The sequence below is a fragment of the Ambystoma mexicanum genome, chromosome 13, assembly GCF_040938575.1.
Source record: "Ambystoma mexicanum isolate Mex_15411 chromosome 13, UKY_AmexF1_1, whole genome shotgun sequence".
Lineage (NCBI taxonomy): Eukaryota > Metazoa > Chordata > Amphibia > Caudata > Ambystomatidae > Ambystoma > Ambystoma mexicanum.
In genome coordinates this window covers 297,281,110-297,353,198 of record NC_090938.1, presented here as the reverse complement: position 1 = coordinate 297,353,198, position 72,089 = coordinate 297,281,110, and positions in this window count along the sequence as shown.

The window sequence follows — 72,089 nt, the reverse complement described above, 5'->3', positions numbered from 1 at the left end:
AATCTGCTAAATCTTCTTCCCATAAGGGCCACAAAAAGAAAAATAAGGGTAAGCCATCCGAGAACTCACAGGGTAGTGGAGGTTCGCCTCCGAAACAGAACTCTGGTTATAATAAGCCTCCCTACGTAAACAGACCCAATGGGGCTTGTTTTTCTTGTGGAGCAACTGACCATGTGAAGGGGGATCCCCGTTGTAAGGTTAGACCTTTGGGGGTCCACTCCGCTAATCTGGCCTTCTCCTCCTACGAGGAAGAAGAGATTACAGGAGCATCCTTCTCCTCAGACTCATTTCCCAGCGGAATAGAGGCTGAGGTAGTTTTAGTGTCCCTGGGTTCCTGGGAGCCTAAAGTCGCAGAGGCGTATGCTAGGATTCCGGATAATACCAAGCACTACTTTAAAGACAGTGTGCTGATCAATGGAGTGGATACTCCAGCTCTTAGGGATAGTGGGTGCAGTCGAACTGTAGTGGATTCTACCTTGGTAGACTCAGAGGAAGTTGCCAGAGCTACTCTGATGCCCACTAAGTTGGCTGACGGCCCCCTCCGTATGTTTCCCGTGATCCCTGTTAATCTAACTTTAAATGGTACAGCAGTTAGGATTCCAGTGAGCATTCAGAGAAACGTCCCGGGAAAGGTCTTGTTGGGCAATGATCTCAGAGCTCTAGGGCTCGTAGGAGACACTGCCGAAAGACCCTACACACGGTCTCAAGCACGGGCAGCATTGGCCAAGTCCAATACGCCGCCCCAGCCGAAGGGGAAACCCAAGGCGAAAGGAGTCAACAAGTCCCGACGGGGGAAAGAGAATATTCCCCCGAACTCGCCTACCACTGCGGTGGAGGGAGTTGGTCAATCGCCCGAGCCTGACGAGGAGGTGGCGATGCCTGAAGTGTTCGACCCCAACGACCATCCTGAACTAAAAGACTTGTTAGTTGAAGGAGGTCCTGATAGGGACGACTTCAGTAAGGGCCAACGTGAGTGCCCATCTCTGGAAGGCCTAAGGAGACAGGCCTGCTCCCAGCTTGAGGGTGAACCTCCTGGGAAGCATCGGATTTATTGGGAAGGTGGACTCCTGTACAGTGAGCCCACAGAGTCTACAGAAGGAGACCATAGGAGGTTGGTGGTTCCCCTTTCTGTTAGACCCTTCCTCCTGCAGTTGGCGCATGAAGTTCCCCTTGCTGGTCACCTTGGAATGAAGAGGACCAAGCAAAGGTTATCTATGCACTTCTACTGGCCCAAGATGGGGGTGCAAGTAGAAAGTCACTGCAGGAGTTGTGCCTCCTGCCAGTTGTCTGGTAAGGTTGGCGCGACAATCCAAGCTCCGTTGGTACCGCTCCCAGTTGTGGGGGTACCATTTGAAAGGGTAGGGATCGACATCGTTGGTCCCCTTGACCCGCAAACATCCTCAGGCAATAGGTTTATCCTGGTGCTGGTCGACCATGCAACCAGGTATCCTGAGGCCATCCCATTAAAGACTGTAACTGCCAAGTCAGTTGCAAAAGCGTTACTCGGCATATTTACTAGGGTTGGCTTCCCTAAAGAAGTTGTGTCAGATCGTGGCAGCAACTTTATGTCGAAGTATATGCAGGCTATGTGGAAAGAATGTGGGGTCACCTACAAGTTCTCTTCTGCATACCACCCCCAGACCAATGGTCTGGTGGAGCGTTTCAACAGAACGCTAAAGAGCATGATTGGGGCTCTGGAGGAGCCCCAGAGGAGGAAATGGGACCTTCTTTTACCATGCTTGTTGTTTGCCTACAGAGAGGTACCACAGGAGGGTGTTGGCTTCAGCCCCTTCGAACTTCTGTTCGGTCATCCCGTACGGGGACCCTTAGCCATCGTCAAAGAGGGATGGGAGATGCCCACTCCCCCTGTTACTACCAATGTAGTTGACTATGTGCTAGGGCTCAGAAAACGGATGGTACTCCTGATGGGCTTGGCTAGTGAAAAGTTGAAGGCCGGACAAGCGCTGGTGAAACATTGGTACGACCAGAAAGCTTCCTTAATTCACTTTACCCCTGGTCAGCAAGTCCTGATCATGAACCCTATAAGGCCTCGCGCTTTACAGGACAAATGGTCAGGCCCTTACACAGTGGTGGAGCCCCTGGGTGAGGTGAACTATTTAGTGGACCTTGGAAGGCCTGGACAGGCTCCAAAAGTGTTCCACGTAAATAGGCTGAAGGCTTTCGTCCCAAGAGTCGAAATCGCAGCACTGCTACTGGCGTCAGACGTTGAGGAAGAGGAGTCAGAACCTCTTCCCGACCTGTTCCAAAGCGGTCCTTCAGATAGCTCCGTTGAGGGTGTCCGAGTGGCCCCTCACCTGACTTCTGATCAGCAGGCTGAGGTGAAAAGTTTGCTTAGGCAGTTTTCCCCCCTGTTTTCACAGTCGCCTGGTTTGACACCTTGGTGCAAACATAACATTGACACAGGAGACAGTGTACCTACCAAAAGTAGGGGATACAGGATGTCGGATAAAGTACGGTCTTATATTAAGACCGAGGTCAACAAGATGTTAGACCTTGGGGTGATTGAACCCTCTAGTAGTCCTTGGTCCAGTCCTGTGGTTCTGGTTCCAAAAGCAGGCACTTCTGAATTGAGGTTCTGCGTGGATTACAGGGCTCTGAATGCTGTCACCAAGACAGACGCTCACCCCTTGCCTCGAACTGACGAGCTGGTGGATACCTTGGGTGCCTCCAAGTACCTCAGCACGTTTGACCTGACTGCGGGCTATTGGCAAATAGCTTTAGCAGAACATGCCAAGGAGAAGACAGCATTTTCAACTCCCGACGGGCTTTACCAATTCCGGGTAATGCCGTTCGGATTGAAGAATGCACCTGCCACTTTCCAGAGGCTTGTGAATCATGTGTTGAATGGGTTGGACGAATTCTGTCTTGCATATCTAGACGATATAGCCGTTTTCAGTGCCACCTGGGAAGACCATGTGAAACACCTCGGGATTGTGCTCCAGGCTCTTCAGAAAGCCCACTTGACCATAAAGGCGAGTAAATGCCAAATTGGACAAGGCTCAGTGGTTTACCTTGGGCATGAAGTAGGTGGGGGAAGGATACAGCCTCTCCCCAGTAAAGTACAAGCAGTACAAGACTGGCCTACCCCCACTACACAAACCCAAGTGAGAGCCTTCTTAGGACTCACGGGTTATTACCGCAATTTTATGGCAGACTATGGCACCATAGCTGCTCCTCTGACTGCCCTCACAACTCCGAAGAAACCCAAGAAGGTAACTTGGACTGACGAGTGTGAGAAGGCCTTCAATGGCTTGAAAGACTCCTTGTGCCAGGCCCCTGTGCTCAGGGCCCCTGATTATCAAAGACCTTTTATCGTGCAGACGGATGCCTCTGACACTGGGATAGGAGCTGTACTATCACAAGTAGATGAGAAGGGTAAGGAACACCCTATCGGTTTTATTAGTCGCCAGCTTAAGGACAGAGAGCTCAGATGGTCCACGGTAGAGAAAGAATGTTTCTCTGTTGTGTGGGCCCTAAGGAAGCTGCGGCCCTACCTCTATGGGACCCACTTCACTGTGCAGACTGACCATAAGCCGTTAAAGTGGCTAATGAACATGAAGGGGGAGAATCCAAAGTTGCTTAGGTGGTCCATAAGTCTACAAGGCTTCGACTTCACTATTGAGCATAGGCCAGGTGTCCAACATAGCAATGCTGATGGGTTGTCCAGAATGTTTTACCGACCTGAACAAGAGACTCATCCAGGGGTGGATTAGTTCCCCCTGTCCATAGTCTGGGAGGGGCGAGTGTTAGGAAAGATTTCGTTATTGTAGGGAACTTTCCTTCCATGTGGCAACCCCTAAACTTTTTGCTATTGTTTTCAACCTGTTTTCTTGACTTTGCCAGAGAAGTGCAGCCTTTCGCCGTACTCCTCTGGGCTTTCGCTCCTTTCTTACGGGGAAACTGACATGCCCTTAAGACAGTCAGTACCGGGGAACGCTGTTTCCCGTAGTTTCTTTTATCGTGTCGCCACTTTAGTGCAACACGACACAAGAGGGCACTGTAAGCTAAGTTACAGCTCTCTTGGGTCTCTAGCCTTCTACAGACCCTAGACACTCTTATAGGATGGTTTTTGGATCGGTGCAAGTCATTCAGGGACTGGGCTGGTGGCAGCGATCATTTGGTTTATTTTGAGCTCCTTTTGCCGTTCTGAGCACCTTTTTGCCGCGAACACAAAAGGGTGGCCCGGCTACCCAAAATGGCCGGACCACGAGGCTCCTTTGTCTCGTCCACTGTCCGTCTTGCTCCCTTTACCTTCCCCCGGGTCAGGCGACCCGGGGCCTTCCTTATTTGGGCATGTAGTTTCCCGCGAAACACGGTTGCTTTCGCGGGCTTCTACATGTCGTTTGAGTGCCCCCAGGATGTGGGCTGGGCTGTCTGGTCCCAATACACATCCTGGGTGCCAGAGAGTCTAGGGTGGTGTGAATGCCTGGGACCACTGTGGTCCGTGATTGGTCCACGTATGGTATGTGTGTTGATGAGCGGATCTCCCATTGGCTCCCCTCCGTTTTGGCGCGAAGGGAACCGTGGATAAGAGGGAGCTGGAAACACCACTACCATGTCGATCTCCTGAGTTCTTACGAACCCAGGGATACAGGAGCCAAGTATCCTGCGAACACGAGGCTGGACCGAGGAATCGCTGGTGACCCCCTGAAGAACTTCTGCTCCTCATTGCTGTCGTCCGGTGAAGCCCTTTCCACCTAAGATCGAACAAGAAGGCCTGTACTGGCGCTTCGACCTATTGGAATAGCAGGACCAGCTATTCCCGGCACCTTCATCAACTCCTGCTGTAAGCCTTCGGAAGTGTCTCTGGGCCATCCAGTTGACTGACCAGCTTACTAAGGAGGCCTGCTCTGTAATCGCCGACAGGTTGGGTGGTATTCTGAGTCCGGGGCATGCTCACACGCTTCGTTTGCTTAGCAGTCCTAAGCTAGAGGTGAGCAGTGCTCGTTTGGCTTGAATACACCCGGCCGTTCCGTTGCCCTGCTGTGGCGACAAAACTGTGCTTGTTTCTTCGATCGGGACGTCTTTTTACTCTGCACGACGACGAGACGTTCCCTGCTCTTCAGAACCTGCCAGAAGCTGTATCTATCGAGGAGAAGCTCGGGCCTGCTTGCTTCGGGGACCGGTGAGTAGATTAGCTAGGATCTGGTCGCCCTCCTGCAGTGCCCCTTGCTTTTCCCCGCTGTAAATACAGCACCCCTTGTCCGTACTCGCGCCCTGCTTCTGCCTCACAGTGGAGGCTGCGCTAGAGTCGCGGACCGTGTTCTCCTTCATTAGAGCTCCCTACAGAGCTGTTCAACGTCCTCCGAAGAGCTTCACCTTCTGCCCATTGGCACCGGCGTGTGCAGGTACTTTTGAGCGCTAGGCTCCACTCTTCGTAGGGATTGGACTACCATCTAGTTAGGGGCCTCAGAAGGCGGACATATCACACGCATTGGTTCGCACTGCCTGTTTTCCTTCCCCTGCAGGTGGATAACATATTTCGTGCTGCTAATGCTGTGAAACTGTGTATTCTGTATATATATTGGGTGGATAGTGTATGTGTTGGTTTAATATCGTTGTATATTGCTGCTTTTACTGTAGTTATTAGTTTCAAGGCCTTATAATAAATGTGTATCTATTTTTGATATAAACAACTGTTTGGAGTAGTTTGTAAGCGCTCTTGCTTTGTGTGCTCATTGCGGGCTTTCAGTCACCCTCACCCCTCTTGAGACCTAGTCTTGACCGCCGCGATCGCTACCTTGATTGGTCTGGCTTGTCCAGAGGTTACCCTGTTCCAAGTAATTAGGTTGGCCTTCTGAACCTCTGCGCCACCAGGACAGAGTTCAGAAATCCGTCTTAACAGGTATTAGAAGCATTGAGATATCACATCTCATGCTATAGGAAGGGTCTCAGGATTGGAATGGGAAGGAGTTGGATATCACATCTCATGCTAAAGGAAGTATCTCAGGTTTGGAACGGGAAGGAGTTGGATATCACATCTCATGTTATAGGAAGGGTCTCATGTTTGGTATAAGCATTGAGATATCATATCTCTGCTATCGGAAGTGTCTCAGGATTGGAATGGGAAGGAGTTGGATATCCCATCTCATGTTATAGGATGGGTCTCAGGTTTGTTATTAGAATCATTGAGATATCATATTGCATGCTGTAGGAAGGGTCTAAGTATTGGAATGGGAAGGACTTGGATATCACATCTCATGCTATAGATAGGCTCTCAGGTTTGGAGGAAAGGGAAGGAGTTGGATATCACATTTCATGTTAGAGGAAGGATCTCAGGTTTGGTATTAGAGGCATTGAGACATCACATCTCATGCTATAGGAAGGGTCTCAGGATTGGAATGGGAAGGAGTTGGATATCACATCTCATGCTATAGGAAGGGTCTCAGGTTAGGTATAAGCATTGAGATATCACATCTCATGCTATAGGAAGGGTCTCAGGATTGGAATGGGAAGGAGTTGTATATGACATCTCATGCCGTAGGAAGGGTCTCAGGTTTGGTATAAGCATTGAGATATCACATCTCTGCAATCGAAAGGGTCTCAGGATTGGAATCGGAAGGAGTTGGATATCCCATCTCATGTTATAGGAAGAGTCTCAGGTTTGGTATTAGAAGCATTGAGATATTACATCTCATGCTATAGGAAGTGTCTCAGGATTGGAATGGGAAGGACTTGGATATCACATCTCATGCTATAGGGAGGGTCTCAAGTTTGATATTAGAAGCATTGAGATATCACATCTCATGCTATAGGAAGGGTCTCAGGATTAGAATGGGAAGGAGTTGGATATCACATCTCATGCTATAGGAAGGGTCTCAGGTTTGGTATAAGCAGTGAGATATCACATCTCATGCTATAGGAAGTGTCTCAGGATTGGAATGGGAAGGAGTTGGATATCACATCTCATGTTATAGGAAGGATCTCAGGTTTGGTATAAGCATTGAGATATCACATCTCTGCTATCGGAATGGTCTCAGGATTGGAATGGGAAGGAGTTGGATATTCCCATCTCATGATAAAGGAAGGGTCTAAGGTTTGGAAGGGGAAGGATTTGGATATCACATCTCATGTTATAGGACGGGTCTCAGGTTTGGTATTAGAAGCATTGAGATATCACTTCTCATGCTATAGGAAGGGTCTCAGGATTGGAATGGGAAGGACTTGGATATCACATCTCATGCTATAGGGAGGGTCTGAAGTTTGATATTAGAAGCATTGAGATATGACATCTCATGATATCTGAAGGGTCTCAGGATTGGAATGGGAAGGAGTTGGATATCACATCTCATGATAAAGGAAGGGTCTAAGGTTTGGAAGGGGAAGGATTTGGATATCACATCTCATGTTATAGGACGGGTCTCAGGTTTGGTATTAGAAGCATTGAGATATCAAGTCTCATGGTATAGGAAGGGTCTCAGAATTGGAATGGGAAGGAGTTGGATATCACAACTCAAGCTATAGTAAGGGTCTCAGGATTGGAATGGGAAGGAGTTTGATATCACATCTCCTGCCATAGTATGGGTCTCAGGTTTGGTAGAAGCATTGGGATATCACATCTCATGCTATCGGAAGGGTATCAGTATTGGATTTGGAAGGAGTTGGATATCCCATCTCATGCTATAGGAAGGGTCTCAGGTTGGAATGGGAAGGAGTTGGATATCACATCTCATGTTATAGGAAGGGTCTCAGGATTGGAATGGGAAGGACTTGGATATCATATCTCATGCTATAGGAAGGCTCTCAGGTTTGGAAGGGGAAGGAGTTGGATATCACATTTCATGTTAGAGGAAGGATCTCAGGTTTGGTATAAGAGGCATTGAGATATCACATCTCATGCTATAGGAAGGGTCTCAGGTTTGGTATAAGCAGTGAGATATCACATCTCATGCTATAGGAAGTGTCTCAGGATTGGAATGGGAAGGAGTTGGATATCACATCTCATGCCATAGTATGGGTCTCAGGTTTGGTAGAAGCATTGGGATATCACATCTCATGCTATCGGAAGGGTATCAGTATTGGATTTGGAAGGAGTTGGATATCCCATCTCATGTTATAGGAAGGGTCTCAGGATTGGAATGGGAAGGCCTTGGATATCATATCTCATGCTATAGGAAGGCTCTCAGGTTTGGAAGGGAAAGGAGTTGGATATCACATCTCATGTTATAGGAAGGGTCTCAGGATTGGAATGGGAAGGACTTGGATATCATATCTCATGCTATCGGAAGGCTCTCAGGTTTGGAAGGGGAAGGAGTTGGATATCACATCTCATGCTATAGGAAGAGTCTCAGGTTTGGTATAAGCATTGAGATATCACATCTCATGCTATAGGAATGGTCTCAGGATTGGAATGGGTAGGAGTTGGATATTACATTCTTGCTATAGGAAGGGTCTCATGTTTGGAATGGGAAGGAGTTGGATATCACATATGCTATAGGAAGGATCTCAGGTTTGGTATTAGAAGCATTGAGATGTCACATCTCATGCTATCGGAAGGGTCTCAGGATTGGAATGGGAATGATTTGGATATCACATCTCATGTTATAGGAAGGGTCTCAGGTTTGGTATAAGCATTGAGATATCACATCTCTGCTATCGGAAGTGGCTCAGGATTGGAATGGGAAGGAGTTGGATATCCCATCTCATGTTATAGGACGGGTCTCTGGTTTGGTATTAGAATCATTGAGATATCACATCGCATGCTGTAGGAAGGGTCTAAGGATTGGAATGGGATGGACTTGGACATCACATCTCATGCTATAGGTAGGCTCTCAGGTTTGGTATAAGCATTGAGATATCACATCTCATGCTATAGGAAGGGTCTCAAGATTGGAATGGGACGGATTTGGATATCACATCTCATGCTATAGGAAGGGTCTCAGGTTTGGTATACGCATGGAGATATCACTTCTCATGCTATAGGAAGGGTCTCAGGATTGGAATGAGAAGGAGTTGGATATCACATCTCATGCTATAGGAAGGGTCTCAGATTTGGTATAAGCATTGAGATATCACATCTCATGCTATAGGAAGGGTCTCAGGATTGGAATGGGAAGGAGTTGTATATGACATCTCAGGCCATAGGAAGGGTCTCAGGTTTGGTATAAGCATTGAGATATCACATCTCTGCTATCGGAAGGGTCTCAGGATTGGAATGGGAAGGACTTGGATGTCAAATCTCATGCTATAGGGAGGGTCTCAAGTTTGATATTAGAAGCATTGAGATAACAAATCTCATGATATCGGAAGGGTCTCAGGATTGGAATGGGAAGGAGTTGGATATCACATCTCATGATATATGAAGGGTCTCAGGTTTGGAAGGGGAAGGATTTGGATATCACATCTCATGTTATAGGACGGGTCTCAGGTTTGGTATTAGAAGCATTGAGATATCAAGTCTCATGGTATAGGAAGGGTCTCAGAATTGGAATGGGAAGGAGTTGGATAACACATCTCAAGCTATAGCAAGGGTCTCAGGATTGGAATGGGAAGAAGTTTGATATCACATCTCATGCCATAGTATGGGTCTCATGTTTGGTAGAAGCATTGGGATATCACATCTCATGCTATCGGAAGGGTATCAGTATTGGATTTGGAAGGAGTTGGATATCCCATCATGCTATAGGAAGGGTCTCAGGATTGGAATGGGAAGGACTTGGATATCATATCTCATGCTATGGGAAGGCTCTCAGGTTTGGAAGGGGAAGGAGTTGGATATCACATCTCAAGCTATAGGAAGGGTCTCAGGTTTGGTATTAGAAGCATTGAGATATCACATCTCATGCTATAGGAAGGGTCTCAGGATTGGAATGGGAAGGAGTTGGATATCACATCTCAAGCTATAGGAAGGGTCTCAGGTTTGGTATAAGCATTGAGATATCACATCTCATGCTATAGGAAGGGTGTCAGAATTGGAATGGGAAGGAGTTGGATATCACATCTCATGTTATAGGAAAGATCTCAGGTTTGGTATTAGAAGCATTGAGACATCAAATCTCATGTTATAGGAAGGGTCTCAGGATTGGAATGGGAAGAAGTTGGATATCACATCTCATGCTATAGGAAGGGTCTCAGGATTGGAATGGGAAGGAGTTGTATATGACGTCTCATGCCATAGGAAGGGTCTCAGGTTTGGTATAAGCATTGAGATATCACATCACATGCTATAGGAAGGGTCTCAGGATTGGAATGGGAAGGACTTGGATATCACATCTCATGCTATAGGCAGGGTCTCAGGTTTGGAAAGGGAAGGAGTTGGATATCACATTTCATGTTAGAGGTAGGATCTCTGTTTTGGTATTAGAGGCATTGAGATATCACATCTCATGCTATCAGAAGGGTCTCAGGATTGGAATGGGAAGGAGTTGGATATCACATCTCATGCTAAAGGGAGGGTCTCAGGTTTGGAAGGGGAAGGAGTTTGATATCACATCTCATGCCATAGTATGGGTCTCAGGTTTGGTAGAAGCATTGGGATATCACATCTCATGCTATCGGAAGGGTATCAGTATTGGATTTGGAAGGAGTTGGATATCCCATCTCATGCTATAGGAAGGGTCTCAGGTTGGAATGGGAAGGAGTTGGATATCACATCTCATGTTATAGGAAGGGTTTCAGGATTGGAATGGGAAGGACTTGGATATCATATCTCATGCTATAGGAAGGGTCTCAGAATTGGAATAGGAAGGAGTTGGATATCACATCTCATGTTATAGGAAAGATCTCAGGTTTGGTATTAGAAGCATTGAGACATCAAATCTCATGTTATAGGAAGGGTCTCAGGATTGGAATGGGAATAAGTTGGATATCACATCTCATGCTATAGGAAGGGTCTCAGGTTTGGTATAAGCATTGAGATATCACATCTCATACTATAGGAAGGGTCTCAGGATTGGAATGGGAAGGAGTTGTATATGACATCTCATGCCATAGGAAGGGTCTCAGGTTTGGTATAAGCATTGAGATATCACATCACATGCTATAGGAAGGGTCTCAGGATTGGAATGGGAAGGACTTGGATATCACATCTCATGCTATAGGCAGGGTCTCAGGTTTGTAAAGGGAAGGAGTTGGATATCACATTTCATGTTAGAGGTAGGATCTCAGGTTTGGTATTAGAGGCATTGAGATATCACATCTCATGCTATCAGAAGGGTCTCAGGATTGGAATGGGAAGGAGTTGGATATCACATCTCATGCTAAAGGGAGGGTCTCAGGTTTGGAAGGGGAAGGAGTTTGATATCACATCTCATGCCATAGTATGGGTCTCAGGTTTGGTAGAAGCTTTGGGATATCACATCTCATGCTATCGGAAGGGTATCAGTATTGGATTTGGAAGGAGTTGGATATCCCATCTCATGCTATAGGAAGGGTCTCAGGTTGGAATGGGAAGGAGTTGGATATCACATCTCATGTTATAGGAAGGGTCTCAGGATTGGAATGGGAAGGACTTGGATATCATATCTCATGCTATAGGAAGGGTCTCAGAATTGGAATGGGAAGGAGTTGGATATCACATCTCATGTTATAGGAAAGATCTCAGGTTTGGTATTAGAAGCATTGAGACATCACATCTCATGTTATAGGAAGGGTCTCAGGATTGGAATGGGAAGAAGTTGGATATCACATCTCATGCTATAGGAAGGGTCTCAGGTTTGGTATAAGCATTGAGATATCACATCTCATGCTATAGGAAGGGTCTCAGGATTGGAATGGGAAGAAGTTGGATATCACATCTCATGCTATAGGAAGGATCTCAGATTTGGTATTAGAAGCATTGAGATATCACATCTCATGCTATCGGAAGGGTCTCAGGATTGGAATGGGAAGGATTTGGATATCACATCTCATGTCATAGGAAGGATCTCGGGTTTGGTATTAGAAGCATTGATATATCACATCTCATGCTATAGGAATGGTCTCAGGATTGGAATGAGTAGGAGTTGGATATTACATTCTTGCTATAGGAAGGGTCTCATGTTTGGAATGGGAAGGAGTTGGATATCACATATGCTATAGGAAGGATCTCAGGTTTGGTATTAGAAGCATTGAGATATCACATCTCATGCTATCGGAAGGGTCTCAGGATTGGAATGGGAATGATTTGGATATCACATCTCATGTTATAGGAAGGGTCTCAGGTTTGGTATAAGCATTGAGATATCACATCTCTGCTATCGGAAGTGGCTCAGGATTGGAATGGGAAGGAGTTGGATATCCCATCTCATGTTATAGGACGGGTCTCTGGTTTGGTATTAGAATCATTGAGAGATCACATCGCATGCTGTAGGAAGGGTCTAAGGATTGGAATGGGATGGACTTGGACATCACATCTCATGCTATAGGTAGGCTTTCAGGTTTGGTATAAGCATTGAGATATCACATCTCATGCTATAGGAAGGGTCTCAGGATTGGAATGGGACGGATTTGGATATCACATCTCATGCTATAGGAAGGGTCTCAGGTTTGGTATACGCATGGAGATATCACTTCTCATGCTATAGGAAGGGTCTCAGGATTGGAATGGGAAGGAGTTGGATATCACATCTCATGCTATAGGAAGGGTCTCAGATTTGGTATAAGCATTGAGATATCACATCTCATGCTATAGGAAGGGTCTCAGGATTGGAATGGGAAGGAGTTGTATATGACATCTCAGGCCATAGGAAGGGTCTCAGGTTTGGTATAAGCATTGAGATATCACATCTCTGCTATCGGAAGGGTCTCAGGATTGGAATGGGAAGGACTTGGATGTCACATCTCATGCTATAAGGGAGGGTCTCAAGTTTGATATTAGAAGCATTGAGATAACAAATCTCATGATATCGGAATAGTCTCACATTGGAATGGGAAGGAGTTGGATATCACATCTCATGATATAGGAAGGGTCTAAGGTTTGGAAGGGGAAGGATTTGGATATCACATCTCATGTTATAGGACGGGTCTCGGGTTTGGTATTAGAAGCATTGAGATATCAAGTCTCATGGTATAGGAAGGGTCTCAGAATTGAAATGGGAAGGAGTTTGATAACACATCTCAAGCTATAGGAAGGGTCTCAGGATTGGAATGGGAAGAAGTTTGATATCACATCTCATGCCATAGTATGGGTCTCAGGTTTGGTAGAAGCATTTGGATATCCCATCATGCTATAGGAAGGGTCTCAGGTTGGAATGGGAAGGAGTTGGATATCTCATCTCATGTTATAGGAAGGGTCTCAGGATTGGAATGGAAGGACTTGGATATCATATCTCATGCTATGGGAAGGCTCTCAGGTTTGGAAGGGGAAGGAGTTGGATATCACATCTCAAGCTATAGGAAGGGTCTCAGGTTTGGTATTAGAAGCATTGAGATATCACATCTCATGCTATAGGAAGGGTCTCAGGATTGGAATGGGATGGAGTTGGATATCACATCTCATGCTAAAGGAAGGGTCTCAGGTTTGTTAGAAGCATTGGGATATCACATCTCATGCTATCGGAAGGGTATCAGAATTGGATTTGGAAGGAGTTGGATATCCCATCTCATGCTATAGGAAGGGTCTCAGGTTGAAATGGGAAGGAGTTGGATATCACATCTCATGTTATAGGAAGGGTCTCAGGATTCGTTTTAGAGGCATTGAGATATCACATCTCATGCTATCAGAAGGGTCTCAGGATTGGAATGGGAAGGAGTTGGATTTCACATCTCATGCTAAAGGGAGGGTCTCAGGTTTGGAAGGGGAAGGATTTGGATATCACATCTCATGTTATAGGAAGGATCTCAGGTTTGGTATTAGAAGCATTGAGATATCACATCTCATGCTATCGGAAGGATCTCAGGTTTGGTATTAGAAGCATTGAGATATCACATCTCTTGCTATCAGAAGGGTCTCAGGATTGGAATGGGAAGGAGTTGGATATCACATCTCATGCTAAAGGGAGGGTCTCAGGTTTGGAAGGGGAAGGATTTGGATATCACATCTCATGTTATCGGAAGGATCTCAGGTTTGGTATTAGAAGTATTGAGATATCACATCTCATGCTATAAGAAGGGTCTCAGGATTGGAATGGGATGGAGTTGGATATCACATCTCATGCTAAAGGAAGGGTCTCAGGTTTGGTAGAATCATTGAGATATCACATCTCATGCTATCGGAAATGTCTCAGGATTGGAATGGGAAGGAGCTGGATATCACATCTCATGCTAAAGGAAGGGTCTCAGGTTTGGAACGGGAAGGAGTTGGATATCACATCTCATGCTATAGGAAGGGTCTCAGGTTAGGTATAAGCATTGAGATATCACATCTCATGCTATAGGAAGGGTCTCAGGATTGGAATGGGAAGGAGTTGTATATGACATCTCATGCCGTAGGAAGGGTCTCAGGTTTGGTATAAGCATTGAGATATCACATCTCTGCAATCGAAAGGGTCTCAGGATTGGAATGGGAAGGAGTTGGATATCCCATCTCATGTTATAGGAAGAGTCTCAGGTTTGGTATTAGAAGCATTGAGATATTACATCTCATGCTATAGGAAGTGTCTCAGGATTGGAATGGGAAGGACTTGGATATCACATCTCATGCTATAGGGAGGGTCTCAAGTTTGATATTAGAAGCTTTGAGATATCACATCTCATGCTATAGGAAGGGTCTCAGGATTAGAATGGGAAGGAGTTGGATATCACATCTCATGCTATAGGAAGGGTCTCAGGTTTGGTATAAGCAGTGAGATATCACATCTCATGCTATAGGAAGTGTCTCAGGATTGGAATGGGAAGGAGTTGGATATCACATCTCATGTTATAGGAAGGATCTCAGGTTTGGTATAAGCATTGAGATATCACATCTCTGCTATCGGAATGGTCTCAGGATTGGAATGGGAAGGAGTTGGATATTCCCATCTCATGATAAAGGAAGGGTCTAAGGTTTGGAAGGGGAAGGATTTGGATATCACATCTCATGTTATAGGACGGGTCTCAGGTTTGGTATTAGAAGCATTGAGATATCACTTCTCATGCTATAGGAAGGGTCTCAGGATTGGAATGGGAAGTGCTTGGATATCACATCTCATGCTATAGGGAGGGTCTGAAGTTTGATATTAGAAGCATTGAGATATGACATCTCATGATATCGGAAGGGTCTCAGGATTGGAATGGGAAGGAGTTGGATATCACATCTCATGATAAAGGAAGGGTCTAAGGTTTGGAAGGGGAAGGATTTGGATATCACATCTCATGTTATAGGACGGGTCTCAGGTTTGGTATTAGAAGCATTGAGATATCAAGTCTCATGGTATAGGAAGGGTCTCAGAATTGGAATGGGAAGGAGTTGGATATCACATCTCAAGCTATAGTAAGGGTCTCAGGATTGGAATGGGAAGGAGTTTGATATCACATCTCATGCCATAGTATGGGTCTCAGGTTTGGTAGAAGCATTGGGATATCACATCTCATGCTATCGGAAGGGTATCAGTATTGGATTTGGAAGGAGTTGGATATCCCATCTCATGCTATAGGAAGGGTCTCAGGTTGGAATGGGAAGGAGTTGGATATCACATCTCATGTTATAGGAAGGGTCTCAGGATTGGAATGGGAAGGACTTGGATATCATATCTCATGCTATAGGAAGGCTCTCAGGTTTGGAAGGGGAAGGAGTTGGATATCACATTTCATGGTAGAGGAAGGATCTCAGGTTTGGTATAAGAGGCATTGAGATATCACATCTCATGCTATAGGAAGGGTCTCAGGTTTGGTATAAGCAGTGAGATATCACATCTCATGCTATAGGAAGTGTCTCAGGATTGGAATGGGAAGGAGTTGGATATCACATCTCATGCCATAGTATGGGTCTCAGGTTTGGTAGAAGCATTGGGATATCACATCTCATGCTATCGGAAGGGTATCAGTATTGGATTTGGAAGGAGTTGGATATCCCATCTCATGTTATAGGAAGGGTCTCAGGATTGGAATGGGAAGGCCTTGGATATCATATCTCATGCTATAGGAAGGGTCTCAGGTTTGGAAGGGAAAGGAGTTGGATATCACATCTCATGTTATAGGAAGGGTCTCAGGATTGGAATGGGAAGGACTTGGATATCATATCTCATGCTATAGGAAGGCTCTCAGGTTTGGAAGGGGAAGGAGTTGGATATCACATCTCATGCTATAGGAAGAGTCTCAGGTTTGGTATAAGCATTGAGATATCACATCTCATGCTATAGGAATGGTCTCAGGATTGGAATGGGTAGGAGTTGGATATTACATTCTTGCTATATGAAGGGTCTCATGTTTGGAATGGGAAGGAGTTGGATATCTCATATGCTATAGGAAGGATCTCAGGTTTGGTATTAGAAGCATTGAGATGTCACATCTCATGCTATCGGAAGGGTCTCAGGATTGGAATGGGAATGATTTGGCTATCACATCTCATGTTATAGGAAGGGTCTCAGGTTTGGTATAAGCATTGAGATATCACATCTCTGCTATCGGAAGTGGCTCAGGATTGGAATGGGAAGGAGTTGGATATCCCATCTCATGTTATAGGACGGGTCTCTGGTTTGGAATTAGAATCATTGAGATATCACATCGCATGCTGTAGGAAGGGTCTAAGGATTGGAATGGGATGGACTTGGACATCACATCTCATGCTATAGGTAGGCTCTCAGGTTTGGTATAAGCATTGAGATATCACATCTCATGCTATAGGAAGGGTCTCAAGATTGGAATGGGACGGATTTGGATATCACATCTCATGCTATAGGAAGGGTCTCAGGTTTGGTATACGCATGGAGATATCACTTCTCATGCTATAGGAAGGGTCTCAGGATTGGAATGAGAAGGAGTTGGATATCACATCTCATGCTATAGGAAGGGTCTCAGATTTGGTATAAGCATTGAGATATCACATCTCATGCTATAGGAAGGGTCTCAGGATTGGAATGGGAAGGAGTTGTATATGACATCTCAGGCCATAGGAAGGGTCTCAGGTTTGGTATAAGCATTGAGATATCACATCTCTGCTATCGGAAGGGTCTCAGGATTGGAATGGGAAGGACTTGGATGTCAAATCTCATGCTATAGGGAGGGTCTCAAGTTTGATATTAGAAGCATTGAGATAACAAATCTCATGATATCGGAAGGGTCTCAGGATTGGAATGGGAAGGAGTTGGATATCACATCTCATGATATATGAAGGGTCTCAGGTTTGGAAGGGGAAGGATTTGGATATCACATCTCATGTTATAGGACGGGTCTCAGGTTTGGTATTAGAAGCATTGAGATATCAAGTCTCATGGTATAGGAAGGGTCTCAGAATTGGAATGGGAAGGAGTTGGATAACACATCTCAAGCTATAGCAAGGGTCTCAGGATTGGAATGGGAAGAAGTTTGATATCACATCTCATGCCATAGTATGGGTCTCATGTTTGGTAGAAGCATTGGGATATCACATCTCATACTATCGGAAGGGTATCAGTATTGGATTTGGAAGGAGTTGGATATCCCATCATGCTATAGGAAGGGTCTCAGGTTGGAATGGGAAGGAGTTGGATATCACATCTCACGTTATAGGCGGGTCTCAGGTTTGGTATTAGAAGCATTGAGATATCACTTCTCATGCTATAGGAAGGGTCTCAGGATTGGAATGGGAAGGACTTGGATATCACATCTCATGCTATAGGGAGGGTCTGAAGTTTGATATTAGACGCATTGAGATATGACATCTCATGATATCGGAAGGGTCTCAGGATTGGAATGGGAAGGAGTTGGATATCACATCTCATGATAAAGGAAGGGTCTAGGGTTTGGAAGGGGAAGGATTTGGATATCACATCTCATGTTATAGGACGGGTCTCAGGTTTGGTATTAGAAGCATTGAGATATCAAGTCTCATGGTATAGGAAGGGTCTCAGAATTGGAATGGGAAGGAGTTGGATATCACAACTCAAGCTATAGTAAGGGTCTCAGGATTGGAATGGGAAGGAGTTTGATATCACATCTCATGCCATAGTATGGGTCTCAGGTTTGGTAGAAGCATTGGGATATCACATCTCATGCTATCGGAAGGGTATCAGTATTGGATTTGGAAGGAGTTGGATATCCCATCTCATGCTATAGGAAGGGTCTCAGGTTGGAATGGGAAGGAGTTGGATATCACATCTCATGTTATAGGAAGGGTCTCAGGATTGGAATGGGAAGGACTTGGATATCATATCTCATGCTATAGGAAGGCTCTCAGGTTTGGAAGGGGAAGGAGTTGGATATCACATTTCATGTTAGAGGAAGGATCTCAGGTTTGGTATAAGAGGCATTGAGATATCACATCTCATGCTATAGGAAGGGTCTCAGGTTTGGTATAAGCAGTGAGATATCACATCTCATGCTATAGGAAGTGTCTCAGGATTGGAATGGGAAGGAGTTGGATATCACATCTCATGCCATAGTATGGGTCTCAGGTTTGGTGGAAGCATTGGGATATCACATCTCATGCTATCGGAAGGGTATCAGTATTGGATTTGGAAGGAGTTGGATATCCCATCTCATGTTATAGGAAGGGTCTCAGGATTGGAATGGGAAGGCCTTGGATATCATATCTCATGCTATAGGAAGGCTCTCAGGTTTGGAAGGGAAAGGAGTTGGATATCACATCTCATGTTATAGGAAGGGTCTCAGGATTGGAATGGGAAGGACTTGGATATCATATCTCATGCTATAGGAAGGCTCTCAGGTTTGGAAGGGGAAGGAGTTGGATATCACATCTCATGCTATAGGAAGAGTCTCAGGTTTGGTATAAGCATTGAGATATCACATCTCATGCTATAGGAATGGTCTCAGGATTGGAATGGGTAGGAGTTGGATATTACATTCTTGCTATAGGAAGGGTCTCATGTTTGGAATGGGAAGGAGTTGGATATCACATATGCTATAGGAAGGATCTCAGGTTTGGTATTAGAAGCATTGAGATGTCACATCTCATGCTATCGGAAGGGTCTCAGGATTGGAATGGGAATGATTTGGATATCACATCTCATGTTATAGGAAGGGTCTCAGGTTTGGTATAAGCATTGAGATATCACATCTCTGCTATCGGAAGTGGCTCAGGATTGGAATGGGAAGGAGTTGGATATCCCATCTCATGTTATAGGACGGGTCTCTGGTTTGGTATTAGAATCATTGAGATATCACATCGCATGCTGTAGGAAGGGTCTAAGGATTGGAATGGGATGGACTTGGACATCACATCTCATGCTATAGGTAGGCTCTCAGGTTTGGTATAAGCATTGAGATATCACATCTCATGCTATAGGAAGGGTCTCAAGATTGGAATGGGACGGATTTGGATATCACATCTCATGCTATAGGAAGGGTCTCAGGTTTGGTATACGCATGGAGATATCACTTCTCATGCTATAGGAAGGGTCTCAGGATTGGAATGAGAAGGAGTTGGATAACACATCTCATGCTATAGGAAGGGTCTCAGATTTGGTATAAGCATTGAGATATCACATCTCATGCTATAGGAAGGGTCTCAGGATTGGAATGGGAAGGAGTTGTATATGACATCTCAGGCCATAGGAAGGGTCTCAGGTTTGGTATAAGCATTGAGATATCACATCTCTGCTATCGGAAGGGTCTCAGGATTGGAATGGGAAGGACTTGGATGTCAAATCTCATGCTATAGGGAGGGTCTCAAGTTTGATATTAGAAGCATTGAGATAACAAATCTCATGATATCGGAAGGGTCTCAGGATTGGAATGGGAAGGAGTTGGATATCACATCTCATGATATATGAAGGGTCTCAGGTTTGGAAGGGGAAGGATTTGGATATCACATCTCATGTTATAGGACGGGTCTCAGGTTTGGTATTAGAAGCATTGAGATATCAAGTCTCATGGTATAGGAAGGGTCTCAGAATTGGAATGGGAAGGAGTTGGATAACACATCTCAAGCTATAGCAAGGGTCTCAGGATTGGAATGGGAAGAAGTTTGATATCACATCTCATGCCATAGTATGGGTCTCATGTTTGGTAGAAGCATTGGGATATCACATCTCATGCTATCGGAAGGGTATCAGTATTGGATTTGGAAGGAGTTGGATATCCCATCATGCTATAGGAAGGGTCTCAGGTTGGAATGGGAAGGAGTTGGATATCACATCTCATGTTATAGGAAGGGTCTCAGGATTGGAATGGGAAGGACTTGGATATCATATCTCATGCTATGGGAAGGCTCTCAGGTTTGGAAGGGGAAGGAGTTGGATATCACATCTCAAGCTATAGGAAGGGTCTCAGGTTTGGTATTAGAAGCATTGAGATATCACATCTCATGCTATAGGAAGGGTCTCAGGATTGGAATGGGAAGGAGTTGGATATCACATCTCAAGCTATAGGAAGGGTCTCAGGTTTGGTATAAGCATTGAGATATCACATCTCATGCTATAGGAAGGGTGTCAGAATTGGAATGGGAAGGAGTTGGATATCACATCTCATGTTATAGGAAAGATCTCAGGTTTGGTATTAGAAGCATTGAGACATCAAATCTCATGTTATAGGAAGGGTCTCAGGATTGGAATGGGAAGAAGTTGGATATCACATCTCATGCTATAGGAAGGGTCTCAGGATTGGAATGGGAAGGAGTTGTATATGACGTCTCATGCCATAGGAAGGGTCTCAGGTTTGGTATAAGCATTGAGATATCACATCACATGCTATAGGAAGGGTCTCAGGATTGGAATGGGAAGGATTTGGATATCACATCTCATGCTATAGGCAGGGTCTCAGGTTTGGAAAGGGAAGGAGTTGGATATCACATTTCATGTTAGAGGTAGGATCTCAGTTTTGGTATTAGAGGCATTGAGATATCACATCTCATGCTATCAGAAGGGTCTCAGGATTGGAATGGGAAGGAGTTGGATATCACATCTCATGCTAAAGGGAGGGTCTCAGGTTTGGAAGGGGAAGGAGTTTGATATCACATCTCATGCCATAGTATGGGTCTCAGGTTTGGTAGAAGCATTGGGATATCACATCTCATGCTATCGGAAGGGTATCAGTATTGGATTTGGAAGGAGTTGGATATCCCATCTCATGCTATAGGAAGGGTCTCAGGTTGGAATGGGAAGGAGTTGGATATCACATCTCATGTTATAGGAAGGGTTTCAGGATTGGAATGGGAAGGACTTGGATATCATATCTCATGCTATAGGAAGGGTCTCAGAATTGGAATAGGAAGGAGTTGGATATCACATCTCATGTTATAGGAAAGATCTCAGGTTTGGTATTAGAAGCATTGAGACATCAAATCTCATGTTATAGGAAGGGTCTCAGGATTGGAATGGGAATAAGTTGGATATCACATCTCATGCTATAGGAAGGGTCTCAGGTTTGGTATAAGCATTGAGATATCACATCTCATACTATAGGAAGGGTCTCAGGATTGGAATGGGAAGGAGTTGTATATGACATCTCATGCCATAGGAAGGGTCTCAGGTTTGGTATAAGCATTGAGATATCACATCACATGCTATAGGAAGGGTCTCAGGATTGGAATGGGAAGGACTTGGATATCACATCTCATGCTATAGGCAGGGTCTCAGGTTTGTAAAGGGAAGGAGTTGGATATCACATTTCATGTTAGAGGTAGGATCTCAGGTTTGGTATTAGAGGCATTGAGATATCACATCTCATGCTATCAGAAGGGTCTCAGGATTGGAATGGGAAGGAGTTGGATATCACATCTCATGCTAAAGGGAGGGTCTCAGGTTTGGAAGGGGAAGGAGTTTGATATCACATCTCATGCCATAGTATGGGTCTCAGGTTTGGTAGAAGCTTTGGGATATCACATCTCATGCTATCGGAAGGGTATCAGTATTGGATTTGGAAGGAGTTGGATATCCCATCTCATGCTATAGGAAGGGTCTCAGGTTGGAATGGGAAGGAGTTGGATATCACATCTCATGTTATAGGAAGGGTCTCAGGATTGGAATGGGAAGGACTTGGATATCATATCTCATGCTATAGGAAGGGTCTCAGAATTGGAATGGGAAGGAGTTGGATATCACATCTCATGTTATAGGAAAGATCTCAGGTTTGGTATTAGAAGCATTGAGACATCACATCTCATGTTATAAGAAGGGTCTCAGGATTGGAATAGGAAGAAGTTGGATATCACATCTCATGCTATAGGAATGGTCTCAGGTTTGGTATAAGCATTGAGTTATCACATCTCATGCTATAGGAAGGGTCTCAGGATTGGAATGGGAAGAAGTTGGATATCACATCTCATGCTATAGGAAGGATCTCAGATTTGGTATTAGAAGCATTGAGATATCACATCTCATGCTATCGGAAGGGTCTCAGGATTGGAATGGGAAGGATTTGGATATCACATCTCATGTCATAGGAAGGATCTCAGGTTTGGTATTAGAAGCATTGATATATCACATCTCATGCTATAGGAATGGTCTCAGGATTGGAATGAGTAGGAGTTGGATATTACATTCTTGCTATAGGAAGGGTCTCATGTTTGGAATGGGAAGGAGTTGGATATCACATATGCTATAGGAAGGATCTCAGGTTTGGTATTAGAAGCATTGAGATATCACATCTCATGCTATCGGAAGGGTCTCAGGATTGGAATGGGAATGATTTGGATATCACATCTCATGTTATAGGAAGGGTCTCAGGTTTGGTATAAGCATTGAGATATCACATCTCTGCTATCGGAAGTGGCTCAGGATTGGAATGGGAAGGAGTTGGATATCCCATCTCATGTTATAGGACGGGTCTCTGGTTTGGTATTAGAATCATTGAGAGATCACATCGCATGCTGTAGGAAGGGTCTAAGGATTGGAATGGGATGGACTTGGACATCACATCTCATGCTATAGGTAGGCTTTCAGGTTTGGTATAAGCATTGAGATATCACATCTCATGCTATAGGAAGGGTCTCAGGATTGGAATGGGACGGATTTGGATATCACATCTCATGCTATAGGAAGGGTCTCAGGTTTGGTATACGCATGGAGATATCACTTCTCATGCTATAGGAAGGGTCTCAAGATTGGAATGGGAAGGAGTTGGATATCACATCTCATGCTATAGGAAGGGTCTCAGATTTGGTATAAGCATTGAGATATCACATCTCATGCTATAGGAAGGGTCTCAGGATTGGAATGGGAAGGAGTTGTATATGACATCTCAGGCCATAGGAAGGGTCTCAGGTTTGGTATAAGCATTGAGATATCACATCTCTGCTATCGGAAGGGTCTCAGGATTGGAATGGGAAGGACTTGGATGTCACATCTCATGCTATAAGGGAGGGTCTCAAGTTTGATATTAGAAGCATTGAGATAACAAATCTCATGATATCGGAATAGTCTCACATTGGAATGGGAAGGAGTTGGATATCACATCTCATGATATAGGAAGGGTCTAAGGTTTGGAAGGGGAAGGATTTGGATATCACATCTCATGTTATAGGACGGGTCTCGGGTTTGGTATTAGAAGCATTGAGATATCAAGTCTCATGGTATAGGAAGGGTCTCAGAATTGAAATGGGAAGGAGTTGGATAACACATCTCAAGCTATAGGAAGGGTCTCAGGATTGGAATGGGAAGAAGTTTGATATCACATCTCATGCCATAGTATGGGTCTCAGGTTTGGTAGAAGCATTGGGATATCACATCTCATGCTATCGGAAGGGTATCAGTATTGGATTTGGAAGGAGTTGGATATCCCATCATGCTATAGGAAGGGTCTCAGGTTGGAATGGGAAGGAGTTGGATATCACATCTCATGTTATAGGAAGGGTCTCAGGATTGGAATGGGAAGGACTTGGATATCATATCTCATGCTATGGGAAGGCTCTCAGGTTTGGAAGGGGAAGGAGTTGGATATCACATCTCAAGCTATAGGAAGGGTCTCAGGTTTGGTATTAGAAGCATTGAGATATCACATCTCATGCTATAGGAAGGGTCTCAGGTTTGGAATGGGAAGGAGTTGGATATCACATCTCAAGCTATAGGAAGGGTCTCAGGTTTGGTATAAGCATTGAGATATCACATCTCATGCTATAGGAAGGGTCTCAGAATTGGAATGGGAAGGAGTTGGATATCACATCTCATGTTATAGGAAAGATCTCAGGTTTGGTATTAGAAGCATTGAGACATCAAATCTCATGTTATAGGAAGGGTCTCGGGATTGGAATGGGAAGAAGTTGGATATCACATCTCATGCTATAGGAAGGGTCTCAGGTTTGGTATAAGCATTGACATATCACATCTCATGCTATAGGAAGGCTCTCAGGATTGGAATGGGAAGGAGTTGTATATGAAATCTCATGCCATAGGAAGGGTCTCAGGTTTGGTATAAGCATTGAGATATCACATCACATGCTATAGGAAGGGTCTCAGGATTGGAATGGGAAGGACTTGGATATCACATCTCATGCTATAGGCAGGGTCTCAGGTTTGGAAAGGGAAGGAGTTGGATATCACATTTCATGTTAGAGGTAGGATCTCAGGTTTGGTATTAGAGGCATTGAGATATCACATCTCATGCTATCAGAAGGGTCTCAGGATTGGAATGGAAAGGAGTTGGATATCACATCTCATGCTAAAGGGAGGGTCTCAGGTTTGGAAGGGGAGGGATTTGGATATCACATCTCATGTTATAGGAAGGATCTCAGGTTTGGTATTAGAAGCATTGAGATATCACATCTCATGCTATCGGAAGTATCTCAGGTTTGGTATTAGAGGCATTGAGATATCACATCTCATGCTATCATAAGAGTCTCAGGATTGGAATGGGAAGGAGTTGGATTTCACATCTCATGCTAAAGGGAGGGTCTCAGGTTTGGAAGGGGAAGGATTTGGATATCACATCACATGTTATAGGAAGGATCTCAGGCTTGGTATTAGAAGCATTGAGATATCACATCTCATGCTATAAGAAGGGTCTCAGGATTGGAATGGGATGGAGTTGGATATCACATCTCATGCTAAAGGAAGGGTCTCAGGTTTGGCAGAAGCATTGGGATATCACATCTCATGCTATCGGAAGGGTATCAGAATTGGATTTGGAAGGAGTTGGATATCCCATCTCATGCTATAGGAAGGGTCTCAGGTTGAAATGGGAAGGAGTTGGATATCACATCTCATGTTATAGGAAGGGTCTCAGGATTCGTTTTAGAGGCATTGAGATATCACATCTCATGCTATCAGAAGGGTCTCAGGATTGGAATGGGAAGGAGTTGGATTTCACATCTCATGCTAAAGGGAGGGTCTCAGGTTTGGAAGGGGAAGGATTTGGATATCACATCTCATGTTATAGGAAGGATCTCAGGTTTGGTATTAGAAGCATTGAGATATCACATCTCATGCTATCGGAAGGATCTCAGGTTTGGTATTAGAAGCATTGAGATATCACATCTCATGCTATCAGAAGGGTCTCAGGATTGGAATGGGAAGGAGTTGGATATCACATCTCATGCTAAAGGGAGGGTCTCAGGTTTGGAAGGGGAAGGATTTGGATATCACATCTCATGTTATCGGAAGGATCTCAGGTTTGGTATTAGAAGTATTGAGATATCACATCTCATGCTATAAGAAGGGTCTCAGGATTGGAATGGGATGGAGTTGGATATCACATCTCATGCTAAAGGAAGGGTCTCAGGTTTGGTAGAATCATTGAGATATCACATCTCATGCTATCGGAAATGTCTCAGGATTGGAATGGGAAGGAGCTGGATATCACATCTCATGCTAAAGGAAGGGTCTCAGGTTTGGAACGGGAAGGAGTTGGATATCACATCTCATGTTATAGGAAGGGTCTCAGGTTTGGTATAAGCATTGAGATATCATATCTCTGCTATCGGAAGTGTCTCAGGATTGGAATGGGAAGGAGTTGGATATCCCATCTCATGTTATAGGACGGGTCTCAGGTTTGTTATTAGAATCATTGAGATATCATATTGCATGCTGTAGGAAGGGTCTAAGTATTGGAATGGGAAGGACTTGGATATCACATCTCATGCTATAGATAGGCTCCCAGGTTTGGAAAGGGAAGGAGTTGGATATCACATTTCATGTTAGAGGAAGGATCTCAGGTTTGGTATTAGAGGCATTGAGCCATCACATCTCATGCTATAGGAAGGGTCTCAGGATTGGAATGGGAAGGAGTTGGATATCACATCTCATGCTATAGGAAGGGTCTCAGGTTAGGTATAAGCATTGAGATATCACATCTCATGCTATAGGAAGGGTCTCAGGATTGGAATGGGAAGGAGTTGTATATGACATCTCATGCCGTAGGAAGGGTCTCAGGTTTGGTATAAGCATTGAGATATCACATCTCTGCAATCGAAAGGGTCTCAGGATTGGAATGGGAAGGAGTTGGATATCCCATCTCATGTTATAGGAAGAGTCTCAGGTTTGGTATTAGAAGCATTGAGATATTACATCTCATGCTATAGGAAGTGTCTCAGGATTGGAATGGGAAGGACTTGGATATCACATCTCATGCTATAGGGAGGGTCTCAAGTTTGATATTAGAAGCATTGAGATATCACATCTCATGCTATAGGAAGGGTCTCAGGATTAGAATGGGAAGGAGTTGGATATCACATCTCATGCTATAGGAAGGGTCTCAGGTTTGGTATAAGCAGTGAGATATCACATCTCATGCTATAGGAAGTGTCTCAGGATTGGAATGGGAAGGAGTTGGATATCACATCTCATGTTATAGGAAGGATCTCAGGTTTGGTATAAGCATTGAGATATCACATCTCTGCTATCGGAATGGTCTCAGGATTGGAATGGGAAGGAGTTGGATATTCCCATCTCATGATAAAGGAAGGGTCTAAGGTTTGGAAGGGGAAGGATTTGGATATCACATCTCATGTTATAGGACGGGTCTCAGGTTTGGTATTAGAAGCATTGAGATATCACTTCTCATGCTATAGGAAGGGTCTCAGGATTGGAATGGGAAGGACTTGGATATCACATCTCATGCTATAGGGAGGGTCTGAAGTTTGATATTAGAAGCATTGAGATATGACATCTCATGATATCGGAAGGGTCTCAGGATTGGAATGGGAAGGAGTTGGATATCACATCTCATGATAAAGGAAGGGTCTAAGGTTTGGAAGGGGAAGGATTTGGATATCACATCTCATGTTATAGGAAGGGTCTCAGGTTTGGTATTAGAAGCATTGAGATATCAAGTCTCATGGTATAGGAAGGGTCTCAGAATTGGAATGGGAAGGAGTTGGATATCACATCTCAAGCTATAGTAAGGGTCTCAGGATTGGAATGGGAAGGAGTTTGATATCACATCTCATGCCATAGTATGGGTCTCAGGTTTGGTAGAAGCATTGGGATATCACATCTCATGCTATCGGAAGGGTATCAGTATTGGATTTGGAAGGAGTTGGATATCCCATCTCATGCTATAGGAAGGGTCTCAGGTTGGAATGGGAAGGAGTTGGATATCACATCTCATGTTATATGAAGATTCTCAGGATTGGAATGGGAAGGACTTGGATATCATATCTCATGCTATAGGAAGGCTCTCAGGTTTGGAAGGGGAAGGAGTTGGATATCACATTTCATGTTAGAGGAAGGATCTCAGGTTTGGTATAAGAGGCATTGAGATATCACATCTCATGCTATAGGAAGGGTCTCAGGTTTGGTATAAGCAGTGAGATATCACATCTCATGCTATAGGAAGTGTCTCAGGATTGGAATGGGAGGGAGTTGGATATCACATCTCATGCCATAGTATGGGTCTCAGGTTTGGTAGAAGCATTGGGATATCACATCTCATGCTATCGGAAGGGTATCAGTATTGGATTTGGAAGGAGTTGGATATCCCATCTCATGTTATAGGAAGGGTCTCAGGATTGGAATGGGAAGGCCTTGGATATCATATCTCATGCTATAGGAAGGCTCTCAGGTTTGGAAGGGAAAGGAGTTGGATATCACATCTCATGTTATAGGAAGGGTCTCAGGATTGGAATGGGAAGGACTTGGATATCATATCTCATGCTATAGGAAGGCTCTCAGGTTTGGAAGGGGAAGGAGTTGGATATCACATTTCATGTTAGAGGAAGGATCTCAGGTTTGGTATAAGAGGCATTGAGATATCACATCTCATGCTATAGGAAGGGTCTCAGGATTGGAATGGGAAGGAGTTGGATATCACATCTCAAGCTATAGGAAGGGTCTCAGGTTTGGTATAAGCATTGATATATCACATCTCATGCTATAGGAAGGGTCTCAGAATTGGAATGGGAAGGAGTTGGATATCACATCTCATGTTATAGGAAAGATCTCAGGTTTGGTATTAGAAGCATTGAGACATCACATCTCATGTTATAGGAAGGGTCTCAGGATTGGAATGGGAAGAAGTTGGATATCACATCTCATGCTATAGGAAGGGTCTCAGGTTTGGTATAAGCATTGAGATATCACATCCCATGCTATAGGAAGGGTCTCAGGATTGGAATGGGAAGGAGTTGTATATGACATCTCATGCCATAGGAAGGGTATCAGGTTTGGTATAAGCATTGAGATATCACATCACATGCTATAGGAAGGGTCTCAGGATTGGAATGGGAAGGACTTGGATATCACATCTCATGCTATAGGCAGGGTCTCAGGTTTGGAAAGGGAAGCAGTTGGATATAACATTTCATGTTAGAGGTAGGATCTCAGGTTTGGTATTAGAGGCATTGAGATATCACATCTCATGCTATCAGAAGGGTCTCAGGATTGGAACGGGAAGGAGTTGGATATCACATCTCATGCTAAAGGGAGGGTCTCAGGTTTGGAACGGGAAGGAGTTGGATATCACATCTCATGCTATAGGAAGGGTCTCAGGTTTGGAATGGGAAGGAATTGGATATCACATCTCATGTCATAGGAAGGATCTCAGGTTTGGTATTAGAAGCATTGAGATATCACATCTCATGCTATAGGAATGGTCTCAGGATTGGAATGGGAAGGAGTTGGATATTACATTCTTGCTATAGGAAGGGTCTCATGTTTGGAATGGGAATGAGTTGGATATCACATATGCTATAGGAAGGGTCACAGGTTTGGAACGGGAAGGAGTTGGATATCACATCTCATGTTATAGGAAGGGTCTCAGGTTTGGTATAAGCATTGAGATATCACATCTCTGCTATCGGAAGTGTCTCAGGATTGGAATAGGAAGGAGTTGGATATCCCATCTCATGTTATAGGACGGGTATCAGGTTTGTTATTAGAATCATTGAGATATCATATTGCATGCTGTAGGAAGGGTCTAAGGATTGGAATGGGAAGGACTTGGATATCACATCTCATGCTATAGGTAGGCTCTCAGGATTGGAAAGGAAAGGAGTTGGATATCACATTTCATGTTAGAGGAAGGATCTCAGGTTTGGTATTAGAGGCATTGAGATATCACATCTCATGCAATAGGAAGGGTCTCAGGATTGGAATGGGAAGGAGTTGGATATCACATCTCATGCTATAGGAAGGGTCTCGGGTTTGGTATAAGCATTGAGATATCACATCTCATACTATAGGAAGGGTCTCTGGATTGGAATGGGAAGGAGTTGGATATCACATCTCATGTTATAGGAAGGATCTCAGGTTTGGTATTAGAAGCATTGAGACATCACATCTCATGCTATAGGAAGGGTCTCAGGATTATAATGGGAAGGAGTTGTATATGACATCTCATGCCATAGGAAGGGTCTCAGGTTTGGTATAAGCATTGAGATATCACATCTCTGCTATCGGAAGGGTCTCAGGATTGGAATGGGAAGGAGTTGGATATCCCATCTCATGTTATAGGAAGAGTCTCAGGTTTGGTATTAGAAGCATTGAGATATCACATCTCATGCTATAGGAAGTGTCTCAGGATTGGAATGGGAAGAACTTGGATATCACATCTCATGCTATAGTGAGGGTCTCAAGTTTGATATTAGAAGCATTGAGATATCACATCTCATGCTATAGGAAGGGTCTCAGGATTGGAATGGGAAGGAGTTGGATATCACAACTCATGCTATAGGAAGGGTCTCAGGTTTGGTATAAGCAGTGAGATATCACATCTCATGCTATAGGAAGTGTCTCAGGATTGGAATGGGAAGGAGTTGGATATCGCATCTCATGTTATAGGAAGGATCTCAGGTTTGGTATAAGCATTCAGATATCACATCTCTGCTATCGGAAGGGTCTCAGGATTGGAATGGGAAGGAGTTGGATATTCCCATCTCATGTTATAGGAAGGGTCTCAGGTTTGGTATTAGAAGCATTGAGATATCACATCTCATGCTATAGGAAGGGTCTCAGGATTGGAATGGGAAGGACTTGGATATCACATCTCATGCTATAGGGAGGGTCTCAAGTTTGATATTAGAAGCATTGAGATATCACATCTCATGATATCGGAAGGGTCTCAGGATTGGAATAGGAAGGAGTTGGATATCATATCTCATGATAAAGGAAGGGTCTTAGGTTTGGAAGGGGAAGGATTTGGATATCACATCTCATGTTATAGGACGGGTCTCAGGTTTGGTATTAGAAGCATTGAGATATCAAGTCTCATGGTATAGGAAGGATCTCAGAATTGGAATGGGAAGGAGTTGGATATCACATCTCAAGCTATAGGAAGGGTCTCAGGATTGGAATGGGAATGAGTTTGATATCACATCTCATGCCATAGTAATGGTCTCAGGTTTGGTAGAAGCATTGGGATATCACATCTCATGCTATCGGAAGGGTATCAGTATTGGATTTGGAAGGAGTTGGATATCACATCTCATGCTAAAGGGAGGGTCTCAGGATTGGTATTAGAGGCATTGAGATATCACATCTCATGCTATCAGAAGGGTCTCAGGATTGGAATGGGAAGGAGTTGGATATCACATCTCATGTTATAGGAAGGGTCTCAGGATTGGTATTAGAGGCATTGAGATATCACATCTCATGCTATCAGAAGGGTCTCAGGATTGGAATGGGAAGGAGTTGGATATCACATCTCATGCTAAAGGGAGGGTCTCAGGTTTGGAAGGGGAAGGATTTGGATATCACATCTCATGCTAAAGGGAGGGTCTCAGGTTTGGAAGGGGAAGGAGTTTGATATCACATCTCATGTTATAGGAAGGATCTCAGGTTTGGTATTAGAAGCATTGAGATATCACATCTCATGCTATAGGAAGGGTCTCAGGATTTGAATGGGAAGGAGTTGGATATCACATCTCATGCTCTAGGAAGGGTCTCAGGATTGGAATCGAAAGGAGTTGTATATGACATCTCATGCCATAGGAAGGGTCTCAGGTTTGGTATAGGCATTGAGTTATCACATCTCTGCTATCGGAAGGGTCTCAGGATTGGAATGGGAAGGAGTTGGATATCCCATCTCGTTATAAGAAGGGTCTCAGGTTTGGTATTAGAAGCATTGCGATATCACATCTCATGCTATAGGAAGGGTCTAAGGTTTGGAAGGGGAAGGATTTGTATATCACATCTCATGGTGTAGGACCGGTCTCAGGTTTGGCATTAGAAGCATTGAGATATCAAGTCTCATGGTATAGGACGGGTCTCAGAATTGGAATGGGAAGGATTTGGATATCACATCTCAAGCTATAGGAAGGGTCTCAGGATTGTAATGGGAAGGACTTGGATATCACATCGACATGTTATAGGAAGGGTCTCAGGTTTGGTATTAGAAGCATTGAGATATCAAGTCTCATGGTATAGGACGGGTCTCAGAATTGGAATGGGAAGGAGTTGGATATCACATCTCAAGCTATAGGAAGGGTCTCAGGATTGGAATGTGAAGGAGTTGGATATCACATCTCAAGCTATAGGATGAGTCTCCGGATTGGAATGGGAAGGAGTTTGATATCACATCTCATGCCATGGTATGGGTCTCAGGTTTTGTAGAAACATTGGGATAACACATCTCATGCTATCGGAAGGGTATCAGGATTGGATTTGGAAGGAGTTGGATATCCCATCTCATGCTATAGGAAGGGTCTAAGGTTGGAATGGGAAGGAGTTGGATATCACATCTCATGCTGTAGGAAGGCTCTCAGGTTTGGAAGGGGAAGGATTTGGATATCACATCTCATGTTATAGGAAGGATCTCAGGTTTGGTATTAGAAGCATTGAGATATCACAACTCATGCTATCGGAAGGATCTCAGGTTTGGTATTAGAAGCATTGAGATATCACATCTCATGCTATAGGAAGGGTCTCAGGATTGGAATTAGAAGGAGTTGGATATCACATCTCATGTTATAGGAAGGATCTCAGGTTTGGTATTAGAAGCATTGAGATATCAAATCTCATGCTATAGGAAGGGTCTCAGGATTGGAATGGGAAGGAGTTGGATATCACATCTCATGCTAAAGGAAGGGTCTCAGTTTTGGTAGAAGCATTGAGATATCACATCTCATGCTATAGGAAGGGTCTCAGGATTGGAATGGGAAGGAGTTGGATATCACATCTCATGCTATAGGAAGGGTCTCAGGTTTGGTATAAGCATTGAGATATCACATCTCTGCTATCGGAAGGGTCTCAGGATTGGAATGGGAAGGACTTAGATATCACATCTCATGCTATAGGGAGGGTCTCAGTTTTGATATTAGAAGCATTGAGATATCACATCTCATGCTATCGGAAGGGTCTCAGGATTGGAATGGGAAGGAGTTGGATATCACATCTCATGCTGTAGGAAAGCTCTCAGGTTTGGAAAGGGAAGGAGTGGGCTATCACATTTCATGTTAGAGGTAGGATCTCAGGTTTGGTATTAGAGGCATTGAGATATCACATCTCATGCTATCAGAAGGGTATCAGGATTGGAATGGGAAGGAGTTGGATATCACATCTCATGCTAAAGGGAGGGTCTCAGGTTTGGAAGGGGAAGGATTTGGATATCACATCTCATGTTATAGGAAGGATCTCAGGTTTGGTATTAGAAGCATTGAGATATCACAACTCATGCTATCGGAAGGATCTCAGGTTTGGTATTAGAAGCATTGAGATATCACATCTCATGCTATAGGAAGGGTCTCAGGATTGGAATGGGAATGAGTTGGATATCACATCTCATGTTATAGGAAGGGTCTCAGGTTTGGTATTAGAAGCATTGAGATATCACATCTCATGCTATAGGAAGGGTCTCAGGATTGGAATGGGAAGGAGTTGGATATCACATCTCATGCTAAAGGAAGGGTCTCAGTTTTGGTAGAAGCATTGAGATATCACATCTCATGCTATAGGAAGGGTCTCAGGATTGGAATGGGAAGGAGTTGGATATCACATCTCATGCTATAGGAAGGGTCTCAGGTTTGGTATAAGCATTGAGATATCACATCTCTGCTATCGGAAGGGTCTCAGGATTGGAATGGGAAGGACTTAGATATCACATCTCATGCTATAAGGAGGGTCTCAATTTTGATATTAGAAGCATTGAGATATCACATCTCATGCTATCGGAAGAGTCTCAGGTTTGGGAAGGAAGGGATTTGGATTTCACATCTCATGTTATAGGATGGTTCTCATGTTTGGTTTTTGAAGCATTGAGATATCACATCTCATGCTATCGGAAGGGTCTCAGGTTTGGAATGGGAAGTAGTTGGATATCACATCTCATGTTATAGGAAGGGTCTCAGGATTGGAATGGGAAGGAGTTGGATATCACATCTCATGCTATAGGAAGGGTTTCAGGTTTGGTAGAAGCATTGAGATATCACATCTCATGCTATAGGAAGAGTCTCAGGTTTGGGAAGGAAGGGATTTGGATTTCACATCTCATGTTATAGGATGGTTCTCATGTTTGGTTTTTGAAGCATTGAGATATCACATCTCATGCTATCGGAAGGGTCTCAGGTTTGGAATGGGAAGTAGTTGGATATCACATCTCATGTTATAGGAAGGATCTCAGGTTTGGTATTAGAAGCATTGAGATATCACATCTCATGCTATAGGAAGGGTCTCAGGATTGGAATGTGAAGGATTTGGATATCACATCTCATGCTAAAGGAAGGGTCTCAGGTTTGGAATGGGAAGGAGTTGGATATGACATCTCTTGTTATAGGGAGGGTCTCAGGATTTGAATGGCAAGGAGTTGGATATCACATCTCATGCCATAGGAAGGGTCTCAGGTTTGGTATAAGCATTGAGATATCACATCTCTGCTATGGGAAGGGTCTCAGGATTGGATTGGGAAGGAGTTGGATATCCCTTCTCATACTATAGGGTCTCAGGTTGGAATGGGAAGGAGTTGGATATCACATCTCATGTTATAGGAAGGGTCTCAGGATTGGAATGGGAAGGAATTGGATATCACATCTCTTGCTATAGGAAGGGTCTAAGGTTTTTTATTAGAAACATTGAGATATCACATCTCATGCTATAGGAAGGGTTTTAGGATTGGAATGGGAAGGATTTGGATATCACATCTCATGCTAAAGGAAGGGTCTCAGGTTTGGAAGGGGAAGGATTTGGATATCATATCTCATGTTATAGGACGGGTCCCAGGTTTGGTATTAGAAGCATTGAGATATCACATCTCATGGTATAGGAAGGGTCTCAGGGTTGGAATGGGAAGGAGTTGGAGATCACATCTCATCCAATAGGAAGGGTCTCAGGTTTGGAATGGGAAGGAATTGGCTATCACATCTCATGTTATAGGAAGGATCTCAGGTTTGGTATTAGAAGCATTGAGATATCACATCTCATGCTATAGGAAGGGCCTCAGGATTGGAATATGAAGGATTTGGATATCACATCTCATGCTAAAGGAAGGGTCTCAGGTTTGGTAGAAGCATTGAGATGTCACATCTCATGCTTTAGTAGGGGTCTCAGGATTTGAATGGCAAGGAGTTGGATATCACATCTCATGCCATAGGAAGGGTCTCAGGTTTGGTATAAGCATTGTGATATCACATCTCTGCTATCGGAAGGGTCTCAGGATTGGATTGGGAAGGAGTTGGATATCCCTTCTCATGCTATAGGAAGGGTCTCAGGTTGGAATGGGAAGAAATTGGATATGACAACTCATGTTATAGGAAGGGTCTCAGGATTGGAATGGGAAGGATTTGGATATCACATCTCTTGCTATAGGAAGGGTCTCAGGATTGGAATGGGAAGGATTTGGATATCACATCTCATGTCATAGGAAGGATCTCAGGTTTGGTATTAGAAGCATTGATATATCACATCTCATGCTATAGGAATGGTCTCAGGATTGGAATGGGTAGGACTTGGATATTACATTCTTGCTATAGGAAGGGTCTAATGTTTGGAATGGGAAGGAGTTGGATATCACATATGCTATAGGAAGTGTCTCAGGTTTGGAACGGGAAGGAGTTGCATATCACATCTCATGTTATAGGAAGGGTCTCAGGTTTGGTATAAGCATTGAGATATCACATCTCTACTATTGAAAGTGGCTCAGGATTGGAATGAGAAGGAGTTGGATATCCCATCTCATGTTATAGGACGGGTCTCTGGTTTGGTATTAGAATCATTGAGATATCACATCGCATGCTGTAGGAAGGGTCTAAGGATTGGAATGGGATGGACTTGGATATCACATCTCATGCTATAGATAGGCACTCAGGATTGGGATAAGCATTGAGATATTACATCTCATGCTATAGGAAGGGTCTCAGGATTGGAATGGGAAGGAGTTGGATATCACATCTCATGCTATAGGAAGGGTCTCAGATTTGGTATAAGCATTGAGATATCACATCCCATGCTATAGGAAGGGTCTCAGGATTGGAATGGGAAGGAGTTGTATATGACATCTCAGGCCATAGGAAGGGTCTCAGGTTTGGTATAAGCATTGAGATATCACATCTCTGCTATCGGAAGGGTCTCAGGATTGGAATGGGAAGGAGTTGGATATCCCATCTCATGTTATAGGAAGGGTCTCAGGTTTGGTATTAGAAGCACTGAGATATCACATCTCATGCTATAGGATGGGTCTCAGGATTGGAATGGGAAGGACTTAGATGTCACATCTCATGCTATAGGGAGGGTCTCAAGTTTGATATTAGAAGCATTGAGATAACAAATCTCATGATATCGGAAGGGTCTCAGGATTGGAATGGGAAGGATTTGGATATCACATCTCATGATAAAGGAAGGGTCTAAGGTTTGGAAGGGGAAGGATTTGGATATCACATCTCATGTTATAGGAAGGGTCTCAGGATTGGAATGGGAAGGAGTTGGATATCACATCTCATGTTATAGGAAGGGTCTCAGGATTGGAATGGGAAGGACTTGGATATCATATCTCATGCTATGGGAAGGCTCTCAGGTTTGGAAGGGGAAGGAGTTGGATATCACATTTCATTTTATAGGAAGGATCTCAGGTTTGGTATTAGAAGCATTCAGACATCACATCTCATGCTATAGGAAGGGTCTCAGGATTGGAATGGGAAGGAGTTGGATATCCCATCTCATGCTATAGGAAGGGTCTCAGGTTGGAATGGGAAGGAGTTGGATATCACATCTCATGCTATAGGAAGGGTCTCAGGATTGGAATGGGAAGGAGTTGTATATGAAATCTCAGGCCATAGGAAGGGTCTCAGGTTTGGTATAAGCATGGAGATATCACTTCTCATGCTATAGGAAGGGTCTCAGGATTGGAATGGGAAGGAGTTGGATATCACATCTCATGTTATAGGAAGGATCTCAGGTTTGGTATTAGAAGCATTCAGACATCAGATCTCATGCTATAGGAAGGGTCTCAGGATTGGAATGGGAAGGAGTTGGATATCACATCTCATGCTATAGGAAGGGTCTCAGATTTGGTATAAGCATTGAGATATCACATCTCATGCTATAGGAAGGGTCTCAGGATTTTAATGGGAAGGAGTTGTATATGACATCTCAGGCCATAGGAAGGGTCTCAAGTTTGATATTAGAAGCATTGAGATAACAAATCTCATGATATCGTAAGGGTCTCAGGATTGGAAAGGGAAGGAGTTGGATATCACATCTCATGATAAAGGAAGGGTGTAAGGTTTGGAAGGGGAAGGATTTGGATATCACATCCCACGTTATAGGATGGGTCTCAGGTTTGGTATTAGAAGCATTGAGATATCAAGTCTCATGGTATAGGAAGGGTCTCAGAATTGGAATGGGAAGGAGTTGGATATCACATTTCAAGCTATAGGAAGGGTCTCAGTATTGGAATGGGAAGGAGTTTGATATCACATCTCATGCCATAGTATGGGTCTCAGGTTTGGTAGAAGCATTGGGATATCACATCTCATGCTATCGGAAGGGTATCAGGATTGGATTTGGAAGGAGTTGGATATCCCATCTCATGCTATAGGAAGGGTCTCATGTTGGAATGGGAAGGAGTTGGATATCACATCTCATTTTATAGGAAGGGTCTCAGGATTGGAATGGGAAGGACTTGGATATCATATCGCATGCTATGGGAAGGCTCTCAGGTTTGGAAGGGGAAGGAGTTGGATATCACATTTCATGTTAGAGGAAGGATCTCAGGTTTGGTATTAGAGGCATTGAGATATCACATCTCACGCTATAGGAAGGGTCTCAGGATTGGAATGGGAAGGAGTTGGATATCACATCTCAAGCTATAGGAAGGGTCTCAGGTTTGGTATAAGCATTGAGATATCACATCTCATGCTATTGGAAGGGTCTCAGAATTGGAATGGGAAGGAGTTGGATATCACATCTCATGTTATAGGAAAGATCTCAGGTTTGGTATTAGAAGCATTGAGACATCACATCTCATGTCATAGGAAGGATCTCAGGTTTGGTATTAGAAGCATTGATATATCACATCTCATGCTATAGGAATGGTCTCAGGATTGGAATGGGTAGGAGTTGGATATTAAATTCTTGCTATACGAAGGGTCTCATGTTTGGAATGGGAAGGAGTTGGATATCACATATGCTATAGGAAGTGTCTCAGGTTTGGAACGGGAAGGAGTTGGATATCACATCTTATGTTATAGGAAGGGTCTCAGGTTTGGTATAAGCATTGAGATATCACATCTCTGCTATCGGAAGTGGCTCAGGATTGGAATGGGAAGGAGTTGGATATCCCATCTCATGTTATAGGACGGGTCTCTGGTTTGGTATTAGAATCATTGAGATATCACATCGCATGCTGTAGGAAGGGTCTAAGGATTGGAATGGGATGGACTTGGATATCACATCTCATGCTATAGGTAGGCTCTCAGGTTTGGTATAAGCATTGAGATATCACATCTCATGCTATAGGAAGGGTCTCAGGATTGGAATGGGAAGGATTTGGATATCACATCTCATGCTATAGGAAGGGTCTCAGGTTTGGTATAACCATGGAGATAGCACTTCTCATGCTACAGGAAGGGTCTCAGGATTGGAATGGGAAGGAGTTGGATATCACATCTCATGTTATAGGAAGGATCTCAGGTTTGGTATTAGAAGCATTGAGACGTCACATCTCATGCTATAGGAAGGGTCTCAGGATTGGAATGGGAAGGAGTTGGATATCACATCTCATGCTATAGGAAGGGTCTCAGATTTGGTATAAGCATTGAGATATCACATCTCATGCTATAGGAAGGGTCTCAGGATTGGAATGGGAAGGAGTTGTATATGACATCTCAGGCCATAGGAAGGGTCTCAGGTTTGGTATAAGCATTGAGATATCACATCTCTGCTATCGGAAGGGTCTCAGGATTTTAATGGGAAGGACTTGGATGTCACATCTCATGCTATAGGGAGGGTCTCAAGTTTGATATTAGAAGCATTGAGATATCACATCTCATGCTATCGGAAGGATCTCAGGTTTGGTATTAGAAGCATTGAGATATCACATCTCATGCTATCAGAAGGGTCTCAGGATTGGAATGGGAAGGAGTTGGATATCACATCTCATGCTAAAGGGAGGGTCTCAGGTTTGGAAGGGGAAGGATTTGGATATCACATCTCATGTTATCGGAAGGATCTCAGGTTTGGTATTAGAAGTATTGAGATATCACATCTCATGCTATAGGAAGGGTCTCAGGATTGGAATGGGAAGGAGTTGTATATGACATCTCAGGCCATAGGAAGGGTCTCAGGTTTGGTATAAGCATTGAGATATCACATCTCTGCTATCGGAAGGATCTCAGGATTTTAATGGGAAGGACTTGGATGTCACATCTCATGCTATAGGGAGGGTCTCAAGTTTGATATTAGAAGCATTGAGATATCACATCTCATGCTAAAGGAAAAGTCTCAGGTTTGGTAGAATCATTGAGATATCACATCTCATGCTATCGGAAATGTCTCAGGATTGGAATGGGAAGGAGCTGGATATCACATCTCATGCTAAAGGAAGGGTCTCAGGTTTGGAACGGGAAGGAGTTGGATATCACATCTCATGTTATAGGAAGGGTCTCAGGTTTGGTATAAGCATTGAAATATCATATCTCTGCTATCGGAAGTGTCTCAGGATTGGAATGGGAAGGAGTTGGATATCCCATCTCATGTTATAGGACGGGTCTCAGGTTTGTTATTAGAATCATTGAGATATCATATTGCATGCTGTAGGAAGGGTCTAAGTATTGGAATGGGAAGGACTTGGATATCACATCTCATGCTATAGATAGGCTCTCAGGTTTGGAAAGGGAAGGAGTTGGATATCACATTTCATGTTAGAGGAAGGATCTCAGGTTTGGTATTAGAGGCATTGAGACATCACATCTCATGCTATAGGAAGGGTTTTAGGATTGGAATGTGAAGGAGTTGGATATCACATCTCATGCTATAGGAAGGGTCTCAGGTTAGGTATAAGCATTGAGATATCACATCTCATGCTATAGGAAGGGTCTCAGGATTGGAATGGGAAGGAGTTGTATATGACATCTCATGCCGTAGGAAGGGTCTCAGGTTTGGTATAAGCATTGAGATATCACATCTCTGCAATTGAAAGGGTCTCAGGATTGGAATGGGAAGGAGTTGGATATCCCATCTCATGTTATAGGAAGAGTCTCAGGTTTGGTATTAGAAGCATTGAGATATTACATCTCATGCTATAGGAAGTGTCTCAGGATTGGAATGGGAAGGACTTGGATATCACATCTCATGCTATAGGGAGGGTCTCAAGTTTGATATTAGAAGCATTGAGATATCACATCTCATGCTATAGGAAGGGTCTCAGGATTAGAATGGGAAGGAGTTGGATATCACATCTCATGCTATAGGAAGGGTCTCAGGTTTGGTATAAGCAGTGAGATATCACATCTCATGCTATAGGAAGTGTCTCAGGATTGGAATGGGAAGGAGTTGGATATCACATCTCATGTTATAGGAAGGATCTCAGGTGTGGTATAAGCATTGAGATATCACATCTCTGCTATCGGAATGGTCTCAGGATTGGAATGGAAAGGAGTTGGAAATTCCCATCTCATGTTATAGGAAGGGTCTCAGGTATGTATTAGAAGCATTGAGATATCACTTCTCATGCTATAGGAAGGGTCTCAGGATTGGAATGGGAAGGCCTTGGATATCATATCTCATGCTATAGGAAGGCTCTCAGGTTTGGAAGGGAAAGGAGTTGGATATCACATCTCATGTTATAGGAAGGGTCTCAGGATTGGAATGGGAAGGACTTGGATATCATATCTCATGCTATAGGAAGGCTCTCAGGTTTGGAAGGGGAAGGAGTTGGATATCACATCTCATGCTATAGGAAGAGTCTCAGGTTTGGTATAAGCATTGAGATATCACATCTCATGCTATAGGAATGGTCTCAGGATTGGAATGGGTAGGAGTTGGATATTACATTCTTGCTATAGGAAGGGTCTCATGTTTGGAATGGGAAGGAGTTGGATATCTCATATGCTATAGGAAGGATCTCAGGTTTGGTATTAGAAGCATTGAGATGTCACATCTCATGCTATCGGAAGGGTCTCAGGATTGGAATGGGAATGATTTGGATATCACATCTCATGTTATAGGAAGGGTCTCAGGTTTGGTATAAGCATTGAGATATCACATCTCTGCTATCGGAAGTGGCTCAGGATTGGAATGGGAAGGAGTTGGATATCCCATCTCATGTTACAGGACGGGTCTCTGGTTTGGTATTAGAATCATTGAGATATCACATCGCATGCTGTAGGAAGGGTCTAAGGATTGGAATGGGATGGACTTGGACATCACATCTCATGCTATAGGTAGGCTCTCAGGTTTGGTATAAGCATTGAGATATCACATCTCATGCTATAGGAAGGGTCTCAAGATTGGAATGGGACGGATTTGGATATCACATCTCATGCTATAGGAAGGGTCTCAGGTTTGGTATACGCATGGAGATATCACTTCTCATGCTATAGGAAGGGTCTCAGGATTGGAATGAGAAGGAGTTGGATATCACATCTCATGCTATAGGAAGGGTCTCAGATTTGGTATAAGCATTGAGATATCACATCTCATGCTATAGGAAGGGTCTCAGGATTGGAATGGGAAGGAGTTGTATATGACATCTCAGGCCATAGGAAGGGTCTCAGGTTTGGTATAAGCATTGAGATATTACATCTCTGCTATCGGAAGGGTCTCAGGATTGGAATGGGAAGGACTTGGATGTCAAATCTCATGCTATAGGGAGGGTCTCAGGTTTGGAAGGGGAAGTATTTGGATATCACATCTCATGTTATAGGACGGGTATCAGGTTTGGTATTAGAAGCATTGAGATATCAAGTCTCATGGTATAGGAAGGGTCTCAGAATTGGAATGGGAAGGAGTTGGATAACACATCTCAAGCTATAGCAAGGGTCTCAGGATTGGAATGGGAAGAAGTTTGATATCACATCTCATGCCATAGTATGGGTCTCATGTTTGGTAGAAGCATTGGGATATCACATCTCATGCTATCGGAAGGGTATCAGTATTGGATTTGGAAGGAGTTGGATATCCCATCATGCTATAGGAAGGGTCTCAGGTTGGAATGGGAAGGAGTTGGATATCACATCTCATGTTATAGGAAGGGTCTCAGGATTGGAATGGGAAGGACTTGGATATCATATCTCATGCTATGGGAAGGCTCTCAGGTTTGGAAGGGGAAAGAGTTGGATATCACATCTCAAGCTATAGGAAGGGTCTCAGGTTTGGTATTAGAAGCATTGAGATATCACATCTCATGCTATAGGAAGGGTCTCAGGATTGGAATGGGAAGGAGTTGGATATCACATCTCATGCTAAAGGAAGGGTCTCAGGTTTGGAACGGGAAGGAGTTGGATATCACATCTCATGTTATAGGAAGGGTCTCATGTTTGGTATAAGCATTGAGATATCATATCTCTGCTATCGGAAGTGTCTCAGGATTGGAATGGGAAGGAGTTGGATATCCCATCTCATGTTATAGGATGGGTCTCAGGTTTGTTATTAGAATCATTGAGATATCATATTGCATGCTGTAGGAAGGGTCTAAGTATTGGAATGGGAAGGACTTGGATATCACATCTCATGCTATAGATAGGCTCTCAGGTTTGGAGGAAAGGGAAGGAGTTGGATATCACATTTCATGTTAGAGGAAGGATCTCAGGTTTGGTATTAGAGGCATTGAGACATCACATCTCATGCTATAGGAAGGGTCTCAGGATTGGAATGGGAAGGAGTTGGATATCACATCTCATGCTATAGGAAGGGTCTCAGGTTAGGTATAAGCATTGAGATATCACATCTCATGCTATAGGAAGGGTCTCTGGTTTGGTATTAGAATCATTGAGATATCACATCGCATGCTGTAGGAAGGGTCTAAGGATTGGAATGGGATGGACTTGGATATCACATCTCATGCTATAGGTAGGCTCTCAGGTTTGGTATAAGCATTGAGATATCACATCTCATGCTATAGGAAGGGTCTCAGGATTGGAATGCGAAGGAATTGGATATCACATCTCATGCTATAGGAAGGGTCTCAGATTTGGTATAAGCATTGAGATATCACATCTCATGCTAAAGGAAGGGTCTCAGGATTGGAATGGGAAGGAGTTGTATATGACATCTCATGCCGTAGGAAGGGTCTCAGGTTTGGTATAAGCATTGAGATATCACATCTCTGCAATCGAAAGGGTCTCAGGATTGGAATCGGAAGGAGTTGGATATCCCATCTCATGTTATAGGAAGAGTCTCAGGTTTGGTATTAGAAGCATTGAGATATTACATCTCATGCTATAGGAAGTGTCTCAGGATTGGAATGGGAAGGACTTGGATATCACATCTCATGCTATAGGGAGGGTCTCAAGTTTGATATTAGAAGCATTGAGATATCACATCTCATGCTATAGGAAGGGTCTCAGGATTAGAATGGGAAGGAGTTGGATATCACATCTCATGTTATAGGAAGGGTCTCATTTTTGGTATTAGAAGCATAGAGATATCACATCTCATGCTATAGGAAGGGTCTCAGGATTGGAATGGGAAGGACTTGGATGTCACATCTCATGCTATAGGGAGGGTCTCAAGTTTTATATTAGAAGCATTGAGATAACAAATCTCATGATATCGGAAGGGTCTCAGGATTGGAATGGGAAGGAGTTGGATATTCCCATCTCATGATAAAGGAAGGGTCTAAGGTTTGGAAGGGGAAGGATTTGGATATCACATCTCATGTTATAGGACGGGTCTCAGGTTTGGTATTAGAAGCATTGAGATATCACTTCTCATGCTATAGGAAGGGTCTCAGGATTGGAATGGGAAGGTCTTGGATATCACATCTCATGCTATAGGGAGGGTCTGAAGTTTGATATTAGAAGCATTGAGATATGACATCTCATGATATCGGAAGGGTCTCAGGATTGGAATGGGAAGGAGTTGGATATCACATCTCATGATAAAGGAAGGGTCTAAGGTTTGGAAGGGGAAGGATTTGGATATCACATCTCATGTTATAGGACGGGTCTCAGGTTTGGTATTAGAAGCATTGAGATATCAAGTCTCATGGTATAGGAAGGGTCTCAGAATTGGAATGGGAAGGAGTTGGATATCACAACTCAAGCTATAGTAAGGGTCTCAGGATTGGAATGGGAAGGAGTTTGATATCACATCTCCTGCCATAGTATGGGTCTCAGGTTTGGTAGAAGCATTGGGATATCACATCTCATGCTATCGGAAGGGTATCAGTATTGGATTTGGAAGGAGTTGGATATCCCATCTCATGCTATAGGAAGGGTCTCAGGTTGGAATGGGAAGGAGTTGGATATCACATCTCATGTTATAGGAAGGGTCTCAGGATTGGAATGGGAAGGACTTGGATATCATATCTCATGCTATAGGAAGGCTCTCAGGTTTGGAAGGGGAAGGAGTTGGATATCACATTTCATGGTAGAGGAAGGATCTCAGGTTTGGTATAAGAGGCATTGAGATATCACATCTCATGCTATAGGAAGGGTCTCAGGTTTGGTATAAGCAGTGAGATATCACATCTCATGCTATAGGAAGTGTCTCAGGATTGGAATGGGAAGGACTTGGATATCATATCTCATGCTATAGGAAGGCTCTCAGGTTTGGAAGGGGAAGGAGTTGGATATCACATCTCATGCTATAGGAAGGGTCTCAGGTTTGGAAGGGAAAGGAGTTGGATATCACATCTCATGTTATAGGAAGGGTCTCAGGATTGGAATGGGAAGGACTTGGATATCATATCTCATGCTATAGGAAGGCTCTCAGGTTTGGAAGGGGAAGGAGTTGGATATCACATCTCATGCTATAGGAATGGTCTCAGGATTGGAATGGGTAGGAGTTGGATATTACATTCTTGCTATAGGAAGGGTCTCATGTTTGGAATGGGAAGGAGTTGGATATCTCATATGCTATAGGAAGGATCTCAGGTTTGGTATTAGAAGCATTGAGATGTCACATCTCATGCTATCGGAAGGGTCTCAGGATTGGAATGGGAATGATTTGGCTATCACATCTCATGTTATAGGAAGGGTCTCAGGTTTGGTATAAGCATTGAGATATCACATCTCTGCTATCGGAAGTGGCTCAGGATTGGAATGGGAAGGAGTTGGATATCCCATCTCATGTTATAGGACGGGTCTCTGGTTTGGTATTAGAATCATTGAGATATCACATCGCATGCTGTAGGAAGGGTCTAAGGATTGGAATGGGATGGACTTGGACATCACATCTCATGCTATAGGTAGGCTCTCAGGTTTGGTATAAGCATTGAGATATCACATCTCATGCTATAGGAAGGGTCTCAAGATTGGAATGGGACGGATTTGGATATCACATCTCATGCTATAGGAAGGGTCTCAGGTTTGGTATACGCACGGAGATATCACTTCTCATGCTATAGGAAGGGTCTCAGGATTGGAATGAGAAGGAGTTGGATATCACATCTCATGCTATAGGAAGGGTCTCAGATTTGGTATAAGCATTGAGATATCACATCTCATGCTATAGGAAGGGTCTCAGGATTGGAATGGGAAGGAGTTGTATATGACATCTCAGGCCATAGGAAGGGTCTCAGGTTTGGTATAAGCATTGAGATATCACATCTCTGCTATCGGAAGGGTCTCAGGATTGGAATGGGAAGGACTTGGATGTCAAATCTCATGCTATAGGGAGGGTCTCAAGTTTGATATTAGAAGCATTGAGATAACAAATCTCATGATATCGGAAGGGTCTCAGGATTGGAATGGGAAGGAGTTGGATATCACATCTCATGATATATGAAGGGTCTCAGGTTTGGAAGGGGAAGGATTTGGATATCACATCTCATGTTATAGGACGGGTCTCAGGTTTGGTATTAGAAGCATTGAGATATCAAGTCTCATGGTATAGGAAGGGTCTCAGAATTGGAATGGGAAGGAGTTGGATAACACATCTCAAGCTATAGCAAGGGTCTCAGGATTGGAATGGGAAGAAGTTTGATATCACATCTCATGCCATAGTATGGGTCTCATGTTTGGTAGAAGCATTGGGATATCACATCTCATACTATCGGAAGGGTATCAGTATTGGATTTGGAAGGAGTTGGATATCCCATCATGCTATAGGAAGGGTCTCAGGTTGGAATGGGAAGGAGTTGGATATCACATCTCATGTTATAGGACGGGTCTCAGGTTTGGTATTAGAAGCATTGAGATATCACTTCTCATGCTATAGGAAGGGTCTCAGGATTGGAATGGGAAGGACTTGGATATCACATCTCATGCTATAGGGAGGGTCTGAAGTTTGATATTAGACGCATTGAGATATGACATCTCATGATATCGGAAGGGTCTCAGGATTGGAATGGGAAGGAGTTGGATATCACATCTCATGATAAAGGAAGGGTCTAAGGTTTGGAAGGGGAAGGATTTGGATATCACATCTCATGTTATAGGACGGGTCTCAGGTTTGGTATTAGAAGCATTGAGATATCAAGTCTCATGGTATAGGAAGGGTCTCAGAATTGGAATGGGAAGGAGTTGGATATCACAACTCAAGCTATAGTAAGGGTCTCAGGATTGGAATGGGAAGGAGTTTGATATCACATCTCATGCCATAGTATGGGTCTCAGGTTTGGTAGAAGCATTGGGATATCACATCTCATGCTATCGGAAGGGTATCAGTATTGGATTTGGAAGGAGTTGGATATCCCATCTCATGCTATAGGAAGGGTCTCAGGTTGGAATGGGAAGGAGTTGGATATCACATCTCATGTTATAGGAAGGGTCTCAGGATTGGAATGGGAAGGACTTGGATATCATATCTCATGCTATAGGAAGGCTCTCAGGTTTGGAAGGGGAAGGAGTTGGATATCACATTTCATGTTAGAGGAAGGATCTCAGGTTTGGTATAAGAGGCATTGAGATATCACATCTCATGCTATAGGAAGGGTCTCAGGTTTGGTATAAGCAGTGAGATATCACATCTCATGCTATAGGAAGTGTCTCAGGATTGGAATGGGAAGGAGTTGGATATCACATCTCATGCCATAGTATGGGTCTCAGGTTTGGTAGAAGCATTGGGATATCACATCTCATGCTATCGGAAGGGTATCAGTATTGGATTTGGAAGGAGTTGGATATCCCATCTCATGTTATAGGAAGGGTCTCAGGATTGGAATGGGAAGGCCTTGGATATCATATCTCATGCTATAGGAAGGCTCTCAGGTTTGGAAGGGAAAGGAGTTGGATATCACATCTCATGTTATAGGAAGGGTCTCAGGATTGGAATGGGAAGGACTTGGATATCATATCTCATGCTATAGGAAGGCTCTCAGGTTTGGAAGGGGAAGGAGTTGGATATCACATCTCATGCTATAGGAAGAGTCTCAGGTTTGGTATAAGCATTGAGATATCACATCTCATGCTATAGGAATGGTCTCAGGATTGGAATGGGTAGGAGTTGGATATTACATTCTTGCTATAGGAAGGGTCTCATGTTTGGAATGGGAAGGAGTTGGATATCACATATGCTATAGGAAGGATCTCAGGTTTGGTATTAGAAGCATTGAGATGTCACATCTCATGCTATCGGAAGGGTCTCAGGATTGGAATGGGAATGATTTGGATATCACATCTCATGTTATAGGAAGGGTCTCAGGTTTGGTATAGCATTGAGATATCACATCTCTGCTATCGGAAGTGGCTCCGGATTGGAATGGGAAGGAGTTGGATATCCCATCTCATGTTATAGGACGGGTCTCTGATTTGGTATTAGAATCATTGAGATATCACATCGCATGCTGTAGGAAGGGTCTAAGGATTGGAATGGGATGGACTTGGACATCACATCTCATGCTATAGGTAGGCTCTCAGGTTTGGTATAAGCATTGAGATATCACATCTCATGCTATAGGAAGGGTCTCAAGATTGGAATGGGACGGATTTGGATATCACATCTCATGCTATAGGAAGGGTCTCAGGTTTGGTATACGCATGGAGATATCACTTCTCATGCTATAGGAAGGGTCTCAGGATTGGAATGAGAAGGAGTTGGATAACACATCTCATGCTATAGGAAGGGTCTCAGATTTGGTATAAGCATTGAGATATCACATCTCATGCTATAGGAAGGGTCTCAGGATTGGAATGGGAAGGAGTTGTATATGACATCTCAGGCCATAGGAAGGGTCTCAGGTTTGGTATAAGCATTGAGATATCACATCTCTGCTATCGGAAGGGTCTCAGGATTGGAATGGGAAGGACTTGGATGTCAAATCTCATGCTATAGGGAGGGTCTCAAGTTTGATATTAGAAGCATTGAGATAACAAATCTCATGATATCGGAAGGGTCTCAGGATTGGAATGGGAAGGAGTTGGATATCACATCTCATGATATATGAAGGGTCTCAGGTTTGGAAGGGGAAGGATTTGGATATCACATCTCATGTTATAGGACGGGTCTCAGGTTTGGTATTAGAAGCATTGAGATATCAAGTCTCATGGTATAGGAAGGGTCTCAGAATTGGAATGGGAAGGAGTTGGATAACACATCTCAAGCTATAGCAAGGGTCTCAGGATTGGAATGGGAAGAAGTTTGATATCACATCTCATGCCATAGTATGGGTCTCATGTTTGCTAGAAGCATTGGGATATCACATCTCATGCTATCGGAAGGGTATCAGTATTGGATTTGGAAGGAGTTGGATATCCCATCATGCTATAGGAAGGGTCTCAGGTTGGAATGGGAAGGAGTTGGATATCACATCTCATGTTATAGGAAGGGTCTCAGGATTGGAATGGGAAGGACTTGGATATCATATCTCATGCTATGGGAAGGCTCTCAGGTTTGGAAGGGGAAGGAGTTGGATATCACATCTCAAGCTATAGGAAGGGTCTCAGGTTTGGTATTAGAAGCATTGAGATATCACATCTCATGCTATAGGAAGGGTCTCAGGATTGGAATGGGAAGGAGTTGGATATCACATCTCAAGCTATAGGAAGGGTCTCAGGTTTGGTATAAGCATTGAGATATCACATCTCATGCTATAGGAAGGGTGTCAGAATTAGAATGGGAAGGAGTTGGATATCACATCTCATGTTATAGGAAAGATCTCAGGTTTGGTATTAGAAGCATTGAGACATCAAATCTCATGTTATAGGAAGGGTCTCAGGATTGGAATGGGAAGAAGTTGGATATCACATCTCATGCTATAGGAAGGGTCTCAGGATTGGAATGGGAAGGAGTTGTATATGACGTCTCATGCCATAGGAAGGGTCTCAGGTTTGGTATAAGCATTGAGATATCACATCACATGCTATAGGAAGGGTCTCAGGATTGGAATGGGAAGGATTTGGATATCACATCTCATGCTATAGGCAGGGTCTCAGGTTTGGAAAGGGAAGGAGTTGGATATCACATTTCATGTTAGAGGTAGGATCTCAGTTTTGGTATTAGAGGCATTGAGATATCACATCTCATGCTATCAGAAGGGTCTCAGGATTGGAATGGGAAGGAGTTGGATATCACATCTCATGCTAAAGGGAGGGTCTCAGGTTTGGAAGGGGAAGGAGTTTGATATCACATCTCATGCCATAGTATGGGTCTCAGGTTTGGTAGAAGCATTGGGATATCACATCTCATGCTATCGGAAGGGTATCAGTATTGGATTTGGAAGGAGTTGGATATCCCATCTCATGCTATAGGAAGGGTCTCAGGTTGGAATGGGAAGGAGTTGGATATCACATCTCATGTTATAGGAAGGGTTTCAGGATTGGAATGGGAAGGACTTGGATATCATATCTCATGCTATAGGAAGGGTCTCAGAATTGGAATAGGAAGGAGTTGGATATCACATCTCATGTTATAGGAAAGATCTCAGGTTTGGTATTAGAAGCATTGAGACATCAAATCTCATGTTATAGGAAGGGTCTCAGGATTGGAATGGGAATAAGTTGGATATCACATCTCATGCTATAGGAAGGGTCTCAGGTTTGGTATAAGCATTGAGATATCACATCTCATACTATAGGAAGGGTCTCAGGATTGGAATGGGAAGGAGTTGTATATGACATCTCATGCCATAGGAAGGGTCTCAGGTTTGGTATAAGCATTGAGATATCACATCACATGCTATAGGAAGGGTCTCAGGATTGGAATGGGAAGGACTTGGATATCACATCTCATGCTATAGGCAGGGTCTCAGGTTTGTAAAGGGAAGGAGTTGGATATCACATTTCATGTTAGAGGTAGGATCTCAGGTTTGGTATTAGAGGCATTGAGATATCACATCTCATGCTATCAGAAGGGTCTCAGGATTGGAATGGGAAGGAGTTGGATATCACATCTCATGCTAAAGGGAGGGTCTCAGGTTTGGAAGGGGAAGGAGTTTGATATCACATCTCATGCCATAGTATGGGTCTCAGGTTTGGTAGAAGCTTTGGGATATCACATCTCATGCTATCGGAAGGGTATCAGTATTGGATTTGGAAGGAGTTGGATATCCCATCTCATGCTATAGGAAGGGTCTCAGGTTGGAATGGGAAGGAGTTGGATATCACATCTCATGTTATAGGAAGGGTCTCAGGATTGGAATGGGAAGGACTTGGATATCATATCTCATGCTATAGGAAGGGTCTCAGAATTGGAATGGGAAGGAGTTGGATATCACATCTCATGTTATAGGAAAGATCTCAGGTTTGGTATTAGAAGCATTGAGACATCACATCTCATGTTATAAGAAGGGTCTCAGGATTGGAATGGGAAGAAGTTGGATATCACATCTCATGCTATAGGAAGGGTCTCAGGTTTGGTATAAGCATTGAGTTATCACATCTCATGCTATAGGAAGGGTCTCAGGATTGGAATGGGAAGAAGTTGGATATCACATCTCATGCTATAGGAAGGATCTCAGATTTGGTATTAGAAGCATTGAGATATCACATCTCATGCTATCGGAAGGGTCTCAGGATTGGAATGGGAAGGATTTGGATATCACATCTCATGTCATAGGAAGGATCTCAGGTTTGGTATTAGAAGCATTGATATATCACATCTCATGCTATAGGAATGGTCTCAGGATTGGAATGAGTAGGAGTTGGATATTACATTCTTGCTATAGGAAGGGTCTCATGTTTGGAATGGGAAGGAGTTGGATATCACATATGCTATAGGAAGGATCTCAGGTTTGGTATTAGAAGCATTGAGATATCACATCTCATGCTATCGGAAGGGTCTCAGGATTGGAATGGGAATGATTTGGATATCACATCTCATGTTATAGGAAGGGTCTCAGGTTTGGTATAAGCATTGAGATATCACATCTCTGCTATCGGAAGTGGCTCAGGATTGGAATGGGAAGGAGTTGGATATCCCATCTCATGTTATAGGACGGGTCTCTGGTTTGGTATTAGAATCATTGAGAGATCACATCGCATGCTGTAGGAAGGGTCTAAGGATTGGAATGGGATGGACTTGGACATCACATCTCATGCTATAGGTAGGCTTTCAGGTTTGGTATAAGCATTGAGATATCACATCTCATGCTATAGGAAGGGTCTCAGGATTGGAATGGGACGGATTTGGATATCACATCTCATGCTATAGGAAGGGTCTCAGGTTTTGTATACGCATGGAGATATCACTTCTCATGCCATAGGAAGGGTCTCAGGATTGGAATGGGAAGGAGTTGGATATCACATCTCATGCTATAGGAAGGGTCTCAGATTTGGTATAAGCATTGAGATATCACATCTCATGCTATAGGAAGGGTCTCAGGATTGGAATGGGAAGGAGTTGTATATGACATCTCAGGCCATAGGAAGGGTCTCAGGTTTGGTATAAGCATTGAGATATCACATCTCTGCTATCGGAAGGGTCTCAGGATTGGAATGGGAAGGACTTGGATGTCACATCTCATGCTATAAGGGAGGGTCTCAAGTTTGATATTAGAAGCATTGAGATAACAAATCTCATGATATCGGAAGGGTCTCAGGATTGGAATGGGAAGGAGTTGGATATCACATCTCATGATATATGAAGGGTCTCAGGTTTGGAAGGGGAAGGATTTGGATATCACATCTCATGTTATAGGACGGATCTCAGGTTTGGTATTAGAAGCATTGAGATATCAAGTCTCATGGTATAGGAAGGGTCTCAGAATTGGAATGGGAAGGAGTTGGATAACACATCTCAAGCTATAGCAAGGGTCTCAGGATTGGAATGGGAAGAAGTTTGATATCACATCTCATGCCATAGTATGGGTCTCATGTTTGGTAGAAGCATTGGGATATCACATCTCATACTATCGGAAGGGTATCAGTATTGGATTTGGAAGGAGTTGGATATCCCATCATGCTATAGGAAGGGTCTCAGGTTGGAATGGGAAGGAGTTGGATATCACATCTCATGTTATAGGACGGGTCTCAGGTTTGGTATTAGAAGCATTGAGATATCACTTCTCATGCTATAGGAAGGGTCTCAGGATTGGAATGGGAAGGACTTGGATATCACATCTCATGCTATAGGGAGGGTCTGAAGTTTGATATTAGACGCATTGAGATATGACATCTCATGATATCGGAAGGGTCTCAGGATTGGAATGGGAAGGAGTTGGATATCACATCTCATGATAAAGGAAGGGTCTAAGGTTTGGAAGGGGAAGGATTTGGATATCACATCTCATGTTATAGGACGGGTCTCAGGTTTGGTATTAGAAGCATTGAGATATCAAGTCTCATGGTATAGGAAGGGTCTCAGAATTGGAATGGGAAGGAGTTGGATATCACAACTCAAGCTATAGTAAGGGTCTCAGGATTGGAATGGGAAGGAGTTTGATATCACATCTCATGCCATAGTATGGGTCTCAGGTTTGGTAGAAGCATTGGGATATCACATCTCATGCTATCGGAAGGGTATCAGTATTGGATTTGGAAGGAGTTGGATATCCCATCTCATGCTATAGGAAGGGTCTCAGGTTGGAATGGGAAGGAGTTTGATATCACATCTCATGTTATAGGAAGGGTCTCAGGATTGGAATGGGAAGGACTTGGATATCATATCTCATGCTATAGGAAGGCTCTCAGGTTTGGAAGGGGAAGGAGTTGGATATCACATTTCATGTTAGAGGAAGGATCTCAGGTTTGGTATAAGAGGCATTGAGATATCACATCTCATGCTATAGGAAGGGTCTCAGGTTTGGTATAAGCAGTGAGATATCACATCTCATGCTATAGGAAGTGTCTCAGGTTTGGAATGGGAAGGAGTTGGATATCACATCTCATGCCATAGTATGGGTCTCAGGTTTGGTAGAAGCATTGGGATATCACATCTCATGCTATCGGAAGGGTATCAGTATTGGATTTGGAAGGAGTTGGATATCCCATCTCATGTTATAGGAAGGGTCTCAGGATTGGAATGGGAAGGCCTTGGATATCATATCTCATGCTATAGGAAGGCTCTCAGGTTTGGAAGGGAAAGGAGTTGGATATCACATCTCATGTTATAGGAAGGGTCTCAGGATTGGAATGGGAAGGACTTGGATATCATATCTCATGCTATAGGAAGGCTCTCAGGTTTGGAAGGGGAAGGAGTTGGATATCACATCTCATGCTATAGGAAGAGTCTCAGGTTTGGTATAAGCATTGAGATATCACATCTCATGCTATAGGAATGGTCTCAGGATTGGAATGGGTAGGAGTTGGATATTACATTCTTGCTATAGGAAGGGTCTCATGTTTGGAATGGGAAGGAGTTGGATATCACATATGCTATAGGAAGGATCTCAGGTTTGGTATTAGAAGCATTGAGATGTCACATCTCATGCTATCGGAAGGGTCTCAGGATTGGAATGGGAATGATTTGGATATCACATCTCATGTTATAGGAAGGGTCTCAGGTTTGGTATAGCATTGAGATATCACATCTCTGCTATCGGAAGTGGCTCCGGATTGGAATGGGAAGGAGTTGGATATCCCATCTCATGTTATAGGACGGGTCTCTGATTTGGTATTAGAATCATTGAGATATCACATCGCATGCTGTAGGAAGGGTCTAAGGATTGGAATGGGATGGACTTGGACATCACATCTCATGCTATAGGTAGGCTCTCAGGTTTGGTATAAGCATTGAGATATCACATCTCATGCTATAGGAAGGGTCTCAAGATTGGAATGGGACGGATTTGGATATCACATCTCATGCTATAGGAAGGGTCTCAGGTTTGGTATACGCATGGAGATATCACTTCTCATGCTATAGGAAGGGTCTCAGGATTGGAATGAGAAGGAGTTGGATAACACATCTCATGCTATAGGAAGGGTCTCAGATTTGGTATAAGCATTGAGATATCACATCTCATGCTATAGGAAGGGTCTCAGGATTGGAATGGGAAGGAGTTGTATATGACATCTCAGGCCATAGGAAGGGTCTCAGGTTTGGTATAAGCATTGAGATATCACATCTCTGCTATCGGAAGGGTCTCAGGATTGGAATGGGAAGGACTTGGATGTCAAATCTCATGCTATAGGGAGGGTCTCAAGTTTGATATTAGAAGCATTGAGATAACAAATCTCATGATATCGGAAGGGTCTCAGGATTGGAATGGGAAGGAGTTGGATATCACATCTCATGATATATGAAGGGTCTCAGGTTTGGAAGGGGAAGGATTTGGATATCACATCTCATGTTATAGGACGGGTCTCAGGTTTGGTATTAGAAGCATTGAGATATCAAGTCTCATGGTATAGGAAGGGTCTCAGAATTGGAATGGGAAGGAGTTGGATAACACATCTCAAGCTATAGCAAGGGTCTCAGGATTGGAATGGGAAGAAGTTTGATATCACATCTCATGCACTAGTATGGGTCTCATGTTTGGTAGAAGCATTGGGATATCACATCTCATGCTATCGGAAGGGTATCAGTATTGGATTTGGAAGGAGTTGGATATCCCATCATGCTATAGGAAGGGTCTCAGGTTGGAATGGGAAGGAGTTGGATATCACATCTCATGTTATAGGAAGGGTCTCAGGATTGGAATGGGAAGGACTTGGATATCATATCTCATGCTATGGGAAGGCTCTCAGGTTTGGAAGGGGAAGGAGTTGGATATCACATCTCAAGCTATAGGAAGGGTCTCAGGTTTGGTATTAGAAGCATTGAGATATCACATCTCATGCTATAGGAAGGGTCTCAGGATTGGAATGGGAAGGAGTTGGATATCACATCTCAAGCTATAGGAAGGGTCTCAGGTTTGGTATAAGCATTGAGATATCACATCTCATGCTATAGGAAGGGTGTCAGAATTAGAATGGGAAGGAGTTGGATATCACATCTCATGTTATAGGAAAGATCTCAGGTTTGGTATTAGAAGCATTGAGACATCAAATCTCATGTTATAGGAAGGGTCTCAGGATTGGAATGGGAAGAAGTTGGATATCACATCTCATGCTATAGGAAGGGTCTCAGGATTGGAATGGGAAGGAGTTGTATATGACGTCTCATGCCATAGGAAGGGTCTCAGGTTTGGTATAAGCATTGAGATATCACATCACATGCTATAGGAAGGGTCTCAGGATTGGAATGGGAAGGATTTGGATATCACATCTCATGCTATAGGCAGGGTCTCAGGTTTGGAAAGGGAAGGAGTTGGATATCACATTTCATGTTAGAGGTAGGATCTCAGTTTTGGTATTAGAGGCATTGAGATATCACATCTCATGCTATCAGAAGGGTCTCAGGATTGGAATGGGAAGGAGTTGGATATCACATCTCATGCTAAAGGGAGGGTCTCAGGTTTGGAAGGGGAAGGAGTTTGATATCACATCTCATGCCATAGTATGGGTCTCATGTTTGGTAGAAGCATTGGGATATCACATCTCATACTATCGGAAGGGTATCAGTATTGGATTTGGAAGGAGTTGGATATCCCATCATGCTATAGGAAGGGTCTCAGGTTGGAATGGGAAGGAGTTGGATATCACATCTCATGTTATAGGACGGGTCTCAGGTTTGGTATTAGAAGCATTGAGATATCACTTCTCATGCTATAGGAAGGGTCTCAGGATTGGAATGGGAAGGACTTGGATATCACATCTCATGCTATAGGGAGGGTCTGAAGTTTGATATTAGACGCATTGAGATATGACATCTCATGATATCGGAAGGGTCTCAGGATTGGAATGGGAAGGAGTTGGATATCACATCTCATGATAAAGGAAGGGTCTAAGGTTTGGAAGGGGAAGGATTTGGATATCACATCTCATGTTATAGGACGGGTCTCAGGTTTGGTATTAGAAGCATTGAGATATCAAGTCTCATGGTATAGGAAGGGTCTCAGAATTGGAATGGGAAGGAGTTGGATATCACATCTCATGCTATAGGGAGGGTCTGAAGTTTGATATTAGACGCATTGAGATATGACATCTCATGATATCGGAAGGGTCTCAGGATTGGAATGGGAAGGAGTTGGATATCACATCTCATGATAAAGGAAGGGTCTAAGGTTTGTAAAGGGAAGGAGTTGGATATCACATTTCATGTTAGAGGTAGGATCTCAGGTTTGGTATTAGAGGCATTGAGATATCACATCTCATGCTATCAGAAGGGTCTCAGGATTGGAATGGGAAGGAGTTGGATATCACATCTCATGCTAAAGGGAGGGTCTCAGGTTTGGAAGGGGAAGGAGTTTGATATCACATCTCATGCCATAGTATGGGTCTCAGGTTTGGTAGAAGCTTTGGGATATCACATCTCATGCTATCGGAAGGGTATCAGTATTGGATTTGGAAGGAGTTGGATATCCCATCTCATGCTATAGGAAGGGTCTCAGGTTGGAATGGGAAGGAGTTGGATATCACATCTCATGTTATAGGAAGGGTCTCAGGATTGGAATGGGAAGGACTTGGATATCATATCTCATGCTATAGGAAGGGTCTCAGAATTGGAATGGGAAGGAGTTGGATATCACATCTCATGTTATAGGAAAGATCTCAGGTTTGGTATTAGAAGCATTGAGACATCACATCTCATGTTATAAGAAGGGTCTCAGGATTGGAATGGGAAGAAGTTGGATATCACATCTCATGCTATAGGAAGGGTCTCAGGTTTGGTATAAGCATTGAGTTATCACATCTCATGCTATAGGAAGGGTCTCAGGATTGGAATGGGAAGAAGTTGGATATCACATCTCATGCTATAGGAAGGATCTCAGATTTGGTATTAGAAGCATTGAGATATCACATCTCATGCTATCGGAAGGGTCTCAGGATTGGAATGGGAAGGATTTGGATATCACATCTCATGTCATAGGAAGGATCTCAGGTTTGGTATTAGAAGCATTGATATATCACATCTCATGCTATAGGAATGGTCTCAGGATTGGAATGAGTAGGAGTTGGATATTACATTCTTGCTATAGGAAGGGTCTCATGTTTGGAATGGGAAGGAGTTGGATATCACATATGCTATAGGAAGGATCTCAGGTTTGGTATTAGAAGCATTGAGATATCACATCTCATGCTATCGGAAGGGTCTCAGGATTGGAATGGGAATGATTTGGATATCACATCTCATGTTATAGGAAGGGTCTCAGGTTTGGTATAAGCATTGAGATATCACATCTCTGCTATCGGAAGTGGCTCAGGATTGGAATGGGAAGGAGTTGGATATCCCATCTCATGTTATAGGACGGGTCTCTGGTTTGGTATTAGAATCATTGAGAGATCACATCGCATGCTGTAGGAAGGGTCTAAGGATTGGAATGGGATGGACTTGGACATCACATCTCATGCTATAGGTAGGCTTTCAGGTTTGGTATAAGCATTGAGATATCACATCTCATGCTATAGGAAGGGTCTCAGGATTGGAATGGGACGGATTTGGATATCACATCTCATGCTATAGGAAGGGTCTCAGGTTTTGTATACGCATGGAGATATCACTTCTCATGCCATAGGAAGGGTCTCAGGATTGGAATGGGAAGGAGTTGGATATCACATCTCATGCTATAGGAAGGGTCTCAGATTTGGTATAAGCATTGAGATATCACATCTCATGCTATAGGAAGGGTCTCAGGATTGGAATGGGAAGGAGTTGTATATGACATCTCAGGCCATAGGAAGGGTCTCAGGTTTGGTATAAGCATTGAGATATCACATCTCTGCTATCGGAAGGGTCTCAGGATTGGAATGGGAAGGACTTGGATGTCACATCTCATGCTATAAGGGAGGGTCTCAAGTTTGATATTAGAAGCATTGAGATAACAAATCTCATGATATCGGAATAGTCTCACATTGGAATGGGAAGGAGTTGGATATCACATCTCATGATATAGGAAGGGTCTAAGGTTTGGAAGGGGAAGGATTTGGATATCACATCTCATGTTATAGGACGGGTCTCGGGTTTGGTATTAGAAGCATTGAGATATCAAGTCTCATGGTATAGGAAGGGTCTCAGAATTGAAATGGGAAGGAGTTGGATAACACATCTCAAGCTATAGGAAGGGTCTCAGGATTGGAATGGGAAGAAGTTTGATATCACATCTCATGCCATAGTATGGGTCTCAGGTTTGGTAGAAGCATTGGGATATCACATCTCATGCTATCGGAAGGGTATCAGTATTGGATTTGGAAGGAGTTGGATATCCCATCATGCTATAGGAAGGGTCTCAGGTTGGAATGGGAAGGAGTTGGATATCACATCTCATGTTATAGGAAGGGTCTCAGGATTGGAATGGGAAGGACTTGGATATCATATCTCATGCTATGGGAAGGCTCTCAGGTTTGGAAGGGGAAGGAGTTGGATATCACATCTCAAGCTATAGGAAGGGTCTCAGGTTTGGTATTAGAAGCATTGAGATATCACATCTCATGCTATAGGAAGGGTCTCAGGATTGGAATGGGAAGGAGTTGGATATCACATCTCAAGCTATAGGAAGGGTCTCAGGTTTGGTATAAGCATTGAGATATCACATCTCATGCTATAGGAAGGGTCTCAGAATTGGAATGGGAAGGAGTTGGATATCACATCTCATGTTATAGGAAAGATCTCAGGTTTGGTATTAGAAGCATTGAGACATCAAATCTCATGTTATAGGAAGGGTCTCGGGATTGGAATGGGAAGAAGTTGGATATCACATCTCATGCTATATGAAGGGTCTCAGGTTTGGTATAAGCATTGACATATCACATCTCATGCTATAGGAAGGCTCTCAGCATTGGAATGGGAAGGAGTTGTATATGAAATCTCATGCCATAGGAAGGGTCTCAGGTTTGGTATAAGCATTGAGATATCACATCACATGCTATAGGAAGGGTCTCAGGATTGGAATGGGAAGGACTTGGATATCACATCTCATGCTATAGGCAGGGTCTCAGGTTTGGAAAGGGAAGGAGTTGGATATCACATTTCATGTTAGAGGTAGGATCTCAGGTTTGGTATTAGAGGCATTGAGATATCACATCTCATGCTATCAGAAGGGTCTCAGGATTGGAATGGGAAGGAGTTGGATATCACATCTCATGCTAAAGGGAGGGTCTCAGGTTTGGAAGGGGAAGGATTTGGATATCACATCTCATGTTATAGGAAGGATCTCAGGTTTGGTATTAGAAGCATTGAGATATCACATCTCATGCTATCGGAAGTATCTCAGGTTTGGTATTAGAGGCATTGAGATATCACATCTCATGCTATCATAAGAGTCTCAGGATTGGAATGGGAAGGAGTTGGATTTCACATCTCATGCTAAAGGGAGGGTCTCAGGTTTGGAAGGGGAAGGATTTGGATATCACATCACATGTTATAGGAAGGATCTCAGCCTTGGTATTAGAAGCATTGAGATATCACATCTCATGCTATAAGAAGGGTCTCAGGATTGGAATGGGATGGAGTTGGATATCACATCTCATGCTAAAGGAAGGGTCTCAGGTTTGGTAGAAGCATTGGGATATCACATCTCATGCTATCGGAAGGGTATCAGAATTGGATTTGGAAGGAGTTGGATATCCCATCTCATGCTATAGGAAGGGTCTCAGGTTGAAATGGGAAGGAGTTGGATATCACATCTCATGTTATAGGAAGGGTCTCAGGATTCGTTTTAGAGGCATTGAGATATCACATCTCATGCTATCAGAAGGGTCTCAGGATTGGAATGGGAAGGAGTTGGATTTCACATCTCATGCTAAAGGGAGGGTCTCAGGTTTGGAAGGGGAAGGATTTGGATATCACATCTCATGTTATAGGAAGGATCTCAGGTTTGGTATTAGAAGCATTGAGATATCACATCTCATGCTATCGGAAGGGTCTCAGGATTGGAATGGGAATGATTTGGATATCACATCTCATGTTATAGGAAGGGTCTCAGGTTTGGTATAAGCACTGAGATATCACATCTCTGCTATCGGAAGTGGCTCAGGATTGGAATGGGAAGGAGTTGGATATCCCATCTCATGTTATAGGACGGGTCTCTGGTTTGGTATTAGAATCATTGAGAGATCACATCGCATGCTGTAGGAAGGGTCTAAGGATTGGAATGGGATGGACTTGGACATCACATCTCATGCTATAGGTAGGCTTTCAGGTTTGGTATAAGCATTGAGATATCACATCTCATGCTATAGGAAGGGTCTCAGGATTGGAATGGGACGGATTTGGATATCACATCTCATGCTATAGGAAGGGTCTCAGGTTTTGTATACGCATGGAGATATCACTTCTCATGCCATAGGAAGGGTCTCAGGATTGGAATGGGAAGGAGTTGGATATCACATCTCATGCTATAGGAAGGGTCTCAGATTTGGTATAAGCATTGAGATATCACATCTCATGCTATAGGAAGGGTCTCAGGATTGGAATGGGAAGGAGTTGTATATGACATCTCAGGCCATAGGAAGGGTCTCAGGTTTGGTATAAGCATTGAGATATCACATCTCTGCTATCGGAAGGGTCTCAGGATTGGAATGGGAAGGACTTGGATGTCACATCTCATGCTATAAGGGAGGGTCTCAAGTTTGATATTAGAAGCATTGAGATAACAAATCTCATGATATCGGAATAGTCTCACATTGGAATGGGAAGGAGTTGGATATCACATCTCATGATATAGGAAGGGTCTAAGGTTTGGAAGGGGAAGGATTTGGATATCACATCTCATGTTATAGGACGGGTCTCGGGTTTGGTATTAGAAGCATTGAGATATCAAGTCTCATGGTATAGGAAGGGTCTCAGAATTGAAATGGGAAGGAGTTGGATAACACATCTCAAGCTATAGGAAGGGTCTCAGGATTGGAATGAGAAGGAGTTGGATATCACATCTCATGCTATAGGAAGGGTCTCAGATTTGGTATAAGCATTGAGATATCACATCTCATGCTATAGGAAGGGTCTCAGGATTGGAATGGGAAGGAGTTGTATATGACATCTCAGGCCATAGGAAGGGTCTCAGGTTTGGTATAAGCATTGAGATATCACATCTCTGCTATCGGAAGGGTCTCAGGATTGGAATGGGAAGGACTTGGATGTCAAATCTCATGCTATAGGGAGGGTCTCAAGTTTGATATTAGAAGCATTGAGATAACAAATCTCATGATATCGGAAGGGTCTCAGGATTGGAATGGGAAGGAGTTGGATATCACATCTCATGATATATGAAGGGTCTCAGGTTTGGAAGGGGAAGGATTTGGATATCACATCTCATGTTATAGGACGGGTCTCAGGTTTGGTATTAGAAGCATTGAGATATCAAGTCTCATGGTATAGGAAGGGTCTCAGAATTGGAATGGGAAGGAGTTGGATAACACATCTCAAGCTATAGCAAGGGTCTCAGGATTGGAATGGGAAGAAGTTTGATATCACATCTCATGCCATAGTATGGGTCTCATGTTTGGTAGAAGCATTGGGATATCACATCTCATACTATCGGAAGGGTATCAGTATTGGATTTGGAAGGAGTTGGATATCCCATCATGCTATAGGAAGGGTCTCAGGTTGGAATGGGAAGGAGTTGGATATCACATCTCATGTTATAGGACGGGTCTCAGGTTTGGTATTAGAAGCATTGAGATATCACTTCTCATGCTATAGGAAGGGTCTCAGGATTGGAATGGGAAGGACTTGGATATCACATCTCATGCTATAGGGAGGGTCTGAAGTTTGATATTAGACGCATTGAGATATGACATCTCATGATATCGGAAGGGTCTCAGGATTGGAATGGGAAGGAGTTGGATATCACATCTCATGATAAAGGAAGGGTCTAAGGTTTGGAAGGGGAAGGATTTGGATATCACATCTCATGTTATAGGACGGGTCTCAGGTTTGGTATTAGAAGCATTGAGATATCAAGTCTCATGGTATAGGAAGGGTCTCAGAATTGGAATGGGAAGGAGTTGGATATCACAACTCAAGCTATAGTAAGGGTCTCAGGATTGGAATGGGAAGGAGTTTGATATCACATATCATGCCATAGTATGGGTCTCAGGTTTGGTAGAAGCATTGGGATATCACATCTCATGCTATCGGAAGGGTATCAGTATTGGATTTGGAAGGAGTTGGATATCCCATCTCATGCTATAGGAAGGGTCTCAGGTTGGAATGGGAAGGAGTTGGATATCACATCTCATGTTATAGGAAGGGTCTCAGGATTGGAATGGGAAGGACTTGGATATCATATCTCATGCTATAGGAAGGCTCTCAGGTTTGGAAGGGGAAGGAGTTGGATATCACATTTCATGTTAGAGGAAGGATCTCAGGTTTGGTATAAGAGGCATTGAGATATCACATCTCATGCTATAGGAAGGGTCTCAGGTTTGGTATAAGCAGTGAGATATCACATCTCATGCTATAGGAAGTGTCTCAGGATTGGAATGGGAAGGAGTTGGATATCACATCTCATGCCATAGTATGGGTCTCAGGTTTGGTAGAAGCATTGGGATATCACATCTCATGCTATCGGAAGGGTATCAGTATTGGATTTGGAAGGAGTTGGATATCCCATCTCATGTTATAGGAAGGGTCTCAGGATTGGAATGGGAAGGCCTTGGATATCATATCTCATGCTATAGGAAGGCTCTCAGGTTTGGAAGGGAAAGGAGTTGGATATCACATCTCATGTTATAGGAAGGGTCTCAGGATTGGAATGGGAAGGACTTGGATATCATATCTCATGCTATAGGAAGGCTCTCAGGTTTGGAAGGGGAAGGAGTTGGATATCACATCTCATGCTATAGGAAGAGTCTCAGGTTTGGTATAAGCATTGAGATATCACATCTCATGCTATAGGAATGGTCTCAGGATTGGAATGGGTAGGAGTTGGATATTACATTCTTGCTATAGGAAGGGTCTCATGTTTGGAATGGGAAGGAGTTGGATATCACATATGCTATAGGAAGGATCTCAGGTTTGGTATTAGAAGCATTGAGATGTCACATCTCATGCTATCGGAAGGGTCTCAGGATTGGAATGGGAATGATTTGGATATCACATCTCATGTTATAGGAAGGGTCTCAGGTTTGGTATAGCATTGAGATATCACATCTCTGCTATCGGAAGTGGCTCCGGATTGGAATGGGAAGGAGTTGGATATCCCATCTCATGTTATAGGACGGGTCTCTGATTTGGTATTAGAATCATTGAGATATCACATCGCATGCTGTAGGAAGGGTCTAAGGATTGGAATGGGATGGACTTGGACATCACATCTCATGCTATAGGTAGGCTCTCAGGTTTGGTATAAGCATTGAGATATCACATCTCATGCTATAGGAAGGGTCTCAAGATTGGAATGGGACGGATTTGGATATCACATCTCATGCTATAGGAAGGGTCTCAGGTTTGGTATACGCATGGAGATATCACTTCTCATGCTATAGGAAGGGTCTCAGGATTGGAATGAGAAGGAGTTGGATAACACATCTCATGCTATAGGAAGGGTCTCAGATTTGGTATAAGCATTGAGATATCACATCTCATGCTATAGGAAGGGTCTCAGGATTGGAATGGGAAGGAGTTGTATATGACATCTCAGGCCATAGGAAGGGTCTCAGGTTTGGTATAAGCATTGAGATATCACATCTCTGCTATCGGAAGGGTCTCAGGATTGGAATGGGAAGGACTTGGATGTCAAATCTCATGCTATAGGGAGGGTCTCAAGTTTGATATTAGAAGCATTGAGATAACAAATCTCATGATATCGGAAGGGTCTCAGGATTGGAATGGGAAGGAGTTGGATATCACATCTCATGATATATGAAGGGTCTCAGGTTTGGAAGGGGAAGGATTTGGATATCACATCTCATGTTATAGGACGGGTCTCAGGTTTGGTATTAGAAGCATTGAGATATCAAGTCTCATGGTATAGGAAGGGTCTCAGAATTGGAATGGGAAGGAGTTGGATAACACATCTCAAGCTATAGCAAGGGTCTCAGGATTGGAATGGGAAGAAGTTTGATATCACATCTCATGCCATAGTATGGGTCTCATGTTTGGTAGAAGCATTGGGATATCACATCTCATGCTATCGGAAGGGTATCAGTATTGGATTTGGAAGGAGTTGGATATCCCATCATGCTATAGGAAGGGTCTCAGGTTGGAATGGGAAGGAGTTGGATATCACATCTCATGTTATAGGAAGGGTCTCAGGATTGGAATGGGAAGGACTTGGATATCATATCTCATGCTATGGGAAGGCTCTCAGGTTTGGAAGGGGAAGGAGTTGGATATCACATCTCAAGCTACAGGAAGGGTCTCAGGTTTGGTATTAGAAGCATTGAGATATCACATCTCATGCTATAGGAAGGGTCTCAGGATTGGAATGGGAAGGAGTTGGATATCACATCTCAAGCTATAGGAAGGGTCTCAGGTTTGGTATAAGCATTGAGATATCACATCTCATGCTATAGGAAGGGTGTCAGAATTAGAATGGGAAGGAGTTGGATATCACATCTCATGTTATAGGAAAGATCTCAGGTTTGGTATTAGAAGCATTGAGACATCAAATCTCATGTTATAGGAAGGGTCTCAGGATTGGAATGGGAAGAAGTTGGATATCACATCTCATGCTATAGGAAGGGTCTCAGGATTGGAATGGGAAGGAGTTGTATATGACGTCTCATGCCATAGGAAGGGTCTCAGGTTTGGTATAAGCATTGAGATATCACATCACATGCTATAGGAAGGGTCTCAGGATTGGAATGGGAAGGATTTGGATATCACATCTCATGCTATAGGCAGGGTCTCAGGTTTGGAAAGGGAAGGAGTTGGATATCACATTTCATGTTAGAGGTAGGATCTCAGTTTTGGTATTAGAGGCATTGAGATATCACATCTCATGCTATCAGAAGGGTCTCAGGATTGGAATGGGAAGGAGTTGGATATCACATCTCATGCTAAAGGGAGGGTCTCAGGTTTGGAAGGGGAAGGAGTTTGATATCACATCTCATGCCATAGTATGGGTCTCAGGTTTGGTAGAAGCATTGGGATATCACATCTCATGCTATCGGAAGGGTATCAGTATTGGATTTGGAAGGAGTTGGATATCCCATCTCATGCTATAGGAAGGGTCTCAGGTTGGAATGGGAAGGAGTTGGATATCACATCTCATGTTATAGGAAGGGTTTCAGGATTGGAATGGGAAGGACTTGGATATCATATCTCATGCTATAGGAAGGGTCTCAGAATTGGAATAGGAAGGAGTTGGATATCACATCTCATGTTATAGGAAAGATCTCAGGTTTGGTATTAGAAGCATTGAGACATCAAATCTCATGTTATAGGAAGGGTCTCAGGATTGGAATGGGAATAAGTTGGATATCACATCTCATGCTATAGGAAGGGTCTCAGGTTTGGTATAAGCATTGAGATATCACATCTCATACTATAGGAAGGGTCTCAGGATTGGAATGGGAAGGAGTTGTATATGACATCTCATGCCATAGGAAGGGTCTCAGGTTTGGTATAAGCATTGAGATATCACATCACATGCTATAGGAAGGGTCTCAGGATTGGAATGGGAAGGACTTGGATATCACATCTCATGCTATAGGCAGGGTCTCAGGTTTGTAAAGGGAAGGAGTTGGATATCACATTTCATGTTAGAGGTAGGATCTCAGGTTTGGTATTAGAGGCATTGAGATATCACATCTCATGCTATCAGAAGGGTCTCAGGATTGGAATGGGAAGGAGTTGGATATCACATCTCATGCTAAAGGGAGGGTCTCAGGTTTGGAAGGGGAAGGAGTTTGATATCACATCTCATGCCATAGTATGGGTCTCAGGTTTGGTAGAAGCTTTGGGATATCACATCTCATGCTATCGGAAGGGTATCAGTATTGGATTTGGAAGGAGTTGGATATCCCATCTCATGCTATTGGAAGGGTCTCAGGTTGGAATGGGAAGGAGTTGGATATCACATCTCATGTTATAGGAAGGGTCTCAGGATTGGAATGGGAAGGACTTGGATATCATATCTCATGCTATAGGAAGGGTCTCAGAATTGGAATGGGAAGGAGTTGGATATCACATCTCATGTTATAGGAAAGATCTCAGGTTTGGTATTAGAAGCATTGAGACATCACATCTCATGTTATAAGAAGGGTCTCAGGATTGGAATGGGAAGAAGTTGGATATCACATCTCATGCTATAGGAAGGGTCTCAGGTTTGGTATAAGCATTGAGTTATCACATCTCATGCTATAGGAAGGGTCTCAGGATTGGAATGGGAAGAAGTTGGATATCACATCTCATGCTATAGGAAGGATCTCAGATTTGGTATTAGAAGCATTGAGATATCACATCTCATGCTATCGGAAGGGTCTCAGGATTGGAATGGGAAGGATTTGGATATCACATCTCATGTCATAGGAAGGATCTCAGGTTTGGTATTAGAAGCATTGATATATCACATCTCATGCTATAGGAATGGTCTCAGGATTGGAATGAGTAGGAGTTGGATATTACATTCTTGCTATAGGAAGGGTCTCATGTTTGGAATGGGAAGGAGTTGGATATCACATATGCTATAGGAAGGATCTCAGGTTTGGTATTAGAAGCATTGAGATATCACATCTCATGCTATCGGAAGGGTCTCAGGATTGGAATGGGAATGATTTGGATATCACATCTCATGTTATAGGAAGGGTCTCAGGTTTGGTATAAGCATTGAGATATCACATCTCTGCTATCGGAAGTGGCTCAGGATTGGAATGGGAAGGAGTTGGATATCCCATCTCATGTTATAGGACGGGTCTCTGGTTTGGTATTAGAATCATTGAGAGATCACATCGCATGCTGTAGGAAGGGTCTAAGGATTGGAATGGGATGGACTTGGACATCACATCTCATGCTATAGGTAGGCTTTCAGGTTTGGTATAAGCATTGAGATATCACATCTCATGCTATAGGAAGGGTCTCAGGATTGGAATGGGACGGATTTGGATATCACATCTCATGCTATAGGAAGGGTCTCAGGTTTTGTATACGCATGGAGATATCACTTCTCATGCCATAGGAAGGGTCTCAGGATTGGAATGGGAAGGAGTTGGATATCACATCTCATGCTATAGGAAGGGTCTCAGATTTGGTATAAGCATTGAGATATCACATCTCATGCTATAGGAAGGGTCTCAGGATTGGAATGGGAAGGAGTTGTATATGACATCTCAGGCCATAGGAAGGGTCTCAGGTTTGGTATAAGCATTGAGATATCACATCTCTGCTATCGGAAGGGTCTCAGGATTGGAATGGGAAGGACTTGGATGTCACATCTCATGCTATAAGGGAGGGTCTCAAGTTTGATATTAGAAGCATTGAGATAACAAATCTCATGATATCGGAAGGGTCTCAGGATTGGAATGGGAAGGAGTTGGATATCACATCTCATGATATATGAAGGGTCTCAGGTTTGGAAGGGGAAGGATTTGGATATCACATCTCATGTTATAGGACGGGTCTCAGGTTTGGTATTAGAAGCATTGAGATATCAAGTCTCATGGTATAGGAAGGGTCTCAGAATTGGAATGGGAAGGAGTTGGATAACACATCTCAAGCTATAGCAAGGGTCTCAGGATTGGAATGGGAAGAAGTTTGATATCACATCTCATGCCATAGTATGGGTCTCATGTTTGGTAGAAGCATTGGGATATCACATCTCATACTATCGGAAGGGTATCAGTATTGGATTTGGAAGGAGTTGGATATCCCATCATGCTATAGGAAGGGTCTCAGGTTGGAATGGGAAGGAGTTGGATATCACATCTCATGTTATAGGACGGGTCTCAGGTTTGGTATTAGAAGCATTGAGATATCACTTCTCATGCTATAGGAAGGGTCTCAGGATTGGAATGGGAAGGACTTGGAAAATAACATCTCATGCTATAGGGAGGGTCTGAAGTTTGATATTAGACGCATTGAGATATGACATCTCATGATATCGGAAGGGTCTCAGGATTGGAATGGGAAGGAGTTGGATATCACATCTCATGATAAAGGAAGGGTCTAAGGTTTGGAAGGGGAAGGATTTGGATATCACATCTCATGTTATAGGACGGGTCTCAGGTTTGGTATTAGAAGCATTGAGATATCAAGTCTCATGGTATAGGAAGGGTCTCAGAATTGGAATGGGAAGGAGTTGGATATCACAACTCAAGCTATAGTAAGGGTCTCAGGATTGGAATGGGAAGGAGTTTGATATCACATCTCATGCCATAGTATGGGTCTCAGGTTTGGTAGAAGCATTGGGATATCACATCTCATGCTATCGGAAGGGTATCAGTATTGGATTTGGAAGGAGTTGGATATCCCATCTCATGCTATAGGAAGGGTCTCAGGTTGGAATGGGAAGGAGTTGGATATCACATCTCATGTTATAGGAAGGGTCTCAGGATTGGAATGGGAAGGACTTGGATATCATATCTCATGCTATAGGAAGGCTCTCAGGTTTGGAAGGGGAAGGAGTTGGATATCACATTTCATGTTAGAGGAAGGATCTCAGGTTTGGTATAAGAGGCATTGAGATATCACATCTCATGCTATAGGAAGGGTCTCAGGTTTGGTATAAGCAGTGAGATATCACATCTCATGCTATAGGAAGTGTCTCAGGTTTGGAATGGGAAGGAGTTGGATATCACATCTCATGCCATAGTATGGGTCTCAGGTTTGGTAGAAGCATTGGGATATCACATCTCATGCTATCGGAAGGGTATCAGTATTGGATTTGGAAGGAGTTGGATATCCCATCTCATGTTATAGGAAGGGTCTCAGGATTGGAATGGGAAGGCCTTGGATATCATATCTCATGCTATAGGAAGGCTCTCAGGTTTGGAAGGGAAAGGAGTTGGATATCACATCTCATGTTATAGGAAGGGTCTCGGGATTGGAATGGGAAGGACTTGGATATCATATCTCATGCTATAGGAAGGCTCTCAGGTTTGGAAGGGGAAGGAGTTGGATATCACATCTCATGCTATAGGAAGAGTCTCAGGTTTGGTATAAGCATTGAGATATCACATCTCATGCTATAGGAATGGTCTCAGGATTGGAATGGGTAGGAGTTGGATATTACATTCTTGCTATAGGAAGGGTCTCATGTTTGGAATGGGAAGGAGTTGGATATCACATATGCTATAGGAAGGATCTCAGGTTTGGTATTAGAAGCATTGAGATGTCACATCTCATGCTATCGGAAGGGTCTCAGGATTGGAATGGGAATGATTTGGATATCACATCTCATGTTATAGGAAGGGTCTCAGGTTTGGTATAGCATTGAGATATCACATCTCTGCTATCGGAAGTGGCTCCGGATTGGAATGGGAAGGAGTTGGATATCCCATCTCATGTTATAGGACGGGTCTCTGATTTGGTATTAGAATCATTGAGATATCACATCGCATGCTGTAGGAAGGGTCTAAGGATTGGAATGGGATGGACTTGGACATCACATCTCATGCTATAGGTAGGCTCTCAGGTTTGGTATAAGCATTGAGATATCACATCTCATGCTATAGGAAGGGTCTCAAGATTGGAATGGGACGGATTTGGATATCACATCTCATGCTATAGGAAGGGTCTCAGGTTTGGTATACGCATGGAGATATCACTTCTCATGCTATAGGAAGGGTCTCAGGATTGGAATGAGAAGGAGTTGGATAACACATCTCATGCTATAGGAAGGGTCTCAGATTTGGTATAAGCATTGAGATATCACATCTCATGCTATAGGAAGGGTCTCAGGATTGGAATGGGAAGGAGTTGTATATGACATCTCAGGCCATAGGAAGGGTCTCAGGTTTGGTATAAGCATTGAGATATCACATCTCTGCTATCGGAAGGGTCTCAGGATTGGAATGGGAAGGACTTGGATGTCAAATCTCATGCTATAGGGAGGGTCTCAAGTTTGATATTAGAAGCATTGAGATAACAAATCTCATGATATCGGAAGGGTCTCAGGATTGGAATGGGAAGGAGTTGGATATCACATCTCATGATATATGAAGGGTCTCAGGTTTGGAAGGGGAAGGATTTGGATATCACATCTCATGTTATAGGACGGGTCTCAGGTTTGGTATTAGAAGCATTGAGATATCAAGTCTCATGGTATAGGAAGGGTCTCAGAATTGGAATGGGAAGGAGTTGGATAACACATCTCAAGCTATAGCAAGGGTCTCAGGATTGGAATGGGAAGAAGTTTGATATCACATCTCATGCCATAGTATGGGTCTCATGTTTGGTAGAAGCATTGGGATATCACATCTCATGCTATCGGAAGGGTATCAGTATTGGATTTGGAAGGAGTTGGATATCCCATCATGCTATAGGAAGGGTCTCAGGTTGGAATGGGAAGGAGTTGGATATCACATCTCATGTTATAGGAAGGGTCTCAGGATTGGAATGGGAAGGACTTGGATATCATATCTCATGCTATGGGAAGGCTCTCAGGTTTGGAAGGGGAAGGAGTTGGATATCACATCTCAAGCTATAGGAAGGGTCTCAGGTTTGGTATTAGAAGCATTGAGATATCACATCTCATGCTATAGGAAGGGTCTCAGGATTGGAATGGGAAGGAGTTGGATATCACATCTCAAGCTATAGGAAGGGTCTCAGGTTTGGTATAAGCATTGAGATATCACATCTCATGCTATAGGAAGGGTGTCAGAATTAGAATGGGAAGGAGTTGGATATCACATCTCATGTTATAGGAAAGATCTCAGGTTTGGTATTAGAAGCATTGAGACATCAAATCTCATGTTATAGGAAGGGTCTCAGGATTGGAATGGGAAGAAGTTGGATATCACATCTCATGCTATAGGAAGGGTCTCAGGATTGGAATGGGAAGGAGTTGTATATGACGTCTCATGCCATAGGAAGGGTCTCAGGTTTGGTATAAGCATTGAGATATCACATCACATGCTATAGGAAGGGTCTCAGGATTGGAATGGGAAGGATTTGGATATCACATCTCATGCTATAGGCAGGGTCTCAGGTTTGGAAAGGGAAGGAGTTGGATATCACATTTCATGTTAGAGGTAGGATCTCAGTTTTGGTATTAGAGGCATTGAGATATCACATCTCATGCTATCAGAAGGGTCTCAGGATTGGAATGGGAAGGAGTTGGATATCACATCTCATGCTAAAGGGAGGGTCTCAGGTTTGGAAGGGGAAGGAGTTTGATATCACATCTCATGCCATAGTATGGGTCTCATGTTTGGTAGAAGCATTGGGATATCACATCTCATACTATCGGAAGGGTATCAGTATTGGATTTGGAAGGAGTTGGATATCCCATCATGCTATAGGAAGGGTCTCAGGTTGGAATGGGAAGGAGTTGGATATCACATCTCATGTTATAGGACGGGTCTCAGGTTTGGTATTAGAAGCATTGAGATATCACTTCTCATGCTATAGGAAGGGTCTCAGGATTGGAATGGGAAGGACTTGGATATCACATCTCATGCTATAGGGAGGGTCTGAAGTTTGATATTAGACGCATTGAGATATGACATCTCATGATATCGGAAGGGTCTCAGGATTGGAATGGGAAGGAGTTGGATATCACATCTCATGATAAAGGAAGGGTCTAAGGTTTGGAAGGGGAAGGATTTGGATATCACATCTCATGTTATAGGACGGGTCTCAGGTTTGGTATTAGAAGCATTGAGATATCAAGTCTCATGGTATAGGAAGGGTCTCAGAATTGGAATGGGAAGGAGT